Here is a 72,089-nt window from a genome sequence, read left to right on the forward strand (position 1 = left end):
ACATGTGCCAGGTGATTTTTCTCTCTTTAACCTGGCATGGCGTGGTCATTGTGTCATCCAATGTCCTATTTGTCCACAAGAGAAGCAACTCCCCGGGGACTAGCAACCCGAGAATGCCGCTGACCTCTATATTTTAAAAATTCAGTAATAGTCTTTCCTTGAGGAGCGGCGGCTAAAGTAAGGCCTTGTACATGGGAGGGTCCAATATCAGCACACAGTGAAATAAATTCCGTGATTCCTCCCTTATTCCTATGGGGTCTGATAGCCGCCTGACAGGCGGCGTTGGCATTTTCATAGGCTATGTGTCTAACTATAATCTTCCTTGCATTCTCATCTTGTACTAGGCAGTCTGCAGTCTCCATTAATCGAGACAAAAATTCTAGATTAGGTTCATTCGGTCCCTGTTTACCTTCTACGTAACCTTTTCCAAGCCCCTTCACCGCAGCATTTATTTGTGAATAAGCTTCCTTTGCATAACCCAATTGATCTTCGGTGTTTTTATAGGTTCGCTCTCCTAACAACTGATCAAAAGTGTAAGGCAGGTTCTTAGACCTATCTGTTTCAATTTTAGCCCGACACTGTGCAGTGAACTCTGTCTCCCATAATAAGTACTCTCCTGCACTAAGGCATGCTCTGGCAAGCCGCTTCCAGTCATTTGGGCATGCAATACCAGCACACGCGGCCTCCAATATTACTTGAGTAAAAGGGGCAGTTGGCCCATATTGGGAGCAGGCACTCTTTAAATCCTGAAATAGTTTAACAGTAACAGGTTGATGGTATACTTGTTCATCATGATCAACTAAACTAGGGAAGCATGGAGGCCCTGAAATATCTTCCCTCTCTCTAGCAGCCTGAGCCCGGTTTAATTGCGATGCACTGTGCCTGGTTGTAATGCCTGTTAAAAGGGACTTGTTGCTAGGGCCTTTAGGCTTGCCTAAAGGTTGAAAAAGGGATTGGGGCCATAAGGCTGCAACCGGAGGCGGTGGGTGTGAGGGGTAAGGTTTAGAATCAGACACCATAGTGGCCTGAGGGTCATATTTCTTTCCTACTTCTAGGGGGGCTCTCTGCTCTATCCCCACTTTAGATAGTAGATGTAGGATTTCTTCTAACCTCTTTTCTATCGTAGCTATCCGGTCCTCCATCGGCTCATCATAACTTTCCTCCTTGATATTCAAGTTTGAATTCTGATACTCAATATCGACTGGTTGTTGTTCCATTTTCAAGATGTCACGTAGACTCTCTTGGGCTGCGGCATATGGCTCAGCCTCAGGTTTTTCAGAATGGTCCTTTAATTCATAAATTTCCCTTAATTCAAGATTAAGTTCAGCATTCTCATGTTGAGGATCTATGCATTCACTTACTAAATTCCATACAGTAATAGCCTCTACTAAGGTCTTTTCGGGGCCATATACATTATAATAATCTTGAATTCCTTTTCCTATCCGCGGCCAGGATTTTAGGAATTCCTCCTCTATATACCTCGGGCATGCCTCCTCGACAAACTGTAGGAAGCTCTGAAGCACCCCTTTTTCCACCCACATTCCGTGAGCTTCAAGTAGGCCTGACTAGATAGGTACATATAAAATATGGCTATGAGTTTGACCCATAATTTTTACTCCTGACTATACACTCTCTTAATAGTCCTACGACGTGTTACTCACCACAGAGGGGTCCTTCACCTTCGTCCCAGATTTTCAGGTCCCTGTTCGGGCGCCAGTTGCCGGGGCCGGCTGGCAGCAAACCAGGGATCGCAGATTGGGATTCCTGAAATAGGGGCAAGGACTAGGAAAAATTAAAAGAGAGACAAACAGATGGAGTTCAGGAGGACTACAGCCCAAGTCAGCAGTCCAAGAAGGCTGTGAGCTCCAGACTGCTGCCTAAGACTGTCCTGTTTATTTTAAGTTCCGACCTTAAATACTCTTCTTAAAACTAGGGAACTGCCAGAGGCTACATTCATACAAAATAGTAAACAAGTCACATATAGGATAAATGAGAAAGGATTAACATTGCTTAAAGCTATCCTGATAAGAACTGATTGACAATGCTTAAAGTTATCCTGATAAGGGCTGATTGACATTGCTTAAAGTTATCCTGATAAGAGTTACTTCCTTGTGTAAACAGTTGTGTAGGTCCAAGGTCAGGTCCAAGGTCACTGACCCCACAGTCGGTCCCCAACAAAATGGTATTGCTCTAGCTTTGAGACAATGCCCAGGCCCTGAGTTCAAGCCCCACGACTAGCAAAAAAAAATGTGTTCCTAAAATTTACGAATTAAAAGCTTGTGTGATCTTCAGTATGCCAGCAAATGTGTTGTATTTAGATTGCTTCTCAGAAGTGTTGTGGTACCCAGAGCATTTGATCGAAATCCTGTACCACCCAGAGTCGAATGTTCTAAATCAGAATTTACTCCATAGTAACGTATAGTAGGGAAAACTGTCATCATCAAAAAATGATAACTAGGAGCCAGGTACCCTTGTCAGTAGTCATAGCTACTCAGGAGTCTGAGATATGACAATCAACACTCAAAGTTCAGGCAGGAAAGTCCATGAGATTCTTTTTTTCATATATTTTTCATTGTAATTAATAGAAGGCTTACATTATTTTCACCAGATAGAAGGTGCATTACTTCACATACATTGATACCCTTTCTCATGTCCCTTCCCCCACCCCCGCCCCCATCTTGTTTTCCACCCTTCCCTATCTGACTTCAAATAACCAAATACACATATATACAATATATCAGAAAACTAGGTGAAATACTGTAACAATATGAGATTGCCAAGGGACAGCAAAAGAGATGAGAGATAACAGTACATTAAGGACAACAATCACTCATTATATGGCTTTTGTTTCTATATTCTGGAGGTCTCTCATTTAGCGTCATGGCCTTACATATCTAGGTTTTGTTCTATTGTAGATCTCTGGTAGGAGAGTCCAAGTTTTCTACTGATTATGACAAATGAAGGAAACCATTGAGCCTATGTTCCTTTGAGTCTGGATTACTTTACTTAATAAGATTTTTTCTAAGTCTTTCCATTTCCTTACAAATGGGGTGATGTAATTCTTTCTGACAGCAGCATAGAATTCCATTGTGTATAAATACCACATCTTGTTGATCCACTCATCAACTGAAGAGTCCATGAGATTCTTCTCTCCAATGTATTACCAAAGTAGTTGGAAGCAGAGCTGTGGCTCAAATGTTAAAGTACTAGAGTTGAATAAAAGAAGCTCAGGAACAGTGTCCATGTACTGATTTCAAGCTCTAGGACAAGGAATATATATATATATATATATATATATATATATATATATATATATTGGGCTTGAGCTCAGGGCCTGAGCACTGTCCTTGGACTTTCTCAAGGCTAGAGCTCTACCACTTGAGTCTTAGAACCACTTCTGGGTTTTTTCTATGTATGTGGTACCAAGGAATTGAACCCAGGTCTTCATACATACTAGGCAAGCACTCTACCACTAGGCCAAACTCCTGGCCCAAGGACAATACACTTTTGAATAGTTAGTGAGTTAATGAAGGAATCAAAGAAGCAATTAAAGAAATCATAGAACCAAGCCAGGCAGGTGGCTCAGGCCTTTAATCCTAGCTAAGATCTGAGGATCAAGGTTCAAAGCCAACCCAGGCACAAAAGGACCTGAGACTCTTATCTCCAATTAGTCTCTAGAAAATGGGAAATGGCTTGCCTAAAGGGTAGGTTGGTAGCCTTCAGCTGAAGAACTCAGGGACTGTGCCAAGGCTGAGTTCAAACCCCATGATCGGCCAAAAAAATAGTAGAATGAAATAAACAGTAGGACTATTGGAATACAGCAAAGAGAAATCTTTATGCCTGAGCGCTTACATTAAAATAGAAATATTTCAAATCAACAGTCTAAAGACACATCTTAACCCCTGAAACAAGCATAAGCACAACCATATCTTCAAATTGAGAAGTAGATTGAAGTAATAAAGTTCAGAGTGAAAATTAATAAAAAGGTTGCAAAAAGAATAATACAAAGGAGGACACCCAAATTTGGCCATTGGAAAACATACAGAAGATTAATAAACATATTTCCAAACTAACTGAAGGGAAGAAAAAAAACAAAGAAGAGATGAAATGAATAAAACTATGTATGAAAATTAGATATGAAAATTAGATATTGGCATTACCAAAATGCCAATGACATTCAGCCAATGATGAAGGATTAGATGAGGGAATAGACTGACAATACAGTTTATTAAACTGGAATAAAGACTTTTTTTAAAAATTTTATTTTTTTTATTGTAATTAGTGAAAGGGTTACATGATATTTGCCAGATAGAAGGTGCATTAATTCACATACATTGATACCCTTTCACATGTCTTGGTACCCGTTTCCCCCCCCCCACAACCCCACCCATCTTGGTTTTCCCCCCTTCCCTATCAAATTTCAAATATCCAAATACAAATAAGTTCAATATATCAGATAACAAAGTGAGATACTATACCAATATGAGATAACCAAGGGACAGCAAAGGAGATGAGAGACAACATAGTACATTAAGGACAACAATCATTCATTATATGGCTTTTGTTTCACTATCCTGGAGGTCCTTTCAATTAGCTTCACATTATATGTCCTCATGTATCAAGATTTTGCTCTATTGCAAATCTCTGGTAGTAGAGCCCAAGGTTTCTACTGATTATGACGAATGAGGGAAACCATTGAGCCTAAGTTCCTTTGAGTCTGGCTTACTTCACTTAATATGATTTTTTCTAAGTCTTTCCATTTCCTAACAAATGGGGCGATATCATTCTTTCTGACAGAAGCATAGAATTCCATTGTGTACAAATACCACAACTTGTTGATCCACTCATCAACTGAGGGACATCTAGGTTGGTTCCATAGTGGTTGAAAGAGTTTGCACTCCCACCAACAGTGTAGTAGTGATCCCTCCTGGCCACATCCCCTCCAGCATCTGTTGTCATTCGTTTTCCTGATCTTGGCCATTCTAGCTGGAGTGAGGTGGAATCTTAGAGTTGTTTTGATTTACATTTCTTTTATGACCAGAGATGTTGAGCATTTCTTCATGTGTCTATAAGCCATTTTTGTTTCTTCTTCCGAGAAGACTCTCTTTAAGTCTTTGGCCCATTTTTTAATGGGATGGTTGTTACTTTGGAGGTTACTTTTGGAGTGATTCCATTTTTTGAGTTGTTGATATATTTTAGATATGAGGCCTTTGTCCATTGTTTGGTTGGTGAAGATCTTCTCCCACTCTGTAGGCTTCCTGATTAGTTTACTAGCTATGTCCTTTGCCATACAAAAGCTCTGCAGTTTAATGCAGTCCCACTTATTCAGCCTTTCTCTGATTTGTTGTGATTCTTGGTCTTTATTAAGAAAGTTTCGACCTGTGCCAAGGAGGCCTAGTGTATCTCCTATTCCTTCCTGTAGAGTTTTCAGTGTGTCAGCTTTTACCTCCAGGTCTTTGATCCATTTGGAGTTAATTCTAGTGCAAGGTGACAAAGAAGGATCCAGCTTTAGTTTTCTGCAGGTGCTTAACCAGTTCTGCCAGCACAACTTGTTGAAGAGTCTGTCTTTCTTCCATTCTATTTTTTTGGCTCCCTTGTCAAAGATTAGGTGGACATAGGTCTGTGGTTTAATATCTGGGTCCTCAGTTCTATTCCATTGGTCTTCAGGCCTGTTCCTGTGCCAGTACCAAGCTGTTTTGATAATTATAGCTCTGTAATAGAGTCTAAAGTTTGGAATTGAAATTCCTCCAGCGCTGTTCTTTCTGCTAAGAAGTGTTTTAGCTATACGGGGTCTTTTATTATTCCATATGAAATTTTGGATTGCCTCTTCTATTTCTTTAAAGAATGACATTGGGATGTTGACGGGTATTGCATTGAATTTGTAGATAGCTCTTGGCAAGATTGTCATTTTCACAATGTTGATTCTTCCACTCCAGGAGCATGGGAGGTTTTTCCATTTCCTTAGTCTTAAGAAGTGAATGCCCTTTCAGTGTGCAGGCTTGGATAATTTTCCTCTTCTTATTCCTCTACTTATGTGATAGATTCCTTAGCCTGGAATAACTTGGATCAATCTTGCTAATTGCCAGCTGTGAGCATGGAGCTCCCGTTCGCACTTAAGAGTCCATAACCATCCTGTTCAGTCTCTTGTTCATTTCAGTGTCTTCAGTCCTCACGGCATCATGTTTATCCCCTCCATATTTGTTTACCTCTGGGATGTTCTAAGGGACAACCATCTGTTTATATTAATAATCCTGGGGACACGACTGGAGTGTTCACTGGACCCTCAAACATGGGAGGGTCTTCAGAGCTCTTCATTATGACCCTGCAGAGACGCAGCTCCACTCAGTAAGTACTAAGGGAGGTTGAGGGTGTGGAAGACCCGATGAGAAATATCATTTTCTCATGGTGAGCAACAAATGTGATAGTTTGGGTAGACAAATGGAGGTTACCAAGTTTGAGGTTGTGAAGAATGTGTTGTTGAGGGTGGTGAGGGTATATATACATTGCTGGGATTATAGGCTTGAGTCACAAATGCTCCGATTTAACTCCTAAAAACTATTTCTATTACAATAGAAGTAAAGATGATGTACAGAGATGTCCCTGTTACATAAGTCAGAAATAGAGTACATTTCCTTTTGAACCATCTCACCCCTTCCCGCAGTCTCTGCCAGATTTATCCTCCTGTCCTCATCCACAAATTCATTTTCAATATAATGTCTAATGAATATTACTAGTGCATTTGTTCACTCTTGGTCTCTCCATATCTGTGCCTCCCTTTTACCATCACAAAGTCAGATAAATGAACAAACCAAGACAAAAGGAATCAAAAATAAAAATAGCAACAAAGAAGAAGCAAACCCTCTCATTTCTATTTCCTGGCATTCATTTCGATAAATATTATTTTATTTGACCAGACATACATAATTATTGCACCTTTGTGATGCTCTCCTAAGAATGCCCTACTTTGGTCTCACTGTGTAAATGCCTAGAGACCTGTATAATTTATCATGTCTCAGTGTATTTTTTTCTTTTGCCATTCATTGTGTCCCCTTGTAGGGTTACAGGCACATTGTAATTGCCACCGAAGAGAGAAACCATGCAACTTATGATACTTTGGCCTAGCTTCCTTTGCTTAAATTAATTTTTTTCCTTCCAAGTCTTTTCATTTCCTTACAATGGTGCAGCATAATTCTTTCTGATGAATGAGTAGAATTCCACCGTGTTTATATATATATTCCACATTTTCTCGATCCCTTCGTTCACTGAGTGTCCTCTGTGTTGGTTCCATACTTTGGCTATGGTAAACAATGCTGCAATAAAGATGATTGAACTGGCGGCTTTAGTGTGGCGTTGTGTTTGTGTTCTTGTTTAACCATTCCAGAAAGCAGCATGGACGTTCCTTCAAAGATTAAACACAGAACTTCAAGACTTAATTGTTTAGTGTAGTGTTCACATAGTAGAGTTAAGGGATTTTGCACAAATGTATTCTAATAAGATGAGGCATATCTGAAGGCACAATATTGATGAGAATGATGTTATTTTTTTCCTTAGAAAGGGAAGGCTACCCTTTATTTTATATGAGTATAAAGCACAGCTGGCTCATGACTCATCCTAGCTACACAGGGTCTGAGATCTGAGGACATTGATTTGAAGCCAGTCTGGGCAAGATAGTCCGTGATATACTTATCTCCAATGAACCACCAAAAAGCCAGAAGTGGAGCTGCTGGTTCAAATCATAGAACACAATCCTTGATCATGAAATGTTCAGGGACAGAACCCAGGCCTTGACTTAAAGGCTCAAGACTGGAATACACACACAGGGAGTATACTGCGTTTTTCTGTGAACATGAGTTTCTGATCAATGATCTTTCTTGTTCTTCTATAAATACAAATGTTGGCATATAGAGATATAAATTAATGATATAGGAATTGATAATTCAAAATTTCTAGGAAACTGGCACTGGGAAATACTGACAACACTCCTGAATATGATTAAAATTGTGAGTACTTGAATTGGAAACATATATGCAGTACTGTGTTGCTAATTATTTATGATTCCATCCCTGATTTCCTAGTCTAAAGGTGTTCAAGCAATATAGCCACACTCAACCTGAGAGATGTCACCGAATTCCATCTCCTGGGCCTCTCAGAGGATCCGGCTTTGCAGCCCATCCTCTTTGGGCTCTTCTTGTCCATGTACCTGATCACTGTGCTTGGAAATCTGCTCATCATTCTGGCCGTCACCTCTGACCCCCACCTCCACACCCCCATGTACTTCTTCCTCTCAATCCTCTCCTTGGATGACATCTGCTTCACCTCTACTACTGTCACCAAGGGGCTGGCAGACATCCAGACTCACAGAAGAGCCATCTCCTACAGTGGGTGCCTGACACAGATGTGTCTTGTTATAATTTTTGGCTGCATGGATGACATGCTTCTGACAGTGATGGCTTACAACAGGTACGTGGCCATCTGTCACCCCTTATATTACTCTGTCCTCATGAACCCTCGGTTCTGTATCTTTTCTGGTTCTGGCCTCATTTTGTATTAATCTCTTGGACTCCCTGTTGCATAATTTGATAGTGTTCCAGTTTACTTACATCAAACAAGTAGAAATTTCAGGCTTCTGTTGTGAGCCTGCACATATCCTTTATCTGGACTGTTCTGACACTTTTGCCAAAAGCCTACTCACCTATTTGGTTGCTTCCCGATTTGGCTTTCTACCCATTTCAGGAATCGTACTTTCTTACTGTAAGATAATACCCTGAATTTTGCAAAACACATCATCTGGGGGGAAGTCCAAAGCTTTCTCTATATGTGGGGCTCACCTGTTGGTCGTCTGTCTATTTTATGGAACAGCTGTTGGCATGCATCTGGAGTCAGTTGTATTCCATTCTTTCAAAGAGGGCACAGTGGCCTCGGTGATGTACACTGTGGTCACCCCTATGTTGAAACGTTTCATCTACAGCCTGAGGAACAAAGATACTAAAGTCACCATAAGGAAACTCTACAGTGGAAGACTCTAGAAAAGTAATTCCTATGCAGGTGGGAAAATATTCCAGCAGTCAATACAGAAGGCTATATATAATATACCTCCAATGCTGGGACAGTCTTGGGAAGGAGAGTGGAATGCAGGACAAGACAGAAAGCTGTCTGCCTCTTGGGAGGAAAACATGTCATCAAAAAACCTTGAAATAAAAGGAGAGCTGTTGTGGTAAAAGCAGTGTAAGAAGATCCAGAGAACATCCAAACTCTCCTGTACTCTTACTGATAACCAAATAGAAAATGATAAAAAGAATCCATGAAATCACTTACAGGAGGGCCTTGTTGATGCAGGGAAGAGTCATTCTTGTCTCATTCCAACTCCAAAGTATAAAGGGGTGGTGGTGGGGATGGGGAGAGCCAGCAATCAACTATATGTCCCTTGGTTTGTGCCAACATTTGTCTGGATCAAACTATCTGTCATCTTCAGAGGAACTGACACAGAGCAGAAGCTGGAGGAGAAGCAGCATCAGAGCCACAGGGGACATTTCTGCAGCATTCACAGATCTGTGACTCTAGCTGGAGACTGAGCCTGCAGTATCAGGCAGGTGTATAAATGGATCTTCAGTTTCTGTGGCTTCTTGTTACCTGGATGGCACCAGGATGCATCACCAGACTCCTTCCCTGTCCGTGAGAGAGCCTGCTTTGCCCTCTAGCTCTGCATCTGCAGTCTGGCATCAAGGTAAATAACACAAGTTGGAAAACATGTGTAGGATCTTCTTCTCCATGCCTTCAGGGCTGTGATTTCATCTAGGACTCTATATTATAAAATGCCATGAAAATGGTGCTGTGGCTTAAGTGGTAGAGCACTAATCTTGAGCTGAAGAGCTCAGGGACAGTGCCCAGGCCCAGAGTTTAAGACACATGACCACCACCACCAACAAAATAATAAAATATAAATTCCAGGGATGGAGTCAATTTCTGTTGAGTTGTTTCCAAACTTATGTGCAGAAAAAGAGTTTAAAAGAAAATCAAGCAGAAAAATAAGTTACAAAGATCCGTACAAATGCCACTAAGGATGATATAAATGGATGGCACCAGAGATTGCCATGTGAAGGTCACAAGATGAAACAGGGCTATGACAACCCTGCCAAAGGCTATCTACAAATTAAATGCAATGCCACCGGTATCCCAATGTCATTCTTTAATGAAGGAGAGGAAGCAATCACAAATTCATATATAATAATAAAAGATCTAGATTAGCAAAAACAATCCTTAGTAGAAAGAATAGCATTGGGAGAATATCAGTACGAAACTTCAGACTTTATTACAGAGCTATAGTAATAAAAACCAGCTTGGTACTGGCACAAGAACAAGCCTGAGGACCAGTGGAATAGAACTACTCAGAAATTAACCCACAGACTTATGGCCACCTGCTCTTCAATAACGGAACCAAAAAAAAATAGAATGGAAGAAAGACAGCCTCTTCAACAAATGGCGCTAGTAGAATTGGTTAGACACTTGTTGGAAACTAAAGCTAGATCCTTATATGTAACCCTACACCAGAATTATTTCCACATAGATCAAAGATGGCCTATAGACACATGAAGAAATGCTCAACATCTCTGGTCATAAAAGAAATGCAAATCAAAACAACTCTAAGATTCCACCTCACTCCAGTCAGAATGGCTATGATGGAGAAATCTACTAACAATAGATTCTGGCGGGGATGTGGCCAGGAGGGATCACTACTACACTCTTTGTGGGAGTGCAAACTCATTTAACCACTATGGAAAGCAGTATGGCAGTTCCTCAAAAGACTAAACATAGGTCTCCCCTGTAACCCAGCAATCTAACTCCTGGGCATTGACACAAATATCCATTAGCAAGGGCATACCAAAGCTACCAGCACAAAATGTTCATTGCAGCACTATTTACCATAGCAAAGATATGGAACCAACCCAGATGTCCCTCAGTAGATGAATGGTGTTTATACACAATGGAATATTTTGCTGCCATCAGAAAGAATGACAGCACCCCATTTGTTAGGAAATAAAAAGACTTTGGAAAAAAATCACAGTAAGTGAAGTAAGCCAGACCCACAGAAACAGACTCCATGGCTTCCTTCGTTTGTAATAATTAGTATACATGTAGGGGATTTTCCTAGCAGAGGATCACAGTAGCTCAAAAGCTCTGTGCATATGGCCATATGGGATGAGACTAAGTGAACTCTAGGATAGGGAAACATGAGGTTTATCTTTGTGGTTGTTTTTAATGTACTATATGAAGTTATTTATTTTCTTTCTTTTTACCCCCTCCTTATGGTTTCTCCCCTGCTGTTTCTGTATCTGACTTTGTTACCTGGTATATTGTGTATACGTTTATTTGTTTGTTTGAATCAAGGAAAGGAAGGGGAAAAACAAGATGATGAGACAAAGGATAGTCATGCTTTTTGAACTAGTGTAATTGCAATATTCATAGACAATATTCTGGAAATGAACTTTACAACTTGGGAGGGGGTGGGGGGATTGAAAATGGGAGAAAAACACGGGAAGAGGTAACAACGTTTGAGAAGTAATGTACCCACTACCTTGTGCATGTAGCTGCAACCCCCCTATACATCACCCTGACAATAAAATAGAATTAAATAAAACAAAGCTAAATCTTGCCCTATTGGAAGTTGTGGCAGCTGAGTTCTGAGCTATGGTAGACCAGGACAAGGCAGTCTCCTTCTCTCTAATCTCTCTCCCCCTCCCGGGCCCCTGGTCCCTTGATCTCCAAGCTGGAGGCCCTCTGCCATTTGAACAACTCCATCCACCATTCCGAAGCCTTCAGGAAAAGGTAACCAGCTGTAGTTTGTGGTGGAGGCATACTGACCAGGACCGGGGACTCCAGGACTCCCTCCCTTCCTGTCTGTGGGGTCCTGAGAGACTTCAGAGGTCTCTCATCAAACTTCTCACATTTTTTCTTATTGTTTATAATAATAAAATTGGAATATTCATCATTAACTCTTTGGCAGTAATGATACAGGTCACAGAAATTTCTGTCATTGTTCCCTGCTTCTCAATCAAAGGACTTACAGCCATCAACCATTACAAGTCAACTACAACCAGGATAGGATATTTTAGCTCCATTTGGAGCTAGAGGAACTGTCACTTACATGTGGGCCAAGGGAGATTTGGGAATCTTTGGTTAGATAGGAAAGAAATAGACCTATCTTGCATGCCGATCTCAGTGTGAAATAGAGAATCCACTAAAGTATTGGTGATAGAACATTCAGTCACCAGGATGCTCTGAATCTTGCATTCAAATTTAGTTATATAGTAAAAAATAGGATTGTTAGTCAGGTGCTGGCGGCTGTAATCCTAGCTACTCAGGAGGCTGAGACCTCAGGATCACGGTTCAAAGCCAGCCCAGGCAAGAAGGTCCATGAGACTCTTACCTCCAACAAACTATTCAGAAAAAGCCAGAAGTGTTGCTGTGGCTCACTTGGTAGAGTGCTAGCCTTGAGCAAAAGCAGCTCAGAGACTGTGCCCATGCCCTGAGTTCAAGTCTTAGGACTGGCAAAAAGTATAGTTGCTATGAACTAGAAAAAAATGTTTTCAGAGGCTGCAGACAACCATGGTGGAAATGAACAGTTCTACACAGAAAGAAAATCCAGAAACTGTGAAAACCAGACACTAGGATCTTTTCCATCATAAATTAAATTGGAGATGACATACAAGACATAAGACAGCAGTTTACAAGAATAATTATAATTTGACGCCTATGAAATGGTTTAGAAAATGAAAAAAAAAACATCATGCTTGCTGACAGTAGATATGTCAGAAATATCAGTGTCAAGTCAGACAGAGTTTTTTGGCTCCTTTGCTGTTGACATCCCTTGATACCAAATCGACTGGAGGCAACCATTTGCTATCAAGTCAAACGATTAGTAAACTATCTAGGGGTCCTGCTAATGCCTGAAAAAAAAGCTAATTCCTGAAAAAGCTACAAATGATTCTTTATTGATGTATTGTTAGTGCGATATTTTAGATATAAAAGGTCATTTCTCTTAATAGGTGGGAAAGTAGCTTAGAAATAGTTTGTGGAATAGTCAGAGGATTGCCTAAGAATGATGGATTTGTCATGATTATTGTCTCATTCAGTGACAAATGTGCCTTTACACATCAGAAGTTAGACTTTTAGAGATTAATTCTGATGAATTACTTGGAAAAATATTAATTTCCAACTGTATACATGGAAATAAGTATATTTGTATATACATATATAAACATATGAAAACAAGTATATGTAAGTAGCTATACACACACACACACACACACACACACACACACACAAATATGGAATACCGCTTGATTTTAGCAAAAAATCTCCCTTTTCCAATTATATGGTTACAAAAACTGTACCGTGAAAACAGTATAGAAATGGCCGGGTGTTTCGCCTAGTGGTAGAGTGCTTGCCTAGCATGCACGAAGACCCAGGTTTGATTCCTCGGTACCATATACATAGAAAAAGTCTGCAAGCGGTGCTGTGGCTCAAGTGGTAGCAATTTCATGGTTTCCGGTCTGACATTGATCCACTTTGAGTTAATGCTTGTGCATGGCAAAAGGCTAGGGTCAATTTTTAGTTTTCTGCATGTGGCTGCCCAGTTTTGCCAGCACCAATAATTGAATAGACTGTGTTTGTTCCATTGTATATCTATGGCTCCTTTGTCAAATACAAGTTGCCTATAGGTATATGGTTCTATTTCTGGGTCTTCTATTCTGTTCCACTGATCTTCTGGTCTGTTTTTGTGCCAGTACCAAGCAGTTTTTGTTACTATGGCTCTATAGTAGAGTTTGAAGTCTGGTATTTTAATATCACCAGCATTGCTCTTTTTGCCTAGAATTGTTTTGGCTATTCTAGGTCTTTTCTTGTTCCATATGAATCTTTGGATTATATCTTCAATTTCCATAAAGAATGTCTTTGGGATTTTGATGGGGATTGCATTGAATTTGTATATCTGTTTTGGCAATATAGCCATTTTCACTATGTTTATTCTCCCTAGCCATGAGCATGGGATGTCTTTCCATTTCCTAGTGTAATCTTTAATTTCTTTCATTAGGCTTTTATAATTTTCATTGAATAATTCCTTTACTTCTTTGGTTAAGTATATTCCTAAGTATTTTATTCTTTTGGGGGCTATTGCAAATGGGATCATTTTCTTGATTTGGCCTTCCGTTTGTGTATTGTTGGTGTGCAAGAAGGCTACTGACTTCTGAAGAATGATTTTGTATCCTGCCACTTTGCTGAAGTGCTTTATTAATTGTAGAAGTTTGGGCGTGGAGTTTGTTGGGTCAGTCAAGTAGAGGACTGGATTTCTTGGGAATCAGTTGTGATTGTTCCCGTGGGGTCTCTAATCTTGTTTATTTGAGTCTCCCCTTTCCTTTTTTTGATTAATCTTGTCACGGGTCTGTCAATTTTGTTGACTCTTTCAAGGAACCAACTTTTTGATTTATCAATTCTGTGTATAGTAGATCTTATTTCAATCTCTGCAATTTCTGATTTTATTTTTGTTATTTCTGTCCTTCTAGCTGTTTTAGGATTAACTTCTTCTTGCTCCTCTAGGTGTTTCAGTTTTTTAAGGTTATTTACGTGGTCTTCTTCTGTCTTTTTAATATGCACTCGTAGTTCGATAAATTTGCCTCTTAGAACTGCCTTTGCTGTGTTCCATAAGTTTCTTTGTGATGTTTCTTAATTGTCATTACATTCAAGGAAGTTTTTTACTTCATTTCTGATCTGATCTGTTACCCAGGGGTTATTCAGAAGTGTGTTGTTCAGTTTCCATGAGATTGAATGTTTTTTGACTTTGACTGCATTTCTCAGAATTAGTCTGACTCCACTGTGGTCTGATAGGATGCATGGGATTATATCAGACTTCTTGTATCTCCTTAAGTTTTCTGTATGAACTATTATATGATCTATTTTGGAGTGTGTTCCATGTGCTGCTGAGAAAAATGTCAAAAGTTTTGCCGTTGGTTGGAAGACTCTGTGTATATCTGTTAAGCCCATCTGGGCTATGGTGTCATTTAAGTCGATGGTGTCTTTGCTTAACTTTTGTTGAGTTGACCTGTCATTTGTTGAGAGTGGAGTATTGAGGTCAATGACAATGATTGTGTTTGAGTCTATCTTGTTCTGTAATTCTAAAACAATTTGTTTGACGAATTTGGGTGCTCCCATGGTGCAGGAGTAGATGTTTATAACTATAATATTATGGGCATGGATTGTACCCTTTACTAATATATAATGGCCATCTCTATCTTTGTGTACTGATTTTACTGAGAAGTTAATTTTATCGGAGGTTAAGATGTCTACTCCTGCTTTTTTGCATGGTGCATTGGAGTGGAAAATTCGTTTCCAGCCTTCCACTTGGAATTTGTTTCTGTCTTTGGCAGTGAGGTGGGTCTCTTGGAGGCAACATATGGATGGGTGGTGTTTCTTAATACAGTCTGCTGCTCTGTGTCTTTTGATTGGATTGTTCAGCTCATTCACGTTTAGGGAGATTATGCAGAAGTGGTCAGTGTCCATTGTTGTTATTTATTTTTACTTCTAAGTTTCTTTCTCTTTTTTCCCCTTTTGTGTTTAGTGAATTATAGATGTTTGCTTCTTGATGGGGGTTCTTGATGTTCTACAATTTGTTCTCGATTCACCGCCCCCTCTGCTGCAGCTTTTCTTGGCTTGGAGCTGGCGCGGTGGGGGTGGGGTCCTCGCGTTCCAAATTCTTTGAGAAAGTTGGATGTGAGCTTTATCTGGATTTCTTTTCCAGTTTGGGTCCTTTTCCATTGCTTCTTGAGTTTGTTGTTGTGGATTTCTTGAGGTAATTGATTCGTGGGACTCCCTGGTAATCTCTTTTTGTGAGAGAGAGCTAGGCAGCGTCCCTATTGTCTCAGCACCATTTTCCTCCTCAAAAGCGATTTTTTTGCCAGTCCCAGGCTTTAACTCAGGTCTTGAGCACTGTCCTTGGACTTTCTCAAGGCTAGAGCTCTACCACTTGAACCAGAGCACCACTTCCAGATTTTTCTATGCATGTGGTACCGTGGAATAGAATCTACGTCTTCATGTATGCCAGGCAAGCACTCTACCACTAGGCCAAACTCCTGACCCATTATGGCCTTCTTGAATGTTTTAATATTATTAATATACAGATTCTGTTTATTATTATCACAGAGATCTTTCAGTAAAGCCTCCAGTTCATTTTCATCTGTGTATCCATTTTGTTCCTGGTTAGAAAATTGATTATAGAAGTCAAAAGCCTTGTTGAGCTGTCTCACACATGTTTTGACTCCCTGAAATTTAAGAAAATCCTCTTATAATAGTAGAAACCTGGCCATGTCAGTCAGTTCTAACTTCCCATCATCATTTGAACCAGTTCTAGCATTAGCTCTGTGTACTCAACTAGTTCTGTGTCAGCAACTGTTTGCTTTTTGTAGCAGCTTCTTCAGAAAGCTCTTCATCTCCTCAGTTTCTATGAAGAATCCAAGTCTTTATTAATTTCTCATAGGACTTCAGCTGCTGGCACTGTAAGAGCAACATGAAATTCTCTTCTGTGGGTAACACATGAACTCACTCCACAATTCCTGTTTTATCATATTGATCCACACAAGTTTTCACCTCCATAGCCATTCAGAAAAGTTTTCTCCTCAGGTGATAATTCCAATCCAGCCTTCTTCAGTGCCTGCAAGAGCTCCTGGATCAAGTTGTGTATTTGTTTTCTGTACAGGCAAACACTTCTGTCAGCATCAACGTGGAGTCAGATGTTGAAAAACTGAGGTTGTGATGAGGGGTTATGGCAAGGGAGGTTTTGCCATTGCACAACAGTAGTGTGTGTGTGTGTGTGTGTGTGTGTGTGTGTGTGTGTGTGTATAATTGTTTCCATGTGAGAAGGTCATGGTGAAGGTCTCAACTTAACACATCAGTGTAGATGTGCAATAAATTTTAATCCAAGTTACTCCTTCCACTGATCTCACCTACTCATTTTTTCCATATATTTTTATTGTAATTAATAGAAGTGTTACATTATATTCACCAGATAGAAGGTGAATTACTTCACAAACATTGATACCCTTTCTCATGTTTTGGTCCCTATATCCCTCCCTCTACCCCTGCCCCTCATCTTGTTTTCTCCCCTTCCCTATCCTATTTCAAGTAGCCAAATAAGCATATATACAATATATCAGATAACAAGGTGAAATACTGTAACAATATGAAATAACCAAGGGACATAGTACATCAAAGAAAACAATCACTTCTTATATACCACCTACTCATTTATAATAGACACCTTAATATCCACACCTCATGTTTTCATGCGTAAATATTGAGTATTATTACTATACTCACTCGCTGCTCCCTTTTTTTTCTTGTGTTCCATCACTTCCTGCTAGCTCCCCATTCAAGGTACCAATATTCAAGACATTTCTTTGGCTAAATTATCCCAGAAATGTTCAGAGGGTTTACAACATGGAATTGCATTGCTGCATGTTCTACCATTGGCGTTTCATGTGGTCCTGTCACATATGCACAGAATGGACAAGCTTTGCTTAGGAAGAGCCTAAAACTAGTCTTTTGGACACTTCTCCCCTTCATTGATGTTGCTGAGTCCACTGAGATTTGGATGCTTTGGACCAATTTGTGTAATTGTGTGAGCTCTGTGAATTGAGAGTCCAAGACCATAGGAGAGACTACTATCAGACATTTCCATAAATATGTCCAAGCCCGTGTCCTGCCTCTGGAATTTCCCCTGTGTCTCCATATTCATAATGGATTATGAGGAGTAGGCAGATCGCATTAGACTGCAGGCTTGGGGGGACCTTTTGATCTGTACTTGATAGTCATGACCCAACAGAGAAGCAGCTCTACCCAGTGAGTAAAGAGCACCATCGCACTGACCATGCCAGCATGTTTTCTCTAAATTTTCTGGTCACTGAGAGGTGCCCTTTCTTTAGGGTAAACACAGCCTTGTATCCTTAACTAGAGAGTGGGACAATTGTAAGTATTTCACCATTTTGCTGATAAGTAATGGGAAATGTGAAGGTTATGTCTTCTTTGGGGGAAGGTTATAGAATTAAGAGTTAAAATCTGAGTTAAGATCTATTTCGGTGTTTTGGTTGTCGTGTAGTCTGCAAAGTTATGCTATAGAATAGGGCTGAACACACCGTTCTTAGGTAGGTTGTGTAAAAATAGTGAAAAAAATACAAATGGGACTCCTGAATCTCTCTTCCTGTCATTTTTTGACACAGAGTATGCAGTTTTGGAAAGGATGCCTTTATAAAGATCTTAGAAAGCAGCCAATGGAAGCCTGAATGTTTCTAATATCTAGGAAGAAGATATTGATTTGTTTTCTTGGAAGAAAGGACCATCACTTTGAATTTACTGTAGAGAAGGCAATAGGCCAGATAGATGGCATAACAGAAGGAATACAGCCACTAGATATAGACTACCATTGTCCACGTCCCTGGAAAGACTTGCTAAGATATATATTTCTAAAATCCTGGAATTAACACACAGAGAGGCACCTATCAGGTCTTGATTTATTAGACAAATGCAAAGAGTTAAAAAATGGAAACAAGAGGATTATCTTGTGTGATTGTTGTTCTTAATGTACTATGTTATTTATCTTACCTTTTTTCTGCCTTTATGTTTAATCTCATATTGTTACTGTTTCTGACTCTGTTACCTAGTATATCATATATATGTTTATTTGTTTATTTGAAATACTAAAGGGAAGGGGAGAAAACAAGATGCTTGGGAAGGGGTAGGGGAGGGAATCGGGGACAAAAACATGAGCAGGAGGACCAATGTGTGAGAAGTAATGCACCTGACAAATGTAACTGTAACTCCTCTATATAATATAACAACAAAAAAAGTACAAAAAATCTATATTTTTACTCCCAATTCTGGTGGTTCACACGTTATGTTAGCTATACAGAAGACTGCGTTCTGAGGATAGAGATTCAAAGCCAGCCTGAGCAGCAAAATCTGTGAGACTCTGATCTCACAAAAAGTGAATTTGGGACTCAAGTGGAGGAATGTTACCCTTGGGCATGAAAAACTCAGCAATATTGCCCAGGTGTAGATTTCAATTCCTAGGACTGGCACGCATGTATGCATGTATGCATGCACACATACACACACACAAACGCACACACACACACACACACACACACACACACACACACACACACCAGAAAGAGAACCAAAATAGAAATTAGAAAGTCCAGCAATGATAATTCTCCAGGGAGATTTTTATTTTCTAATGTTGAACTATGTCAAATTAGATTTAGAACAGTCAGGCCTCTATATTTTACAAAGCCTTTGTAAATACCATATGTCTAGAATTTTTTTCATTCACTACTTACTACTTTACTATTTCCTTATGATAAAATAAAGCTTATATGACTTTATAGGTTGGATAAAAAGAAATTTCCTCAAAAGGTGATTGCTCTGGATTATCTTTTTTTTGTCATGGAGCTTGAACTCTGGGTCTGGGCACTGTTTCTGGACTCTTCAGCTCAAGACTACCACCATACCCCTGGGCCTGGGTGCTGTCCCTGAGCTCTTCAGTTCAAGGCTATTGTCTTTCCCCTGGAGCCACAGGGCCACTTCCCGCTTTCTAGTGGTTAATTGGAGATAAGAGTCTCACATTCTTTAGTGCCAGGGCTTTCTTTGAACCGTGATCCTCAGATCTCAGCCTCCTGAGTAGCTAGGATTGCAGGCATGAGCCACCACTACCAGCTTATGGATTTTTTAAAAAGAAGACTCAGTAAAGGGTCAGGAGTTTGGTCTAGTGGTAGAGTGATTGCATAACATGCATGAAGATCAGAATTGGAGTCCTCAGTACCACATACTTAGGAAAAGATAGAAGTGGTGCTGTGGCTCAAGTAGTAGAGCTCTAGCCTTGAGACAGCCCAAGGACAGTACTCACGCTCTGAGTTCAAGGGCCAGCATTGGTAAAGAAAAAGAATATTGTAATATTCTACCATAGTTTAGATTGAATACATAAAATGGAGTAAATGAAAGAGAAGAAATCAAGGATGATTGGGGTTGTGACAACTAACAATATGATCGATGGGATATAGTCATGAACAATGAATACTTAAATTCAAAATGATTGAAGAATTCTGAGTTCTTCATTAATTATTGCTTTCAATATTCATCACGGTGTCTAATAAACATTAGGCTGAAGAATAAAACTCACATCTCAGAATTTTATCTCTTGGGACTCTCAGATGACCCTGAGCTACAACCCACACTCTTTTGGCTGTTCCTGTCCATGTATCTGATCACCGTGCTCGGAAATCTGCTCATCATCCTGGCTGTCACCACTGACCTCCACCTCCACACTCCCATGTACTTCTTCCTCTCCATTCTGTGTTGGTCTGACATCTGCTTCACCTCCACCACCGTCCCCAAGATGCTGGCGGACATCCAGACTCACAGCAGAGCCATCTCCTTTGCAGGCTGCCTCACCCAGATGTCTGTTTTTCTCATTTTTGGCTGCATGGATGTTATGCTTCTGACTGCAATGGCCTATGACCACTTTGTGGCCATCTGTCACCCCCTGAATTACCCTCTCATCATGAACCCTCATCTCTGTGTCTCCTTGGTTCTGCTGTCACTTTTTGCCAGCTTCTTAGAAGGAGAGGTGCATGTGTGGATGGCATTACAGATGACTGATTTCAAGGAATTGGAAATCCCAACTTTCTTCTGTGACACTTCTCAAGTCCTGAGTCTTTCCTGTAAGGTCACACTCACAAATGATTTTTTTAAATACATTTTTGGTACCATATACAATTTCCTTCCTATCTTAGGGATCCTTTTCTCTTACTACAAGATCATTTCTTCAGTGCTGAGTATGTCCTCTTCAAGCGGGAAGTCCAAAGCCTTCTCCACATGTGGCTCTCACCTGTACGTGGTCTGCTTATTCTTTGGGACATCATTGGGTGTCTACTTTGAGTCAGCTGTGTCACATTCTCCCAGGTGCAGCGCTGTGTCCTCAGTAATGTACACAGTGGTCACTCCTGTCCTGAACCCCTTCATCTACAGCCAGAGGAACAGGGACCTCAAATGAGCCCTGAGCAGGTTGTACAAACCAGGAGCTGACTAAGAGATCTATGAATATTGTGGTTTTACAGAAGCAAGAACTTTTAGCATGTAGACCTATAAGTCCTTCCTGTCTGCACATATTGTTTGTTTGGATTCATTTGTACAGTTCTTGACCAAGTAGCACTGGATGAAGTTTGGAGCCAAGTCAATGGGCATTTATGAAGGAGGAGCTCATTTTTTTTAATGTATGAAATTTTAGCTTGTAAAGATGATGAGTGTCTAGAAGGTCAGTCTACAAACTGAATTTTACATTTGTTGAGATGTAAAGTTTTCATTATATAAATTTTCTTTATATATTCCTGTCTACTTTTCTTTTATTTCATTTTTTTGGTTTTCATAATACTGAGGTTTGAACAAGGCTTTCTGATTGCTAACCAAATGGTGTGCCATCTATCTTTTTTAAAAAATAGTTATTTTATAGGTGAGATCAAGTGCTTTGCTAGCCACAGTCTGGCCAGATCTAGAGATCCCAGCCCTCTGTATATTTCTGATTAAAGGTGTGAGCCTCTAGCTCTTGGTTAATAAAAGTGAGGTGGATGCTTTTTTGGTTATGTTATTTATTTGCACTATTTCTAGGACTTGAACTAAGGGTCAAGAAAATGTCCTTGTGCTTTTTGCTCAAGGATAGCACTCTACCACTTGTACCACAGTTTCACTTGTGTGTGTGTGTGTGTGTGTGTGTGTGTGTATGTGTGTGTATAACTCTTGTTAGGAAAATGTATACATAAGCTGTATAACAGGGCAGAACATTTACTGATGCACATAACCAGCAAAGTGAATAAGAATAACTTGTTCCTTTGAAAAACTCCTCAAGATAAAGTGAGAAGGATGCTTTTCAGAGAGAAAACCCCAAATAAACATCACTATTCCAGCCAAGGGAAGAGACTTCAGTGGAAGCCATTTCCACTTAGCCTTGATACCCACATTAGCACCACGCTGGGACACTAGGCAGTAGGATTCTCCAACCTGTGTGTGTGTGTGTGTGTGTGTGTGTGTATGTGTGTTGTGCGTGTGTGCGTGTGTGTGTATGTGTGTGTGCGTGTATGTGTGTGTGCGTGTGTGTGTTGTGTGTGCATGTGTGTGTGTGTCCTTGTGCGTTGTGTGTGTTTGTGCGTGTGTATGTGTGTGTGTTTGTGCGTGTGTATGTGTGTGTGTTTTGTGTGTATGTGTGTGTTGTGTGTGTGCATGTGTGTATGTGCGTGCGTGTGTGTGTGCATGTGTGTGTTGTGTTTGTGTGTGTTTGTGTGTGTATGTGTGTTGTGCATGTGTGCGTCGGTGTGTATGTGTGTATGTGTGTGTGTGTGTATGTGTGTGCGTGTGTGTGTTGTGTGTGCATGTGTGTGTTGTGTGTGCATGTGTGTGTGTTGTGTCTGGGCATGTGTGTATATGTGTGTGCGTGTGTGTTGTGTGTGTGTGTATGTGTGTTGTGTGTGTGTGTGCACACTTGGCGTTCAACCAGAACCTAGGCACTTTTCTTGAATTTTAGTGCTCTTGGCTGAATGGACATTACAACTTGAGTCACAGCTCCATTTCTGGCCGTTTCATGATACTTTGGAGGTGAAAGTATCACAGATTTTCCTACCTGAGCTGTCTTTGAACCCTAATCCTCAGAGCTCACTCTCCTGAGTGGCTAGGATTACAGGAGTGAGCCACAGGCACCTGGTGCCCCTAGCTTGTTGTCTTAAGGTCTGGCCATCATTCAAAGTCATAAAACAATTAGCATGAATTACAACCAGAGCCACTAGCATCTAGCTTTAAACTAAATATATTACTTGTCAAAACTCAGTCCTAGAGGCTGGGAGTTTGGCCTAGTGGTAGAGTGCTTGCCTAGCCTGCACAAAGAACTGGGCTCAATTCTTCAGTATCATATACAAGCGGTAGAGATCTGGCCTTGAGAAAGCCCAAGGACCGTGCTCAGGCCCTGAGTTCAAGGCTCAGGACACACACACACACACACACACACACACACACACACACACACAATACCTCAGTCTTGGCCTCGTGGTTCCCACATATAATCTTTGATACTGTGGAATAGAGATTGAGAGGATTGAAGTCTAGCCAATCAGTTCCCAACCAAGGAACTAATGTAGTGGCAGCATTTGCTCAAATCCCATTTTACAAGGCTCAGGTTAGTTCAGGCTGGTGGCTTATGCCTGTACTCCTAGCTACTTACGAGGGTGGGATCCAAAGATCCAGATTCAATACCAGCATGGGAAGGAAAGCCCCTGAGCCTCTTACCTGAAATTAGCCAGCAGAACACTGTAAGTGGTGCTGTGGCTCAAATTGGTAGATGGCTAGTCCTGAGCAAGACTGCTAAGAGTCATTGCCCAGGCCTCAAGTTCAAGCCCCATGAACAATTAAAAAAAAGAAGCATGGGTGTGTGAATCTGACTGTGAATCTCCAGGTAAAATATGAAGACCCCATTTAAAGCAACAAGGAAAACTGTAGTTGAAGGAGGAAAGTGCTAACGTTAAGGGACAATGCACAGACCCTGAGTTCAAGCTCTAGTACTGGTTCAAATTTTAGACAGACTTCTATATTGGCCTGGGACCATTTTAGTTTCACATTGCTCTGTGCACTGGCATCATGTGCAATAACCTCACCATTTCTATGATGATAGAATGCTTTTTTTAAAAAAGAAATGTAAACTCCAACAGTAACTACATACTTCATTTTTCTATTTTTATCATGCAGTTTGAGAGCTGATGTAGAAATATAGGCATATTGTGTATGTACTGCAAGTTTAACATTACAGGCTAAAAGTCATTTCCTCAAAGCCCACCACTGAGCATTTTGGTATATATGGGAGATAAATATTAATTTTCCTCCATATACATGGTAAAAATAGATTGATCCGCAAACTTAAAATGATTGTCCTAAGAGATGTTTTTGACATAATAGTCGTAATTGATAGGGACAGCTTATTTTTACATTCTCATTCAAAAAAAGTATCTTTATTCTTAAAATATTTTTATTGTAATTAATAAAAGGGTCACATGATATTTGCCAGATAGAAGGTGCATTAATTCATATGCATTGATACCCTTTCACATGTCTTGGTACCCAGTACACTCCCCCTGCCCCCTCATCTTGGTTTTCCGCCCTTCCCTATCAAATTTCAAATAACCAAATACAAATAAATTCAATATATCAGGTAACAAAGTGAGGTACTGTAACAATATGAGATACATAAGTGACAGCAAAGGAGATGAGAGATAACACAGTAAATTAAGGACAACAATCACTCATTATATGGCTTTTGTTTCTATATCCTGGATGTCCTTTCAATTAGCATCATACTATACGACCTTATGTATCTAGGTCTTCTTCTATTGTAAATCTCTGCCAGTAAAGCCCAGGGATTCTACTGATTATGACAAATGAGGGAAACCATTGAGACTATGTTCCTTTGCATCTGGCTTGCTACACTTAATATGATTTTTTCTAAGTCTCTCCATTTCCTTACAAATGAGTCGATGTCATTTTTTCTGACAACAGCATAGAAAAAGTTAGTATCTTTAAGGAGCACTGCAAAGGGGTTTCATCATCATCATCAACATCATCATCATCATCATGATATGGTTGAACAAACAGGTTTCAATTTGGCATCCCAGGTTATAAGTACGATGAATTGTGACCAATAACAACTTCTATCCTAATTGCTCACCTATCTCTTCATTCTTCTCTACCTAATGATCTGTAGTTAAGATCATTTACTTTATTTGAATACTAGATGTTTTTTTTATTTTTAAGTTTAATAATTCATATTTAATAATTGGCATGTTTATTCATTCTAATGTTAATTTGTGACAAGTAATGACAACAGAAATAATGCTACAAGTAACTTTAAACATATACTCTGGAAACATAGTATGTAGCTCATATGACAGAAATTACATGCAATACATAACTCATATCCTTGCGTTGCAGAACTCCTCCTTCCTCATCCAGGATATTGTGGTGACTTTCTTCCCCATATGCATCCTTATGAACCTCACCCTCTTCTCACTGGAGTTCATAGGTAGCAATGTATGTAACCATTTTAGGCCACAATAGATGCTATTGACTATGAATTCACAAAGGTGTATGAAAGACAAGGAGAGTACAGAATGACACTCTGTGGTGACCATGGACAGCAAATCATGGTTTTTGTTGTTGTTGTACCAGTAATGGAGCTTGAGTTTGGGGCCTGGCACTGTGCATGAGGTACTTTGCTCAAGGCTGGCACTCTACCAGTTGAGCCTACAGCTTCATTTCTGATTTTGTGGAGTTGGTTGGAGATTTGAGTCTCTTGACTGTCCTGCCCAGGCTGCAGCCACCTGTGTCCAGTGTAATCACGATTATCACAGCTTAACTGTTCCATGCTGGCATTCTTCCAGCTTACAACAGAAACTATTAAACTGGTTTTCCTCATGAAGAACCACTTTTGCCAATAACCAGTCCTCCCCCATATTCTTCAGGATTATGCTTTGTCTCTGCTGGATCACAATCAGTGCATACAGCTCCTATTCCTTCTCCATTCAACGTAAATCAATAGCCTTTGGCTCCAGGGAGGCTTAATATGGATACTGGCAATGGAGAAAGCAATGTCATATAGGAGCTTCCTAATTCAAACACCCCTGACAGAAAGAGAACACAGTATGGTTCATACAGACTGGAAGAATCAGACTATACTGGAAGAATCAGACTAAAGGGCTGGAGGGAGACAGGCATCTGCGGTTCCTTCCATCCTGGAACACTAGCAACTCAGAAAACTGAAATCTGAGGATTGTGGCTTGAATCCAGCTGAGGCAGGAAAGTCATGTGAGACTTTTATTTTCAAGAAACTACTAAGAAAAATCCAGAAGGGAGGCTGTGGCTCAAGCCTGAGTGATTTCATCTTGAGTAAAAGCCCAGGGACAGTACCCAGAGCCAGATTTTAAGGACTGCTAAAAACAACAAACAAAAAATAAAAAAGTATTGGAATAAAAGGCGAATTTTTCCTTTTCTATTTTTGTGTGCCAGTTCTGCAGCTTGAATTCAGGGCCTGACCACTGTCCTTAGGCTTCCTCAAGGTTAGAACTCTGCCACTCATGCAAAAGCGCCACTTCTGGCTTATTCTTCTTTTAATGTTTGTGGTATTGAGGAATCAAACCCAGGTCTTCGTGCACGCCAGGCATGCACTCTAACACTAAGCCAAAGTCCCTGCCCTAAAGGTAATTTTTTTCCTTAATGGCTTCTGCTCCAAATACATAGACAGTCTTATTACCCAAATTAGCCCATGTGACACAAAGGAATAGCAAAAACTTCCATCTTCAGCATACATTGAGCTCTTCCACTCCAGCCTAAAACTTTATACCTGTTAGAAAATTGTTCAATTCTCCCTCTCCAACATTGCCAACCAAGATCCTTCTCTAAATAAGGATGAGGAAAGAGCCTAAGCTGAAAGGTTAAAATTCAGGGATGCAAAGTGACCATCACTAGAAAAATAGGTGTTGGTTTTCTAACTTTTCCAATTAATTTCCTACCTGGAAGCTGCAGAAGCAAACACGGAGAATGCCCAGGTGTGGAATCTCTCCAGGGCTCTGCTAATGTCCCTGTTCCTCAGCTGTAAATGAAGGAGTTCAGCAGGTGAATGACCACAGCATACATCACTGAGGCCACCACATGGTTTCTGGGGGACGTTGACAGAGCTGAACCAAAATACTCCCCCAGTCCTGTGCCATAAATCAAGCTCACGACGGACAGGTGAGAGCCACAGCCTCTGTGGAGAAGGCTTTGTACTTCCCCCCCTGCAGATGGGATTTTCAAAATGGAGGACAGAATTTGACAGTAGGAGAAGAGAATGCCTGAGGCAGGGAGAACTCCAAGCAGGATGCCAATAACACACATGACTATCTCATTGCTGAAGCTGTCGGTACAGGCCAGGTGAAGCAGCTGGGAAGGGTGGCAGAAGAAATTAGCAATGGCCACAGTCCTGAAGCAGGTAAGCTGTAAGACAATCAGACTGTGTAGCAGGGATTCCAAACGACCAAGTGTGAACGACACTCAAAGTAAGGAGACACAGAGAGGAGGGTTCATGATGCATGAATAATGCAAGGGGTGACAGATGGCCACAAAGCGGTCATAGGCCATCGCAGTCAGAAGCATAGAATCTGTACATGCAAAAGTGATGAAAAGAGACATCTGGGTGAGGAAGCCCCCATAGGATATGGCTCTGCTGTGACTCTGGAGGTTCATCAACAACTTAGGGATTGTGGTGGAGGTGAAGTCGATGTCAGTCAAGGACAGATTGGAGAGGAAGAAGTACATGGGGATGTGGAGGTGGGGGTCAGAGGTGACGGCCAGGTTGATGATCAGTTTTCCAAGCATGGTGCATTGCCTCTGCTCGAACGTGGCCTATGCCATGTCAGTCATCAAGACATTTGAAGTGAAGATCTCTGAACTGGAGCTGGACACCAGTGACTCACGACGATAATCCTAGCTACTCATGAGGTTGAGATCTGAGGATTGCAATGGAAAGCCAACCATGTGACTCTTATCTCTAATGAATCTGCACAAAACCAGTTTTTGAGGTTTAGCTCAAGTGGTATAGCACCAGCCTGAGAGAAAACATGACAGGACAGCACCCAGGTCCCAAGCACACACAAAAGAAATATGCATGTATATGTATGTGCATATACACACATATAGTCATGTATGTATCTATACCTCTGTATATTATGTATTCATGATGGTCTTCCTGAGATATTGCAATCCTACCACCTGAATGAGGATAAAGACAATTTTAAGATTTTCTTTCCACTTTCCTTCCTAACTCTCCTATGCCTCAGAACTTACGGAGTTTCAAAGCTGCTTTGCAGGGTCTGGGCCTACACATCTAGCTCTGAATGTTCTCCCATGCCTGCTGTACCTAATACAATTAAAAACAAATTCACTAAGACGCTTCTGAATGCAGAGATCCAGCCAAGGAGGAGAAGAAAAAATTTAGACTGGACTACAAAAATCACAGACTAAAAAGACAGGCTAATTAGTAACTGTTTTTTTTCTCCTCAGTGGATCAAGGCAAAATGCACATAATTACACAAATCAGTCTGTGCTATCTCAGTCTCTGTGGATTTTCCAGTATTAGAGATGGAAGATGAGTAATAGAAAAATGGGTGTCCAGGGCTGGGAGTTTGGCCTAGTGATGAGTGCTGCCTAGGATGAATGAAGACCCGGGTTTGATTCCTCGGTAGCACCCACACAGAAAAAAACCTCAAAGTGCTGCTGTGGCTCAAGTGATAGAGCTCTAACCTTGAGAAAAGTCCAAAGATAGTGCTCACGCCCTGAGTTCAAGCCCCATAACTGGTAAAAAAGAAAGAAAATGAATAAATGGGTGTCCAAAGTCCAATATATCTTTCTCTACTAGTCACCAATAAAATGTCTGCCTACACACACACACATACACACACACACGCAATGTGAAAGGCAAAAGGTTAATCAAACAATAAAGTTATCAGCCAGATGTTGTAGCTCACACCTGTAATCTTAGCTAATATTTCTGAGAATAGAGATTTGACATCAGCCTGGATGGCAAAGTCAATGAGACTCTTATGTCCAATGAGCCACTGAAAAGCGAGGAGTGCAGTTGCCTTTGAGCAAACAGTAAGGTTTAGTACATCCAGGAGTCAATAAGACTGAGGGAAAAATACATCAAATTAAGGAGCCACAGTGATGAGGGTTCCAGGTGACTTGGTAATGTGGAGTGTGACAGATGGCCACAACCCTTACAAAAGCCATGGCAGTCAGAAGCATATTACCACCACACATAAAAAGGATGAACAGAGACCTTGGTGTGAGGCAGCCCCCACACACTTGGTAGTGGAGGTGAAGCAGATGTCATGCAAGGAGAGGATGGAAAGGAAGAAATACTTGGGGGTGTGGAGGTGGGGTTCAGAGATGACGGCCAGGATGATGAGCAGATTTTCTGAGCACAGTGATCAGGTACATGGACAGGAAGAGCCTAACCATTAAGGGCTGTAGTTCAGGGTCATCCTAGAATCTCAGGAGATGGAACTGTGTGACGGTTTTGAGACTGCCAGCTTCTCTGCTGCTTGGACAACTGTTGAAAAAAAAAACTCTTGAGAAAAAAATTAAACAGACAACAAAGGATATGTGCCTACTGAGTTGGAGTATTTGTAAGCTGTATTTACCACCTGAGGCCAAAGCTTCTGAAATCATTCACCATGGGATATTTCCTGAACCTCTAGAATTTTCTGTTGGTTGCTCAGCTCTTGAAGCCCTTCTATTTGCTTCTACTTTAAAGATACACAAGACTAGAAAGAAACAGGCATAGAAATTACCATGTCCATGGCAACACTGCAATGCAATTTACTCTGAAAATAGAGACTAAAAAGCTGGTTGTTGGTGGCTCACACCTGTACTACTATCTACTCAGGAGACTATGATATGGAGATCAGAGTTTGAAGCCAGCCAGCCAGAACATTCTGTGAGAATCTGTCCTCCATCTAAAGGCACAAAAAGCATCAGAGGAGTTGGGGCTCAAGTAGCAGAACACCAATCTTGAGCAAACAAAGCTCAGAGCCTAACTTCAAGTCCCAGAACTTGCATACATACACACACACACACGCACACACACACACACACACACACACACACACACACACCAGTGCACTCGCACAGGCACACACCCACATGCACACACACATACATAAATACACACACATGAACGCACACACAAATTCATGGCCATAGTTCTTTTCTTTTTTATTGTAAAAGTGATATACACAGGGATGAAGTTATGTAACTCAGGAGTTGAGTGCATTTCTTCTTGAGCAGTATCATCAACTACCTCATTTCTCCCAGTCTTTTCCCTCCTGGAACCCAGTCCCCTCAAATTGCATAGCTCATTTTCAACATTTTCCCTACTGAATTTCACTGCTGAATTGGTTCATTGTTCTTCATCGACACAGTTCTGTCCTATAAAGTATTTCATGGGGAATCTACAGAAATATTTTATACAGCAGGTTCAATATCTTCAGAATTGATGCCTGTTCTTTGTTAAGTAGTTCCCCTTTTGTCTGGCAAATATGATGTAACCCTTCTATTAATTACAATAAAAAGATATTAAAAAAGAATTGATGCCTGTTCTATTATTGCTTTCTAGTTTTTATAAGTTGGAATTTTCATTATTTATTGAAATTGGAATAAACAAAATAAAATGTGCTCAGAATGGTTAATTCATCAGGAAAATCTAAAGTTGAATAAAGCTGTGTGCTGGTGGCTTATGCCTGTCATCCTAGGTACACAGGAGGCTGAGATCTGAGGATTAGGGTTCAAAGCCAGTTCATCAGGAAGGATCGAGGGACACTTCTTTTCAATGAACTCCCAGAAAACCTGAAGTTGCCTCATGTCTCAAAGTGGGAGAGATTTAGTATTAAGCAATAAATCTCAGGGATAGCACCCAGACCCTGAATTCAAGTCCCATGTAAAATAAAAATTTAGTAAAATATTAAGTTAAAAACAAAAAACACACAAACTGTGGAAGAGGAGACAAGGAAGAATATCAACAATAGTTTTCAGACACTGCATGTATTCAGGCAAAGATTTCTGTTTTTATTATATGCTCCTCTGATTTCTGATTCTCTCTCTTTCTCTGTCTCTCTCTCTGTCTCTCTCTGTCTCTCTCTCTCTGTCTCTCTCTCTTCGTCTCTCTCTCTCTCTCTGTCTCTCTCTCTCTGTCTCTCTGTCTCTCTCTGTCTCTCTCTCTGTCTCTCTCTCTCTCTTCTGTCTACTCTCTCTCTCTCTCACTCTCTCTCTCTCTCTCTCTCTCTCTCTCTTCTCTCTCTCTCTCTCTCTCTCTCTCTCTCTCTGTTACTGTCCTTTCTGGCTTATGCTTATTTGCCTTTACCACTTAAGTCACAGGACAATTTGTATGTGGTTGCAAGGAATCAAAACGTTGTTTGTGCATTCTAGGAAAGTCCTCTAACAGTAGGGTCCCTGAGGGGAGCTAAATTCTGTGGCAGTAACAGGCCCCTGTACTTTTTGCCCAGTTTGACTGGAATCTTTGTTTTCAGATCCTTATAAAAATCTGTGCTGGCTGTCCCTCCCCTTCTGACAGCTCCACCTATAAGCTCCTCCCTCTCTCATGGAAGCCAAGCCCTGGTGTCCCAGCTAGGAGTCTCCCATGCACCTCTCCTGGCCTTCCAGCCATGCCTTCCCCATAACACCCCAGACACCACCTTTCTCCTCCTCTTGGACCCCTGTATCAAAGACGTGCACCAAGATTCCTTGCCCCATGATGTGCTGTCCTGGGGCCTGGTTGCTTCTGGTGGGGTAGAAAGCCAGCTGTATAGGTGGGAGGGAGCTCCTTCTTAGCTACTTTACACAGCCTATCTTGCTGGTTTCCTGGTCCAGTTGGATGTTCTGCAGAATGAAGTAGGGGGAGCTGGAATGTCTCACACAACCACCCACCCACTATCCAGGCTCTAGGACACAGCAAAGAGAAGCTGGGGTTAGTAGGATCTCTGCTGAACTGATCATTATTAGCATAGAATGGTTAGTTTGGTACCTCATGCAGAGCACAATTCTTCTTGGATTTGAAGTTTTCTTCTTCTCATTGCTGTATGGGACAATTGGTCAGAAACTTTGAGGCAGGTATTTGATGTGGTAGTGTAATACTCGTTAGTTTCATTTCTTTTGTTGTTTTGGCTCAAGTTAAAGCCTTATTATAGGCAAAACCCATCAATGTTCCTGTCTTGTAAACATACTGTCCTATGTCAGTAACATAGCACCTATAAGGAATAGTAAGCAGTCTCTGCGGTTTATGAATATATTTGATCAATGTCACCCCTCGAATATTGTCATCGTCCCTACTCACAACCTCACATTCACTCTTCATAATTTTGTAGGGTATACATTGGATGCTTGTTTGCATTCTCCCATATTCTCCTCTTCATCTACCCCTTGATGCCACTCCAATCCTGTCCAGTCCCTACTTCGTGGTGTTTATTTCTCTAAACATTGATATTTTGCCTTTCTATGGAATTACACCATTTGAGATCTTCTGGAATCTACCATATATCAGTGAATACATTTGTATACAAGATCACCAGCCCAATGTATTTACTAAGGAGTTTGTGACCTAAATGAACCTTGCACATACAAGGGAAAACATAGATCCTCTACCTCTCTGAGCCTAACTTACTCTCTTTAACATAATTTTTTTCCAGATCTTTCCAAATGATACAATGTTGTCCTCACTAATGGAGGACAGGTAGGATGGTTTGGGCATCACAGGGGGTGAGGATGCCCATGTAAATCCCTGCACAAAAGGGGACTGAAAGTGTATGTCCTCAGGGAATTTTCAGGTAGGGTTTGAAGGTTCGGGTACCAGTATATATAATGGAGAATTCTTTACCCTACTGTGCTTTTCATTCTCATTTGTGGATCACCAAATGCAGCAGGATATAAATGGTTCAAACCAGTTTCCTAAGTTTTCAGAGAGGCTGACTGAAAAGAGGAGGAGGAGTAGGAGGAGTAAGAGGAGGTGTAGAAATAGTAAGGAGAGAAGGAGGAGGAGGAGAAGGAGGCAGAGGAGGAAGATTGTGATGATGATGAGAATGACAAGATGATGTTACATCAATGAAACTACTGGCAGATATGCCTTGTGTCCCTCTTGGAGATCTGGTTCTTAGGCCATTCTTTCTCATTTCATATGCTTAACCTTCTGTGTTGTGTGTGTGTATGTGTGTGTGTGTGTGTGTGTGTGTGTTTATGTGCAAGTACATATGTAGGTCTGGTGGCTTGAACTCAGGGCTTGGGTGCAGTCGCTGAGGTTTTTGCTCAAAGCTACAGCTCCACTTCCTGTTTTCTACTAGTTAATTGAAGACAAGTGTTTCTCAGACATCCCTGCCCCAGAATGGCTCCACTTGTGAATCTCAGGTCTTAGCCCCTAGAATAGTTATGATGAGAATTATGAGCTATCTGCCTCTGAAACAATGTATATTTTAAAGAGCAGGCTGTTTACCTTCCTCTTATTCATTTTATTAAACAACAGATGAGTTGATGAAAGGAGTTATTCCATCAGAATCCTTTCCTACCATACTTTACTCAATTGGTTTGTGAATTGATACATAAGACCCTGTATGTATTCATACACCTTGATAATTGAGATCTAATTTCCATGATTAAGAGAATGTTCAGCGTTATTTGTTTCTATGAGCATGACTTATTTCACTCAATATCACATTTCCAGACCTACCCATTTCCCCACAAATGCCATAATACCAGAAAAGGCAAGTGCAGAGGAACCAGAAGTAGACTTGTACCTGGTTGATGTCAGAGATGAATAAGTATCGGATGGGATTGGTTTTTTTCATTGGGATAAAAAATATTCACTGAACTAATGGCTGGGAATCTGCTTTGTTCTCCTAGCCCAATATTGCTCTAATGGCTTGACCTACTGCTGGTCCTTCCCCCCAGTACATGGTCCACAAATCCTCCAGCCCAGTTTACCATCGAGAATATTGATCTCTACATGAAAGCCTACTGTCCCACCCTCCCAATGGATAGGATTCTTAGAGCCTAGGTCTGGACACTGGCTCCACAAATAGGCTCCTAGACATAGACATGCATCATAAATGTGTAAAATGCTTAGATTCCCCCCTGCTGCCCTGGAACCTGCTCCCCCCCACTACACAAGGGTGTGCTGTACTGTCAGGTGATCTTGCTCTAGCCAGCCCTGTTTTTCTTTGCTTTTCAACACAGGAGTGTGTCACACGTAGAAACTTCACATGTAGAAAAAGCCTGAGGAACAAGCTGTCCCAGAGTGAGAAGAGTCTAGAAGTAAGGGAATGCCACACTTCACCAACATTCATTAGTATATTGTATTGCCTGGGTGGTGCAAAATTCAAACTTGTATGTACTTGAATTTCAAATGTAAACAGTTGAAAACTTCTGGATATGTGTTCCATTTTCTTAACAAGATGTTTTTTGTTTATGAGCAGTTGCAGAAGTGATATAGAGGCACGAAATATAACCCAGGTGCAGATTTCCTTCTCCTGAGAATCTCAGAGGATTCAAAATTACAACCCATGCTCTTTGGACTGTTTCTATCCATGTACCTGATCACTGTGCTGGGAAATCTGCTCATCATCCTGGCCATCACCAATGACCCCCACCTCCACTCCCCCATGTAATTCTTCCTCTCCATCCTCTCCTTGGATGACATCTGCTTCATCTCCACCACTGTGCCCAAGATGCTGGTGAACCTGCAGACTCACAGCAGAGCCATCTGCTGTGCAGGCTGCCTCACACAGATGTGTCTCTTCATCATTTTTGGCTATATGGATGTTATGCTTCTTACTGTGATGGCCTATGACCACTTTGTGGCCATCTGTCACCTCCTGAATTACCTTCTCATCATGAACCGTCATCTCTGTGTCTCCTTGGTTCTTCTGTCATTTTTCATCAGCTTCTTGGATGGACACCTGCACATTTGGATGGCATTGCAGATGACCGATTTCAATGAACTGGAAATACCAAATTTCTTCTGTGACCCTTCTCAAATCCTGGATCTTTCCTGTAAAGTCACACGCACAAATGCTATTTTCAAATATGTTGCTGCTACCATATATGGATTTCCTCCAATCTTTGGAATCCTTTTCTCTTACTATAAAATTATTTCCTCAGTGCTGAGAATCCCATCATCTGGAGCGAAGTACAAAGCCTTCTCCACCTGTGGCTCTCAACTCTCAGTGGTGTGTTTATTCTTTCGGACAGCATTGGGTGTTTATGTTGGATCAGCTGTGTCACATTCTCCCAGGGACAGTGCTGTGTCCTCAGTGATGTACACAGTGGTCACTCCTTTCCTGAACCCCTTCATCTACAGCCTGAGGAACAGAGACCTCAAAAGTGTCCTGAGCAGGCTGTTCAAATGAGGAGCTGACATCAGGAGGTAGAAAATCCACCTGTAATATGGTTTTGCAGAGGAAAACAAATAACCCTCATTCCTGTAAATCCTACCTGTCTGTACACATTCTTAGTATTTGTCTGGTTTCATTAGTGTAATTGATGACACAGGAGCACTGGGTCAAGGATATTCATGAGGAAGGATTCATTTGTTTTTAATGTATAACATTTTAGTTTGTAAAGATCATGCATGTCTGGAGATGGTCACCCCAAACTGAATTTTACAATGGTTGGATGTGAATTTTCTATCATGGCTTTTTATCTCAATAAAAGTGGAGAAGAACATATCATTTTGGTTTTGGTAGAATTGGTGTTTGAACTCAGGGTTTTCTCATTTCTTGGCTAATGATCTAAAGCCAGCTCTTTTGTTTTTAGCTATTTTATAGATAGGCTCCAGGGCTTTTTTTCTTTTTGGATCAAGGCAGGTGAACTCAGCTTGGGCACTGTCCCTGAGCTCTTCACATCAAGGCCACTGCCCACCATTGACCAAAGCACTACTTGCCATTTTCTAGGGGTAAATTGGAAATGAGAGTCTCAAGTCCTTTTGTGCCCAGGCTGAGTTTGGACCTTGATCCAAAGGTCTCAGCCCCTTCAGAAGCTAGGATTACTGGCTTGAGCATAGCACCGGCTAGGATCTAGTGCTTGTTAAAGACCAAGTCTGGCCAGATGCCCAGATCTCAGGGGTGAGCCTCTAGTTCCTGACTAATAAAAGAAAGCTGGGTGTTTTTTTGTGATTAGTTTGTTTGCTTGAACAGTGCTGGTTCATGAACTCAGGTTCGGTACACTGTCCCTGACCTATTTTGCTCTGGGATATTTTTCTACTCTGTGAGACATAGGTGCACTTCCTGGTGTGTGTGTGTGTGTGTGTGTGTGTGTGTGTGTGTGTCTGTGTGTGTGTGTGTGTGTGAAATTGGAGGTATAATTCTGATAGACTTTCTGACCTGGATGGCTTTGAAACTGAAATTCTTAGGTCTTTGCCTCCTGAGTTTCTTGGATTCTGGATGTGAACCACAGGCACACAGCTAAATTGTTTTTCATCAGGAAAACCAATAAATGAACATTATTTGTGAATGGGTAGAAAAATGAATACTTCAGCTATCTTATGTTCCAGAAGGTTTATTGATTTAGAGAACATGATTGAGACAAATCAAATGATGTAAGAGAAATAATGTAAAATGTGTGGCTCATCATGTATTATTTTTAATTATGGGGAGATGATTATGTGCTGATGTTACTTGTGTATTTGGCTTTCCCTATATATTGAACTGGAACAGTTTTTACAAAAGTTTTCATTTCACAGACATCACTGATGACAGTTAAAAAGTATATCATTTAATGATTTGACTAAGCTACTTTCTCTCTAACACTTTTGATCTTTACTCCCTTGTAGAAACACATTTCAGATTAACATGTCCACACACTTGTACAAAGTATCTTCATCAGATTCATCTCTTCCAGCATTCTCCTCTTCCACCTACCCTTTCACCAATGTGCACATTGTGATCCAAATTTCATTTTTATACACATGCCCATTGATTATTATGACTGCATTATCGTGTGGCTCCTTGTTTCCATTCATTTTGGTACCTCCTAATGGAACCCCAATCAAAACACTGATATTCACAATATTTCTGTTGTTAATTTGTCTGGGGACTACTCAAATGGCTTACAATTTGGAAATGCACTCCTCTATATGCTATAATCAGGCATATTTTCTTGCCAATCCTTGGGCTTAAACACAGTGTCATGACACTGTCCCTTAGCTTCCTCAAGGCTAGAGATCAAGGTCACTTGAGCCACAACACCACTTGCAGCTTTTTTTGTGCATATCATACAGTATGTGCATGTTAGGCAAACACTCTCCACCTAGGCCATACTCCTGGACCCAATTCTCCATATATATATATATATACATATACATATATATACATATATATACATATATACATATATATACATATATATACACACACATATATATACATATATATACATATATATACGTATATATATGTATATATATATACATATTTTTTTGTGCCAGTTCTGGGCTTGAGCTCAGGGCCTGAGCACTGTCCTTGGACTTTCTTGAGACTAGAGCTATACCACTGGAGCCTCAGCACCACTTCCTGTTTTTTTCTATGTGTGTGGTACTGAGGAATAGAACCTGGGTCTTTGTGCATGCTACGCAAGCACTCTACCACCAGGCCAAACTCTCAGCCCCCCAATTCACCATATTGTTAATGTTGTCATCTGGACATAGAACTTGGAAGCTTTGTTAAGCAGAGAACAAGGCTAAAAACTATTGTATTTGAATATTCTCCCCCCCACTTTATCCAGGTTAGTAAGTTGATTGAGATTTATAAGCTTTGGATTAATTTTTCTAACTGTGAGTTCTGCAAATCAGGATCCATGATGGCAGGAGAGCCTGGCATCAGCCTGTCCTCTGGCATCTCATCAAAATCTACAACATCAGATGACACTGCAACTGGAAATCCTTCAATTCCACCCATACAGAATTCATTCTTTGAGTTTTTTTCCTTATTTTTCCATTCCTCTGTCTTGAAATTGTAGAATAGTACAAATATTATAATTGTTCCTCTATAGATGTACATACTACATAAGGCTTTGTTAAAGCATATATTAATGCCAATGAAAATGAAAGCAGAAGTCAAGGATGAGCCTTCCCTCCCCTGTCTCCAGGACACTGGTGGTATATCTTTCTCCTCAACACCACCATCTCTGCTCCTTCTGTGTCTTCATCTCTTTCCTGAGAACAGAGATGGACTTGTGCTGGGCACCAGATCTGGGGTCCTCAGATCTGTCTACCTGGGCCATAGCTGAGGAGAGAAGCAGCTTAAGCAATTGAGTGGGGTGGTATGGGTGGTGAAGGACTTTCAGGAATGTCTTCTCTGCAGCATGAGGACAGGTAGAATGGTTTGGGAATCAGAGGGGGTGAGGATGCCCTTATAAAACCTTGCACACACAAGGAGATTGAAAAGTGAATGTCCTCGGTGAATTTGCAGGTACGGTTTGAAGGTTAGGGGTACCAATATGTGTAATGGAGAATTCTTTACCTACTGTGCTTTTCATTCTCATTTGTGGCTCACCAAAAGTAGCAGCATATAAATGGTTCAACCAGGTTCCTAAGATCTCCTGAAAGAGGAGGAGGAGGAGGAGGAGGAGGAGGAGGAGGAGGAGGAGGAGAAGAGGAAGAGGAAGAGGAAGAGGAAGAGGAAGAGGAAGGATAATGAAATGACAAGAGGACATTACATCAATGAAAGTATTGACAGATATTCCCAGTGTCCTCATAGCTCTCGTTTTTACACTATTCTTTCTCATTTCATATGTTTCACCTATGTGGTGTGTACATGTGTGTGTGCACACAGGTTCTGCATGTAGGTTCTGGGGCTGGAACTCAGGGCTTAAGTGTTGTCCTTGGGATTTTTGCTGAATGCTACAGCTCCATTTCCTGCTTTTGACTAATTAATTGAGGAGAAGTGTTTCTCAGTCATCCCTGTTCCATCAGGTTTTCACCTGTGGTTCTCAGACCTTATTCTCTAGAATAATGAGCCACCTGCCCCTGGAAAACTGTATATTTTTAAAGAGCAGGTTTTTTTTTACCTTCCTCTTATTCATTTGGTTAAACAACAGATGAGTTGATGAATGGAGTTATTCCATAGGAATCCTTTCCTACTACACTTACTCAATTGGTTTGTGCATTGATACACATGACCCTATATGTATTCATACATCTTGATAACGGAGAACGAATTTCCATGTTTTAGAGAAGGATAAATGTCCTTTGTTTCTCTGACCCTGACTTATTTCACTCAATACCACATTTCCATGCCTACTCATTTCCGTACAAATGTCATAATACCAGAAGCGCAGGTGCAGAATAACCAGAAGTATATTCGTGCCTGCCTGCAGTCATAGTAGAGATGAATAAGAATGAATAGGATTGGGTTTTCTTTCCAGTAGATTAAAAAATATTCATTGTACTAATGGATGGGACTCTACTGTGGTCTCCTAACTTAATATTGCTCTACGGGCTTGGCCTACTGCTGGCTCTTTCCCCAGGGGATGATCCACAAATCCTCCAGCCCCGTTTACAACCCAGAATCTCAATACACTCTCCCACCCTGTCAGGGAGGGATTTCAAGAGCCTAGGGCAGGGGACTGTCTCCAACAAATAAGCTCCTAGATAGAGACCTGCATCATAAATGTGTACAACTCTTGCATACCCCTTCTGCCCTGGAATCTGCTCCCCCACACTACACATGGCTATGCTGTAGTGTCAGGGATCTTGCTCTACAAGCCCAGTTGTTCTTGGCTTTCCAACACAGTTGTGTGTCCCTGAGCACACATGTAGACAAAAGCCTGAGGAGCAAGGTATATCACAATGAGAAAATTCCAGAAGTAAGTGTTGCCACAATTCACAAACACTCATTAGTATATTGGACTGCATAGGTGGTGCAAAATTCAAACTTGTGTATGTTTGAGTATCAAATATTTAGAGCTGACAATTTCTGGATATGTGATTCATTTTCCTAACAAGATGCTTTGTTTTTGAGCAGTTGCCCAGGTGATATAGAGGCACAAAATCTAACCCAGGATAGTGATTTCTTTCTCCTGAGAATCTCAGAAGATCCAAAATTACAACCCATCCTCTTTGGACTGTTCCTGTCCATGTACCTGATCACTGTGCTGGGAAAACTGCTCATCATCTTGGCCATCACCAATGACCCCCACCTCCACACCCCCATGTTCTTCTTCCTCTCCATCCTCTCCTTGGATGACATCTGCTTCATCTCCACCACCATCCCCAAGATGCTGATGAACCTGCAGAGTCACAGCAGAGCCATATCCTATGCAGGCTGCCTCACACAGATGTGTCTCTTCATCATTTTTTGCTGTATGGACGCTATGCTTCTTACTGTGATGGTCTATGATCGCTTTGTGGCCATTTGACCCCCTGAATTACCCTCTCATCATAAACCCTTGTCTCTCTCTCTCTCCTTGGTTCTCTTGTCACTTGTCATCAGCATCGTGGAAGGACAGATGCACGTGTGGATGGCATTACAGATAACCGGTTTCAAGGAATTGGAAATCTCAAATTTTTTCTGTGACCCTTCTCAAATCACGGATCTTTCCTGTAAGCACTCACTCACAAATGACTTATTTAAATTTTTTGTTGGTATCATATCTAGGCTCTTGCCAATCTCAGGCATTTTTTTCTCTTACTGTAAAATTATTTCTCCGGTGCTGAGAATTCCATCATCAGGAGGGAAGTACAAAGCTTTCTCCACCTGTGGCTCTCACCTGTCAATGGTGTGTTTATTCTTTGGGACAGCATTGGGTATTTATTTTGAATCAACTGTGTCACATTCCCCCAGGGGCAGTGCTGTGTCCTCAGTGATGTACACAGTGGTCACTCCTCTCCTGAACCCTTTCATCTACAGCCTAAGGAACAGGGACCTCAAAAGTGTCCTGAGTGCATTGTACAAACCAGGAGCTGACCCCAGGAGGCAGAAAATCCATCTGTAATATAGTTTTCGAGAAGGAAGAAAATTTAACATTCAGAATTTTAAGTCCGACCTCTCTGAAGACATAGTTATTATTTCATTGTTTCATTAGAATATTTCATGGCATAGTAGCACTGAAAGAAATCGCTGGCTAGGCCAAGGTGATCCATGAAGAAGGAGTTCATTAGAAAAAAGCAAGGATTAAATCTCCAGGGGGAATGCAGGCACATTAGAGGGTTTCTGGACTGTCTATCTGAAATTGTTTTAGATTATGAAGTTCTGTATAATTTAAAGAGTGTTTATAAGTAGGATAACTTGAATTATTCATCATGGCCCCATTCACTATTTCCTTAACATAAAAGGAAGCATGAGGGAATGCTTCTTTGCAGATTGGATGACATTGAATTTCACAGATTAAAATATTACACCTGTGAACTAGCCTGTAATAAAGAATAAGCTGTATTTTCTGTGATCTGACATTATAGTCCTAACACTGTTGAGTATCTAAAATGATTACCTGAAAGGGAATCAATGAGAAAGAAAAAAAAATCTAGGATGATTGGGTTTGTGACAACTGAAAAGTGTGGGACAGAATGTTGTTATAAACTGTGCATATTTGAGTTCAAAATGATTATGGAATTCGGACTTCTTCATTATGTGTTGTTCTTTCTCTCTCTCTTTTTTTATCCAAGGTCTGCAATCAATGCGGAGCTGTTTAATCTAACACACATCTCAGAATTTTATCTCCTGGGACTCTCAGATGACTCTGAGCTACAACCCATGCTCTTTGGGATCCTCTTGTCCATGTACCTGATCACTGTGTCTGGAAATCTGCTCATCATCCTGGCTGTCACCTCTGACCCCCACCTCTAAACCCCCATGTATTCTTCCTCTCAAACCTTTCCTTGGCTGACATCTTCTTCATCTCTACCACCGTGCCCAAGATGCTAATGAACCTGCAGAGTCACCGCAGGGTTATCTCTTACTGTGGCTGCCTGACCCAGATGTCTCTTTTCATTTTATTTGGAAACACAGATGTTTTGCTTCTTACTGTCATGTCATATGACTGCTTTGTGGCCATCTGTCACCGCCTGAATTATCCTCTTATCTTGAACCCTCGTCTCTGTGTCTCCTTAGTTCTGTTGTCATTTGTTACCAGTTTCTTTGAAAGACAGCTGCATGTGTGGATGGCATTACAGATGACCGATTTCAAGGAAGTGGAAATCCTAAGTTTCTTCTGTGACCCTTCTCATGTCCTGGATCTTTCCTGTAAGCACACACTCACTAATAATTTATTTAAATACATTATTGTTACCATATATGCTTTCCTTCCTGTCTTAGGGATCCTTTTCTCTTACTATAAGATTTTTTCATCTGTGCTGAGGATGTCATCTTCAAGCAGGAAGCTTTCTCTACATGTGGCTCTCACCTGTCTGTGGTCTGCATATTCTTTGGGACAGCATTCGGTGTCTACTTTGAGTCAGCTGTGTCACATTCTCCCAGGGGCAGTGCTGTGTTCTCAGCAATGTACACAGTGGTCACTCCTCTCCTGAACTCCTTCATCTATAGCCTGAGGAACAGGGACCTCAAAAGTGCCCTGAGCAGGTTGTCCAAACCAGGAGCTGACACCAGAAGGTCGGAAGTTTATTTGTTATGTGGTTTTGACAGAAGCAAGAAACTTCAGCATATAGTCCTATAAATTCTACCTGTCTGAATACTGTATGCGTCCAGGTCAATTAGTACAATCCATTAGCAGTGGAAACCCATTCTGGCTATGTCAGGATGGATTCCTTAAGGAGGAATATATCTTTGTAATGTTTAAATTGTTAGTTTGTAAAGAAAGATGAATGTCTACAGATGGTAGGCCCAACAAAAAATGTTGCAAGGATTGAGTGATGAATTTTGTGATATGTATATTTTACCTCAATACTATTCTGCAGTCTTTGAATTCAGAACTTTCTAATTGGCATCCAGCTACCTTGTCCTGGCCTTTTAGTTTGAGTTAATTTTAAAATCATGACCTAGTACCTTAATTTTTCCCCCAATGCCTTTTGTTATTTTAAAGGTGTTATGTAAATGGGCTACCATTACATAAGTCTGGTGAAGAGTGGAATTCATTCTGGACAATGTAATTCTTTCCTTCACTCTCTCCCAGTTTTTCCCTCCTATCATCACCTATGAGTTTTTAAATTCAATTTCATCATAGTATCTAGTGATTTTCACTGCTTCATTTGTTCACAATCTTCTCTTCATTTCTGTGTCCCCTTACATTCCTAAATACAGATAAAGAAACAAACAAGGCAAAAGGAAAAGAAAGTAAAAATAACAAACAAAATGAACCTCTTGTTTACATTTCCTGGAGTTCATTTTGATAAATAATGTTTTATGTGATCAGATACTCACAGGTATTGAGCCTTTGTGATTTTCTCCTGAGTGTAGCTGACTTTGCTTGAACTGCATATGCATGCCTAGAGTCTTGTATAATTTATCATGAAGTGTATTACCAATAATACATCAGGCAAATGCTTAATATCCAGTATCTAGAGGGAACTCAAGAAACTAGTCCCCCACAAAACCAAACAAACCAATCACTAAATCGGCAAGGGAAGTAAAGAGAGACTTGTACAAATGTAACTACATAGACTTAAAAATCTTTGATGGGCTATAGACTCTATAGACCTAATATTTTACTACATATATTAATGGGTATCTATGGCATACAAAGATGCAACTTAATTTGAATCATGTTTTATGTAAATGCTAGTGATTGTATATAGAGATTTCCTTCTTGAATACTTTTTGTTTAACCCGACATTTGAAATATGATGTAGAAATCAGTGTCAATAAAATCTTTAAAAAGAAAAAAATATCACAGAATGGATTCTATATAAGTGAACATGGAGGATTTCCAGCTGCAGTGTCATATAGTGTTGGAGATTTTATGGACAGGCTGATGACAGGCTTTCCTACCATCATGGACCCTGATTTGCAGAACTCAGAATCAGAATAATTGATTCAAATCTTTCAATTCACTCACTAACATCTATGGAGGGGTAGAAAAATAAAAAAAGGATGTCCAAAATAATAGATTTTAGTCTTGTCTTCTGGTAAGCAAAGGTTCCAAATATTATGTCAAAGGACAGCATCTAAAGTATGGCTAATTGGGGCCAGCAGTTTTGGTGGTAGACTGTTTGCCTAGCAAGCACAAAGACCCGGGTTTGATTCCTCAGTACAACATGCACAGAAAAAGATGGAAGTGGTGCTGTGCCTCAAGTGGACTCGAGCTCTATCCTTGAGGAAGTACAAGGACAGTGTTCAGAGCCTGTATTCAAGCCCAAGGTCTGGCAAAAAATATGGTTAATTATAGGATATACAGGAGTTCAATTCCAAGTTGTAAATCTTTTCAGTAGTCCCCAGAAAATTTAATAACAGAAATATCCCATCAGTGTCCTGAGTGGGACTCCATTAATAGGTACAGGAATTAATGGAAACAAATAATTGTGGGAGAATGCAGTCATAATACACCATGTTCATGTGTGTAAAAAAGGAAATGTGGATCTTTTTTAGGGTATGGGGGTCATGGTGCTTGAACTCTGGCCTGGGCCATGTCCCTCCCCACTTCAGCTCAAGGTTACTGCCCTATCGCAGGACCTGGGTGCTGTCCCTGACCTCTTCAGCTCAAGGATACTGCCCTACCCTTGAGCCACAGTTCTGCTTCCAGATTTCTAGGAATTAATTGTAGATAAGAATCTCTGGGCTTTGTTTAGCCTGGCTGGCTTTGAACAAGATCCTCAGACCTCTGCCCTCTGAATAGCTAAGATTAGAGTTGTGAATATACATTATACAAGGGTGTGGACATATTAAATTGTAATCTCTTTCTACAAAGAAGTCAAGATAAAAAGTTTTGAAGATAGAAGGTAGCTTAGTCCTATTATTAAATTATATATACTTCAAGTATCATCAGTGATTTCGGTGAAATGCAAACTTTTATAAAATTGTACCAGTTAACTACATGGGGAGAGCCAACACACAAGTGACATGAAAGTGATATCAGCAAACATTCATCTCCCCATAGTTCATAATAATACATGATCAGCCACACCCTGATATTATTTATATTGTCAGTTGATATGTCTCAAACACGTTCTCTAAATCAATGAACCTTCTACAATGTAAGATAGCTTATGTATTCATTTTCCAACCAAATCAAAAATAATGTTTGTTTATTGTTTCCCTGATGTAAAACACTTTTAGCTGTGCACCTGTGTTTCACACTAAGAATCCTAGCTACTCAGGAGGCAGAGACCTGAGAATATTTGTTTCAAAGCCATCCAGGGCTGGGAAGTACATCAAAATTTTATGTCCAATTAAGCACATACACACAACCCCCTCCCACTCACAGCAAGAAGTGAAGCTATGGATCAAGAAGTACAACAATAGCCCTGAGCAAAAAAGCTCAGGGAAAGTTTCCAGATCCTAAGTTCAAACTCCAGGTCTGGTACAAACAAAGAAGCAAAGAGGCAAGCAAACAACAACAAAAATCATCCACCTCGCTTTTATGAGCCAGCATTTAGAGGCTCACCTCTGAGATATAAGCATTCAGCCAGACCTGTGCATTAAAAAGTCCTAGATCCTATCTATAAATTACTAAAAACAAAATAGGAGGTTGTACATAATTTGCCAAGAAATCACAAAGCCCTGAGTTCAAAGACCGGTGCTACGAAAACCAAAATGATCTGTTTCTGTCTACTTTTTTAAAAAAATTTATCTTTTTGTTTTTATTATAATGTGTAGTGGGACTACAGGTATATTTGACACATAGATGGGGTTTTCATTATTTATTAAGAGTGAAATAAATAAAATAAAATGTGCTCAGAATGAATGGTTAAAACATCAGGAAACACTAAAGGGAAATAAAGCTGTGAGATGCTGGCTTATTCCTGTCATCCTAGCTACTCAGGAGTCTGAGATCTTAGTGTCATGGTTCAAAACCAGCTCATCAGGAAGGACCAAGAGACTCTTGTTTTCAATGAGCCCCCAGAAAACCCGAGGGTGCCTCCTGTCTCAAAGTGGTAGAGATTTAGTCTTGAGCAATAAAGCTCAGGGACAGCATTCAAAAGAATATCATGACTGCATTTGGTCATGTACATATGTGGAAACGGATCCAGACAAAGTGAGGGGATGGGTGGGGCATGAGAAAGTCTAGAATAACTGTGGAATGAATGACTTTGATCACAGGGCCCATAAATAAACATGACAAGTTGAATCCTCTGGTACAACTATTTAACCATACTAAAATTTTGAGAAAGGGAAAAGAAAGAAGTCACTGAGATTGAGAGATCTCAAGTGGTGAAATTTCAAAACTAAAGCTGTTAAGATTTCTGGAATTTAGCAATGCAATCCTTTTTTTCTGGGTCTTGAAATCTGCACCTTACCCTGTTCCTGATTTTTTTTGTCAAAGCTGGCACTGCTTTCATTGAGTCATAACTCCTTTCAAATTTTTTGGTGTTTAGTTGAAGGTCAAAGCCTTGTTGTCTTTCTCCAACACATAAGGATGTCCATTTCTAGAGCCCTATGTACATTTGTTGTGTATCAGAAAACAACTTCTTTCCTTCCTCATGTGAGAAGCATAAAGCTTTAGCCTCTACCTCATTTCCCTGCCATCTGCTTAGGATCTGCCACAACATCTCTTACATCCATGGGAATTCCTGCACTAGTCACGACAGCAGAGGTATGGTAACGGTGAAGATGCTATTCAATGGACAAATGTTAATCTGATATTAGAGTGCATAGCTAGCATGCACAGAGACCTGGGTTCAACTGCTCAGTGCCACATGCACAGAAAAAGTAGGAAGTGGGCCTGGGAGCGTAGCCTAGTTGTGGAGTGCTCACCTCCCATGCACAAAGCCCTGATTCAAGTCCTTGGTACCACATCCATAGAAAAAGCTGGATTTGGCAGTGTGGCTCAAATGGCAAAGTACTAACCTTGAGTAAAAACTGTCTAAGGACAGTGCCCAGGCCCCGAGTTCAAGCCCCAGGACGGACAAAAAAGGCAAATCAAAAAAGCTTGAGATTTGTTGGGATTTTTGGTCCTTATTAAGAAAGTTTCGACCTGTGCCAAGGAGGCCTAGTGTATCTCCTATTCCTTCTTGTAAAGTTTTCAGTGTGTCAGCTTTTACCTCTAGGTCTTTGATCCATTTGGAGTTAATTCTAGCGCATGGTGACAAAGAAGGATCCAAATTTAGTTTTCTGCAGGTGCTTAACCAGTTCTGCCAGCACAACTTGTTGAAGAGGCTGTCTTTCTTACACTCTATTTTTTTGGCTCCCTTGTCAAAAATTAGGTGACCATAGGTCTGTGGTTTAATATCTGGGTCCTCAGTTCTATTCCATTGGTCTTCAGGCCTGTTCTTGTGCCAGTACCAAGCTGTTTTGAGAATTATAGCTCTGTAATAGAGTGTAAAGTATGGAATTGAAATTTCTCCAGCGCTATTCTTTCTGCTAAGAAGTGTTTTTGCTATACGGGGTCTTTTATTATTCCATATGAAATTTTGAATTACTTCTTCTATTTCTTTAAAGAATACCATTGGGATATTGATGGATGTTGTGTTGAATTTGTAGATAGCCCTTGGCAAGACTGTCATTGTCACAATGTTGATTCTTCCAATCCAGGAGCATGGAAGGTTTTTCCATTTCCTTAGATCTGCTTTAATTTCCTTTTTTAGGGTTTTAAAATTTTCATCAAAAAGGTCCTTTACATTCTTAGTTAAGATAATTCCTCGGTACTCTATTTTCTTTGAGGCTATTGTAAACGAGTGGCTTTCCTGATTATTGCCTCTTTCCTCTCACTGTTGGCATAAAGGAAGGCAGTTTATTTTTGAGGGTTAATTTTATAGCCTGCTACCCTTCCAAAGTTTTGAATCAGCTCAAGGATCTTGGGAGTAGAGTCTATAGGATTCTTTAAATACAGAATCATGTCATCTGCAAAGAGGGATTATTTCACTTCCTCTTTCCCTACTTGGATCCCCTTTATGCTTGCTTCCTTCCTAATTACCCTGGCTAGGAATTCTAATATTATGTTAAAGAGGAGTGGAGAGAGGGGGCATCCTTGTCTCATTCCTTATTTTAGAGTGAATGGCTTTAGATTTTCACCATTCAGTGTAATAGTAGCAGAGGGTTTGTCATACACAGCCTTTATTATATTGAGGAATGTTCCATGGATTCCCAGTTTCTCCAGAGCTTTATGGCAAAGGACATAGCTAGTAAATTAAGTAGGGAGCCTACAGAGTAGGAGAGGATCTTCAACAAACCAAACAATAGACAAAGGCCTCATATCTAAAATGTATTAACAACTCACAAAATTGAATCACTCCAAAACTAATCTCCAAAGTAACAAACATCCCATTAAATACTGGACCAAAGACTTAAAGAGGGTCTTCTCTGACCAAAAAAATGGCCTATAAACACATGAAGAAATGCTCAACATCTCTGGTCATAAAAGAAATGGAAATAAAAACAACTCTAAGATTCCACCTCATTCCAGTTAGCATGGCCAGGATCAGGAAAACGAATGATAACAGATTCTGGAGGGGATGTGGCCAGGAGGAATCACTACTACACTGTTGGAGGGAGTGCAAACTCATTCAACCACTATGGAAAGCAGTATGGCAGTGCCTCAAAAGGCTAAACATAGAATTCCGCTATGACCCAGCAATTCCACTACTTGGCATTTACCCAACAATCCAAAATCTAGGGCATACTAAATCCACTAGCACAACAATGTTCACTGCAGTATTATTCACCATAGCAAAGATATGGAACCAACCGAGCTGTCCCTCAGTTGATGAGAGGATCAGAAGTTGTGGTATTTGTACACAATGGAATTCTATGCTGCTGTCAGAAAAAACGACATCGATCCATTTGTTAAGAAATAGAAAGACTTAGAAAAAATCATATTAAGTGAAGTAAGCCAGACTGAAAGGAACTTAGGCTGAATGGTTTCCCTCATTTGTCATAATCAGTAGAAACCATGGGCTCTACTAGCAGAGATTTGCAATAGAGCAAAACCTTGATACATAAGGACATATAGTATGCAACTAATCGAAAGGACCTCCAGGATATTGAAACAAAAGCCATAAAATGAATGATTGTTGTCTTTAATATACTATGTTGTCTCTCATCTCCTTTGCTGTCCCTTGGTTATCTCATATTGTTATAGTATCTCACTTTGTTATCTGATATATTGAATTTATTTGTATTTGGTTATTTGAAATTTGATAGGGAAGGGGAGAAAACCAAGATGGGTGGGGGGTGTGGGCAGGGAGGGATACGGGTACCAAGACATGTGAAATGGTATCAATGTACGTGAATTAACGCACCTTCTATCCAGCATACATCATGTAACCCTTTTACTAATTACAATAAAAAAATTGCAAAAAAAAAGAAAAAAAAGAATTCAATATACATGATACAAAATAAAGAAGAATGAAAAGAAAAAAATAAAATAAAAAGAAATGGAAAACTTAGAAAAAAATTATATTTAGTGAAGTAAGCCAGACACAAAGGAACATAGGCTCAATGGTTTCCCTCATTTGTCATAATCAGTAGAAACCTTGGGCTCTCCTAGCAAAGATCTACAGTAGAACAAAACCTGGATACATAAGGCCATATAGAATGACAGTAAATGAAAGACCTCCAGGATATAGAGACAAACGCCATAAAATGAGTGATTGTTGTCCTTCATGTACTGTTATGTCTCATCATTTTTGCTGTCCTTGGTTATCTCATATTCCTACAAGATTTCGCCTGGTTATCTCATATATTGTGTATATGCGTATTTGTTTATTTGAAGTCGGATAGGGAAGGGAGGAAAATAATATGAGGGGTGGGGTGGTGGGAGGGAATTGAGGACTAAGACATGAGAAAGTTTATCAATGTTTGTGAAGTAATGCACCTTCTTTCTGGTGCATTTAATGCAACTCTTCTATTAATTACAATAAAAATATATGAAAAAAATAATTTTCCTGGAAGGAGCAGTGATAGAGAAGGGATGAATAGAATGAAATTCATTTGACCTCTGAGTTTCTTCTGGGATATAGGAAGAGTCTAAACAAATTCTTCTGTGGATCTTGTCTAATTTGTTCTTCTTCAAGCACAAGCATATATTATGAGAGACTGGGTCCTTTTGAGGTCTGTGTTGTAATTTCAAGGCTCCTTACAGTAGCTAATAGGCCTGGTCTGCACCCACCTTCATTTTGAATGACTGCAGTTCTGATTGGCTCACAGCTGAATATCTAGTGTCTGTGGTTTTTGCCTCCTGAAGCTGGACACCAGCTGCCCTCACAGGAACCCGAGAGTTGAGCCTGCAGCTTTCATCCACCCTCAGTGGGCAGGGAGCTTTGGAGTCAATATTGCCTTGTCATGATCTGAATGAATAGATGAAATCATGTGCACTCAAGGCCATTTTTCATCAAGAAGAAAACTATCAACTAAGGATATACAGGAGAAGCACTCAAACTTCAGACTCTTATCCTAGCTCCTAGGGAGGCTGAGATTTGAGGATCAAGGTTAAAAGCCAGCTGGGGCACAAAAGGACCTAAGACTCTTATCTCCAATTAACCGCTAGAAAATGGAAGGGGGCCTTGGCTCAAGGGTAGGGTGGTAGACTTGAGCTGAAGTGACAAGGGACAGAACCTAGGCCCAGGGTTTTGGTGGTAGCCTTCAGCCTAAGAGCTCAGAGACAGTGCCCAGGCTAAGTTCAAACCTCATGACCCTCAAAACACTAAATAAGTAAAGTTCAGACTCTTTTACCTTTATACTGTTACAGAATCTACCTTCCCACCACAGTATGCCATCTTCCTGTGTTATGGAAATAAGCCTGTCAGGAACAGACCAGTAGTATGCCTTCAGAGATAGGCTTAGATAACTTCTCCTGTGGCCTAATGTAATGTATCAGCCCAATGCATACAAAGCAGTGGTTTGGGCCTCATAAAATCATAACTTGCTTCCTTGTGCATGGCTTATCACAAGTCCAGGATTTGGGGAAGCTTAATATCAGAGCCAAGCCAAGCTGCTTCTTTTGAATATATGTCAATGATATAGGTGTACTTTTACTTGCTTCTTGTGTCACTTGCATTTTCCTCTTCCATTTTCAGGATTTTCTATCTGTCCTGTAAATGTCATTAAGTTAGTCTGGCTAGAAAAAAAAGTTTGAAACCCGTTTTAATTATTCAGCAAAAGGGCAGGCTGGAGATGTAGTTCAAATGAGCAAACAAGCTAAGCAAACATGATAGAAACAGGAGATCCTGAATTTAAGCCTTGGTATTGGAGAGAAAAACCCACTGGTGTTACCATTATTTTTTATGTCAATCCATAAAATTGTAATTGTGCATATATTTATACTTAGAATATCTCAGATATTATGATCAGAAAAGAACTACCTCTCCATATTCATAACTGGAAATCTATACAAATAGTATCTGGGCATATGTGTGAATTGTGAGCATGAGACTTTGACTAATGCAGGGATTTCTTTAATCTCCACGTGTCAGGTGCCAAAGCTTTTAATTTAGTTTTAATTAATGGATTGCCACGAGCACTGTGGTGTCACAGTAGGTTTATGATGTCACAAAGTGACAGTGAGGTCACAATGGCACAATGATGCCAAAATTCTGATGTGAGGTCATGATTATTATTTTTACTGTCACATGCCTGTCATGTCTGAAACTTTCTTAGGCTAAAATCAGGACATGAGGTCAAAGCTTCTCTGATGTAAAAATAGCCATGTGATGTCACAATGGTTAGGATGTTATGGTAGGTCAGTGATGTCATTCCATCGATGAGATGTCACAAATTATGATTATGCACTAGATGTGTGATGTCACAATGAGATAATGATGTCCTAAGAACAATATTATTTCACACATATATACAAATTATTAACAGAAAGTAAGAATAAAAACTAAGGCAATGTGGGCAATGCCCTACAATTGTCACTTGTCTTAAACATCATCACTGGTAATTCTGATGGTAGACATTGGATCTGCTAGTTGAAGAGTCCAAGTACAGCAGGTTTTACATAGGGAAATGTTGAGTATGTTATGGACTTGCTTATCTATATTTCGTGGTACTCTTGGGACATTAATGGAGTTAAGGGGATATAAGTTTTCTCCAAAATGTTACAAAGTATTTGTACCACAATGTGTCATACATATACAAGTATGTAAAGACTTCATAGGAAACTGCCTTTGAAATCCATGGAAAGACTTTGCGGTGAACTCAACCAGTTAAGTAGCTAGGATTCCAGGTATGAGACACCAGTGCTGGGACTGAATTATACTTAAAAATCAGGAACTCTTGAGTCTCCTACATATAAATAAATCAAGATCCCCGATATGATATCTGCTTCTTCCTGAAGTAATTTCAGGAATTGAGGAATTTGCTGACAGTGTAGCAAAGGATTCCTGGCATGTAGGCAATGGTGATTGACATTTAGTTACTGGGTTTCTTCCTTTTCAATCATCTATCTGATTATTGCACTTCCTATACTGGTTTCTAACTGTGACCCCTGTGGCTCTGTTTTGTGATCAGTCTATAATCCCCTAAATAAGATATTCTCTTCCTGGAATTCTGAGAGAAATGAGACAGATGCCCAATTAGAAAACTGATCCAAAGCTTAAAAATCTCAATGAACTCACTAACATGGATGGGGGAAAAGAATGTCCAATACAATAGATTTTAGCCGTGTCCTCTGGACAGCAAAGCTTCCAAGTTCTATGCCCAGATGACAGCTCTAAAATATGGCTAATGAGGTCCAGGAGTTTGGCCTGTTGATGGAATGTTTGTCTAGCATTCACAAAGATCTGATTGTATTCCTCGGTACCACATACACAGAAAAAGCTGGAAGTGGTGCTGTGGCTCATGTGGCCTTGAGCTGCAGCCTTGAGAAAGACCAAGGACAGTGTCCAGACCCTGTGTTCAAACCTCAGGACTGGCAAAAATATGGCTAATTCCAACATATGCACGAATTCAATTCCAAGTTTTAAGTCTATCAAATAGTCCCCAGACAATTTAACAACAGAAACATCCTGAATATCAGCATCTTGAGTGGAGTTCCATTAGGAAGTAGTGGAATGAATGGAAACAAGGAGCCAAAGGACAATGCTGTGATAATACTCACTGTTTATTTGTTTAAAAATGAAATCTGGATAATAATGTGTCTATTGGTGATAAGGCAGGTGGAAGAGGAGAATGATGGAACAGATGACTAAGATAAACATACATTATACAAGTACAGGGACATGTTAGTCTGAAATCTGTTGCTGCAAGTAAGTCAAGATAAAAAGTGTTAAAGAGAGAAAGTAGCTTAGTCGAATTATTAAATGGTATACGATCCGTGTTTTCTGTGAAACACAAACTTTTGTTAAACTGTTTCAATAAAGTATACGTGGAGAGCCAAGCACACAAGTGACACCAAAACACACTCATCTCTCCATAATTAAAAATACATGATGTGCCACACCTTTTACATTATTTATCTTACATCATTTGATTTGTCTCAACCATGTTCTCTAAATCAATAAACCTTCAGCAATGTAAAATAGCTTAGGTATTCATTTTCCTACCAAGTCACAAGTAATGTTCATTTATTGCTTTCCCTGTGTGCCTGTGCTTCACACCCAGAATCCTAGACACTCAGGAGGCATAGACCTGGGAATTTCATTTCAAAGCCATCCGTGGCTGGGAAGTCCATTTGAATTTTATATCCAATTAAACAAACACACACACACCACACACACTCATACACACAGAGACAGCAAGAGGTCAAGCTATGTCTGAAGTAGGAGAATAATAGCCTGGAGCAAAAAAGCTCAGGGAAAGTGTCCAGGCACTGAGTTCAAGCCCGAGGACAGGGAAAAGTGAACAAGCAAACAAGCAAGCAAACAACAGCAAAAATACCCACCTTGCTTTCATTAGTCAGCAGCTAGAGGCTGACCATGAGACATGAGCATCTGAACACCCTTGTGCTTTAATAACCCCTAAATCCTTTCTATACAATGACTACAAACAAACAAAGAATCTGGTTGTACATCATTTGCCAAGAAAGAAGAAAGCCCTGAGTTCAAGTAATAGTGCTACCAAAATAAAAAAGATCTCCATTTGTGCACTTTGATTTTGATAAGTTATCCATGATGGAAAATTCACATCTCAACCACCGTAAAATTCAGTTTGTTGGGCAACCATATCCAGACATGTGCTGCCTATACGACTTTAAAATTTTTGCATTAAAAACTATATTAAGTGAAGTAAGCCATACTCAAAGTAACATAGGCTCAATGGTTTCCCTCATTTGTCATAATCAGTAGAAAACTTGGGCTCTCCTAGCAGAGATTTACAATAGAACAAAATCTGGAGACATTAGGCCAAATAGGATGACACTAAATGTAAGGACCTCCAGGATAAGGAAACAAAAGCCATATGATGAGTTATTATTGTCCTTAATAAACTGTTATCTCTCATCTCTTTTGCTGTCCCTTGGTTATTTCATATTGTTACAATATTTCACCTTGATATCTGATATATCTTATACGTGCTTAATTGGTTCTTTGAAATAGGAGAGGGAAGGGGGAAATCAAGAGGAGCGGGGAGAGGGGGGAAGGGAAATGGGGACCATGTCATGAGAAAGGGTATCAATATTTGTGAAGTAATGTACCTTCTATCGGGTGAATATAATGTAAGCCTTCTATTAATTATAATAAAAATATATGAAAAAAAACAAAAAACTGAACCCCTAATTCAAGAAACACAATGACCTAGCCAGCAACTTTCTCCAGTATTCATGTGTCATGAATGATACTAATGAAACCAGACAATACAAATAATGTATTCAGAGAGGTAGGATTTACAGGACTGAGGGTTTACAATTCTTCCTTATGCCAAGCCATATTGCAGATGGATTTCCTACCTCCTGGTGTCAGATCCTGGTTTGTACAACCTGCTCAGGGCTCATTTGAGTTCCCTGTTCTCAGGCTGTAGATGAAGGGGTTCAGGAAAGGAGTGACCACTGTGTACATCACTGAGGACACAGCACTGCCACTGGGAGAATGTGAAACAGCTGATACAACATAAACACCCAATGCTGTCCCAAAGAATAAACACACCACTGACAGGTGAGAGCCACTGGTGGAGAATGTTTATAATTCCCTCCTGATGATGGAATTCTCAACACTGAAGAAATAATTTTATAGTAAGAGAGAAGGATTCCAAAGATTGTAGGAAATCCATAAATGATAGCAACAACATATTTGAAGACATCATTTGAGAGGTGTCTCTACAGGAAAGATCCAGAATTTGAGTAGGGTCACAGAAGAAATTTGGGATTTCCAGTTCCTTGAAATCGGTCATCCTCAATGCCATCCACACGTGCAGCTTTACTTCCAAGAAGCTGGTGACAAATTACACCAGAACCAAGAAGACACAGAGACAAGGGTTCAAGATGAGAGGGTAATTTAGGGGGTGACAGATGGCCACAAAGCAGTCATAGGCCATCACAGTAAGAAGCATAGCATCCATGCAGCCAAAAAGGTGAAGAGACACATCTGTGTGAGGCAGCCTGCACAGATGGCTCTGCTGTGACTCAGGAGTTTCACCAGCATTTTGCGTGGAGATGAAACAGCATTGGTGGTGGAGATGAAACAGATGTCATCCAAGGAGAGGATGGAGAAGAAGAAGTACATGGGGGTGTGGAGGTGGGGGTCTGAGCTGACAGCCAGAATGATGAGCAGATTTCCCAGTAAGGTGGTCAAATACATGGACAGGAAGTGTCCAAAGAGCATGGGTGTAATTATGGATCCTCTGAGATTCTCACTACAAGAAAATCTGTAACGAGGGTTAGGTTTTGTCCTTCTTTATCACCTGGACAACTGCTCAAAAACAAAAGCATCTTGACAGAGAATAAAACACATATCCAGGAATTGTCAGCTCTAATTACTTGAAAGTCAAGTATTTAGAAGCTTGAATTTTGCACCACGTTTACATGCTTGAATTTTGCACCACAGTACAGTATACTAGTGTTTGTGAATTGTGGCAATTTTGTACCTCTAGAATCTTCTCAATCTCGGATGCCTTGTTTCTAAGGCTTTTGTCTCCATATGTGCCCCAATGACACGCAGTTGTGTTGGAAAGCCAAGAAGATAAAGGCTGGCTAGAGCAAGGTCACCTGACAGTACAGCCCATCCTTGTATTGTAGTGTGAGGAACAGGTTCCAGGTCAGCAGGAGAGATCCAAGAATTTACACATTTATGATGCATATCTCGGTCTAGGATCCTACTTTTGGAGCCAGTGCCCTGCCCTAGGCTCTACGAAGCCCATCCACTGAGAGGGCTGGAGAGTGGGCTTTCATGTGTAGAGTGAGATTCTGGGTTGTAAACTGGGCTGGAGGATTTCAGGAAGATTCCCCTGGGGGAAGGGCCAGCAGTAGGTCAAGCCACTACAGCAATATTGAGTTAGGAGAACAAAGCAGTTTCCCATCCATTAGTGCAGTGAGTATTTTTATCACACTGAAAAGAAAATCCAATCCCATGAAGAGTCACTCCTTATTTATCTCCACTGTGACAGCATGCAGGCACAAATCTACTTCTGGTTCCTCTCGACTTTCCCCTTCTTGTATTATGGCGTTTGTAAGGAAATGAGTAAGCCTGGAAATGTGATATTGAGTGAAATAAGTCAGGTTCAGAGAAACAAAGGACATGTATCCTTCTATAAAACATAAAAATTAAATCTCAATTATCACAATATATGAATGCACATAGGGTCATGTGTATCAATGCACACACAAATTGAGTAATGTGTGGTAGGAAAGGATTCTGATGGAACAACTCTCATCAAGTAAGGTATGGTTTAACCACATGAATAAGAGGAAGCTGAAACAGCCTGCTCCTTAAAAATATACAGTGTTCCAGAAGCAGGTGGCTCAGACTTCTAAGCCTAACTATTCCAGAGGCTGAGGTCTGAGATTCACAGGTGGAAGCCAGTCTAGGGCAGGGAATTCTGAGAATATCTTGTTTTGAATTAACTAGCAAAAATCAGGAAGTTAGGAGCTGGAGGCTAAATGAGAAGACCTCCAGGATATGGAAAGAAGAGCCATATGATGTGTAATTGTTGTTCTTAGTGTCCTAGGTTATTTCTCATCTCTTTTATTATCCCTTGGTTATTCTCATATTGTTATATTATGTTACCTTGTTATCTGTAATATTGCATATACATTTATTTGTTTATTTGAAATTGGATAGGGAAGGGGGAAAACAAGATGAAGGGAGTGGGTAGGGAGAGGCAAAATGGCACAAAAACATGAGAAAAGGTATCAATGTTTGGGAAATAATGCTCTTTCTATCTGGCAAATATAACGGTAATTTTCTATAAATTACAATTAAAAAGGAAGGAATAAAAGCAGAAAGTGGAGCTGTAGCTTTGAGCAAAAACCTCAGGGACTGCACACATGCCCTCAGTTCAAGCCACAGAACCTACGTGTGTGTGTGTGTGTGTGTGTGTGTGTGTGTGTGTGTGTGCATGAGTGAACGCACACACACATGCACACACTACAGAAGGTGAACGATATGTAATGAGAAAAATGACCTAAAATCAAGAGCTCTGAGAAGGACACCGGGCATTCTGCCAAAAGTTTCATTGATGTAATGTCCTCTTGTCATTTTCACCATTATCACAATCTTCCTACTCATTCTCCTCCTTTCTCCTCCTCCTCCTATTTCTCCTTCTTCTCCTTTTCTTCCTCCTCCCCCGCCTCCTTTCAGACAGCCTTTAGGAGAACTTCAGAAACTGGTTTGAACAATTTATGTCCTGCTATATTTGGTGAGCCACAAATGAGAATGAAAAACACAGTAGGTAAAGAATTCTCCATTACATACACTGGTACCCCTAACCTTCAACCCCTACCTGCAAATTCACTGAGGACATATACTTTGTCTCCAAACCTTCACCACCCATCCTGCCCACTCAGTTGCTTAATCTGCTTCTCTCTTCAGCTATGGCCCAGGTAGACAGATCTGAGGACCTCAGATCTGGCGCCCAGCACAAAACCAGCCTCTGTCCTCAGGAAAGAGATGAAGACACAGAAGGAGCAGAGATGGTGCTGATGCGGAGAGAGATATAGGACCAGTTTCCTGGAAACAGGGGAGGGAAGGCTCATCCTTGACATGTATATGGCCTTGAGAATTAATACACACAGGTCACAATTAACCAACCTGTGTGTATTAACAAGCCAAGTCTCGGGACATTTCAGACAGAGGGTTTACAGAATCGTAAAAATTTCCTTGACTCGTGGCCGGGAGTGTGGCCCAGGGTAGCATGCTCGCCTATCATGCACAGAGCTCTATGTTCGATTCCCTGGCATCATATACACAGAAAAATTCAGAAGTGGTGCTGGGACTCATGGCAGAGCACCAGGATTGAGCAAAATGTGTCCAAGGACAATGCCCAGGCTCTGAGTTCAAGCACCCAGACTGACAAAATAAGAAAACCTTTTTAAGCAGTTGTGTACTGGTTTCTTTCTTATCATGATTATTATTAATTTATTGTACCAAGATGTTACAACATATCAGTTTGTGAGAAAAATGAATTTTAGTTGTTCACACCTTTTCTGTTTCACCAACTCTCCCAACCTCAATAATATGTTCAATATTCTATTTTTTAAATAAATATTTGAATCACATTAATGTATTTGTACCAAGGAGTTGAAATTCAATAGAGCAGTTGGTGAACACAGTGTATCTTGATCCATATCACCAGTTTTATTCTACTTCATTCTACACAAACTCCCCTGCCTCCAATTGTCTAAATTTCGTAGGGTATGTATGGAATTGTTAATAACATTTCCCCCCTTCTCACTTCAGTATACCATCCTCTGTCTTATCCTCTACATTTCCAGTATGGTATATTCTTTTTTTCATATTTTTATTGTTATTAATAGAAGGGTTACATTATATTCACCAGATAGATGGTGCATTAATTCACACACATGGATACCCTTTCTCATGTCTTGGTCCCCATTTCCCTCCCCCCACCCCCACCCCTCATCTTCTTTTCTTCTCTTCCCTATACAATTTCAAATAACCAAATAAAATATATTCAATATATCAGATAACAAAGTGAGATACTGTAACAATATGAGATAACCAAGGGACAGCAGGAGATGAGAGATAACATGGTATATTAAGGACAACAATCACTCATTATATGGCTTTTGTTACTACATCCTAGAGGCCCTTTCATTTATCATCATACTATATCCAGTACGCTATTTTCTGATAACAATTTTGTTGGCCGGTATTTTGGGATTTCTAATGAATTACACCATTTAAACTCTATCCTAAATATATCATATTTCAGTTGATACATTGGTTTTCCCTTGTCTTGAGAACATAGGTATGAAATGTGTTTGACATATTCATCTCTAGACATCAATTTCTCTATTTTCCTCACATTAGTTTTATAAATTTCATTGCTCTAAGCCTTCAAGAATTTCCAGCTTCCTGGCATTCATTCTTGTGGACTGAGAGTGAGATTTCTAAGGAATGACACCATTTAAACTCCCTCCCTGAACATAGCGCACTTTAGGGTATAAATTGGGTACCTTTGCACATTACCCCACATGAACATAATTGTATAATTATAAATTAGATCTAACTACCACATATAAGAGAAAATATGCATCTTTAGCATCTCTAGGTCTGGCTTGACTTCATTTGAATTTTGTCCTCGAAATTTATTTCTTCACAAATGATGGAAGCTCATTCTTCCTAAAGGAGGAGGACAATTCCCTTCTGTAAATATTCTTTCTTCACTAAGAAGCAGGTTTGAGTTCTCCTTTCTCCTCTTCATCTGTTAACAATAGTACATCCTCAGAGACTTGGACCAAACACACCAAAAATCTAACTAATCACAAGCTCTGAGCTTGTGTCTCCAATTCTACCTAAAATTCAAAGTTCAAGCCCTTCATCCCTGCAGTGCAATAGCCCCAGCCCAGCTGGGTCCCCATGCGGTATTTCTTCAATGGATTAGGATGGTCTCATATGATGTAGAGGAGTCCCAGGATTCACTATAGCTCATGTATGGGGAATGCATTGAACTTGCACCCGAGGAATGATCCTGAGGATCACAAACATAAAGCAACAAGTGCACAGAGGCCCTACAGATGTGAGGATTCTTAGCGGCACAGATTCCCCATCACAATGAGGAACTGGGCAGCCATATGGGAAGACAGCACCATGAAAAAGAGAAAAACAAACTATATGAAGGATGTGAGGATTCTGCTGTTGGTAGTTTATCAGACATGGGTGGAATCAGCCCAGAGCACTCTCATTGGGTCAATGGAGGCAAGAACTGTCGTATCTAGACATAGTAAAATTCTAGTCATCCATTGGTGAGGATAGTATTTTATCACTGGGAAAGAACTGGAAAGTCCTGCAAAAAAATTATGTTAAAGGAAGTAAGTTAGACTCAGAGAGATACAGGATCCATGTTTTTCCCTTGTATGTGGAAGGTACATTTAGCTCACAAACTCCCTAGTAAATACATCAGGTGGTATGATCTTGTATACAAATATATTCACTGATATATGGAAGATTCAAGAAGATCTCAAATGGTGTAATTCGATAGAAAGGCAAAATCTAGGTTCAGAGAAATTAACATCAGGCAGTGGGTAGTGACAGCGTTTGGGTGGTGTCTAGGGATAGATGAGAAGAAGATGGGGAGAATGCAGACACGCATCCAATGTATATCCCACAAAATTATGAAGAGTGAGTGAAGGGGTGAGTCAGGGAAGGTGATAATATGGAATGAGTGACTTTGATCGAGATATATTGTATTCCAAAACTGCTTTGGTAACTGTCAAATCCTTAGTACAACTACTTAAAAATAATAATAATAGGGATAAAAGAACTTGTCATTGGCAGAATATGGCGCCGGTTCAGTGTTGAGTCTTTCTGTGCTCTCTCCAAGATACCAGTTCTGGCATCATAGGGGAAAGTTCATACTGCAAGATTGATCCTAAGTTAGCTTTAGCACCACAGAGATCTAAGTTAGAGAGAAAAAGGCAGAAAACCGGCACCAGAAGACAGCATGGAGCAGAGCCAGCTGCTTGGAGCCACTGTGAAGACAAAGCCTTTCTCCTGAACCTGAGCAGACAGCACTTCTAGGCAGCTCAGACCTGCTGGCTCCAGAAAGAGCCAGACCAAGCCTGCGCAAGGCCAGAGTGGTCACCCAGTGTGTCAAGGACCTGTCAGCTTCACGAAACCAGAAAATCCATCAGAGTCTGAATACCACCGTGGAACGCCATTGGGTCAGAATCCCATCCCCTACAAACTGAAAGCATCACCATCTTGACTGCTGGTAAAGACCTGAACAAAACAACTGGAGCCTGAGAAGTGGTGCTGGCAATGCCATCATTCAAAAGGGCAAAGGTTTTCCCAGAGGCAGCTTAGCCTGACACCAGCCCCTGATGCTAGCGGAAGTCCTCCCGCTGGGTGGGACCGCACTCCTGGTAAACAAAAAATAATGTTAATCTTCAGTTTGTCTTTTTGTGGGGCACAGGATAGGAAACTTGTATCTTCACTAAATTCGGGATCCAAACCCTTCAAAAAGTCTTTTCTCTTGCAATTTGGCTTTGCGGTTTTTCTTATCAGTTTGTTTATTGGGCAGGAAACAAAAAAACAAAACAGTGGCTTCATGAGGGGCTTTGTTTACCAGGACAGTGGACACGCCCAGAAATTCTGATAGTGCCAGGAACAGACATTTGGCCAAGCTACCTCTGGGAATACATTTGCCATTTTGAATGATGGCGCTGCCAGCACCACTTCTCAGACTACAGTTGTTTTGGCTGGGTCTTTGCCAGCAGTCATCATGGTGCTGCTCTAGGCTGGTGGAGAAGAGGATCCCTTCCCAATGTCTTGCTATGGAGGTACTCAAATTTGATGGCTTTTCTGGTATTGTGCCTAGAAACTTGAACCCCCCCCCATAGCCAGAGACCAAAGGTCAATGCAAATTGCAATGAGTCGTTTATTGACGAGCTGGAGCACGGGTTTCTGCGCACTGATAGTTGAGTGCAGACCAGAGGCCCCAAGCACAAGATTACAGCCCCTTTTATACATTTTTTGGTAGGAGGAAGGCCCCAGCAAGTAATAGCAACAAATCAATATGCCACGCTGGAAATTTATACTATAATTCCGTTAAATGATTGGTGCAATACAAAGCAGGAAAGGGGTCGTGGCTAATCATTGGTCAGTATAGCTGGCTGTTATTTTAAGAGGATGGTTTTATGCCAGATATGAGTCTGGGTGGAACTCCATGGTAACGGACTTGTGATTGGTTGACATTTGCCCTAGTTTGCTGGCCCTCGCAAGTCCGAACTTGTTGGTACCAGAGGGCTACTATCTCTAGCTCCCGGCTTGGAATGTGTATACTCCTTACTATGTGTAGCTCAGTCTGGGAACCAAGGACAAATGGGTGGTTGTAGATTAGCCACAAGGACAACAGTTGCATTTCTCAGGGTTTTAGCAAGCAGATATACAGAAGCAGAAAGGCTAGTTAAGGAAATACAAGTATAAACATAGAAATGAATACAAGTATAAAAATACAAATGGCTAGCATAGGTTTATAGAAAATATATAGATATTTTCTATGCTCCTCACTGGTTCCATGAAGCTGGCAGTTCTGCGACACAGCTAGGTGATGGCTCAGGGCTTGCGCAGACTCTGTCTGGCTCTGTCTGGCACTGGTCTGTGCTGCCAAGAAGATCTGTGTTCTCAGGTTAAGGAGAAAGACTTTGTCTCCATGGTGGCTGCGAGCGGCTGGCGGCGCTCCATACTGTCTTCTTGCTTCAGTTTTCTGCTGTTTTCCTTTCTGCCTGAGATCACTTGGTGCTAAGACTTACTTAATGTTGACCTTTGGGTATGAACTTTCCCCTATGATTCTAGGACTAGTATCTTGGAGAGTGCACAGAAAGACTCACACTGAACCGCCACCATCTTCCGCCACTGACAAGTTCTTTTATCCCTATTTATTATTACTATTATGATTATTATTATTATTATTATTATTATTTTAAGTAGTTGTAATAAGGATATGACTGATACCAAAGAAGTTTTTGAATATAATATATCTCCATCAATGTCACTTCTCCAAAAATGACACCTTCCCCTACTCGTGCCTTCACTCTCTCCTCGCTCCTAACTTTTTAATGACCCATCTGCTTCTTTCCATTTCACTGCGAGAAATCATATTAAGGTCAAACTTGAGAGCCTATATTCATATTATAGTAGAAGGACAGTGACATATGTCTTAAGAAAACCCCCTATTTATTTCTCCAAAATAAGAATTTATCATTATGTTTCTGAGTATCAGAAAATGGGGTAATGGAAATCTAGAGGGTAGGACAGAGGATGCTAGAAGAATGAAGACAGAAGGGGGGAAATGTTATTAAAGTTTTTATACATACCCTTCAAAATGAAGACAATTTAAGGGTGGGGAGTTTGGGTAGAATGAAGGAGAATGAAAGTGTTGATAAGGATCAAGGTGCATTGTGTTCATCAACTGTTTTATTGAGTGGAAACTTCTTGGACAATAACTTTAATGTAATTCAAATGTTTATCTTTTTTGCCAGTCCTGGACTTGAGCTCAGGGACTGAGCACTGTCCTTAGATTTTCTCAAGGCTAGAGCTCAAACACTAGAGCCTCAGCACCATTTCTGGCTTTTGTCTATGTATGTGGTACCAAGGAATCGAACCGGGGTCTTCGTGTATGCTAGGCAAGCGCTTTAACCACTAGGCCAAGCTCCTTTGTATCAAGACATTTTTGTTTTTGAGCAGATGTCCAGGTGATAAAGAAGTACAAAATCTAACCCACATAACAGATATCCTTCTCCTGAGAATCTCAGAAGATCCAAAATTACAACGCATGCTCTTTGGCCCTTCCTGTCCATGTACCTGATCATTGTGATGGGAAATCTGCTCATCATCCTGGCTGTCAGCTCTGACCCCCAACTCCACACCCCCATGTACTTCTTCCTCTCCATCCTCTCCTTAGATGACATGTGTTTCATCTCCACCACCGTGCCCAAGATGCTCGTGAACCTGCAGAGTCAAAGCAGAGCCATCTCCTGTGTAGGCTGCCTCACACAGATGAGCCTCTTCAACTTTTTTTGCTGCATGGATGGTATGCTTCTTACTATGATGGCCTATGACCGCTTTGTGGCCATCTGTCACCCCCTGAATTACCCTCTCATCATGAACCCTCGTCTCTGTGTCTCCTTGATTTTACTGTCACTTGTTGTCAGCTTGTTGGAAGGACAGCTGCATGTGTGGATGGCATTGAGGATGACTGATTTCAAGGAATTGGAAATCCCAAATTTCTTCTGTGACCCTTCTCAAATCCTGGATCTTTACTGTAGAGACACACTCTACAAATATGTCTTCAAATATGTTGTTCCTATCATTTATGGATTTCCTACAATCTTTGGAATCCTTCTCTCTTACTATAAAATTATTTCTTCAGTGCTGGGATTTCCATCATCAGGAGGGAAGTACCAAGCCTTCTCCACCTGTGGCTCTCACCTGTCAATGGTGTGTTTATTCTTTGGGACAGCATTGAGTGTATATGTTGAATCAGCTGTGTGACATTCTTCCAGGGGCAGTGCTGTGTCCTCAGTGATGTACACAGTGGTCACTCCTTTCCTGAACCCCTTCATCTACAGCCTGAGGAACAGGGACCTCAAAAGTGTCCTGACCAGGCTGTTCAAATGAGGAGCTGACATCAGGAGGTAGGAAATTCATTTGTAATATGGTTTTGCAGTGGAAGAAAATTTAACCCAAATTCCTGTATATCCCGACCTGTCTCTGCACATTCTTTGTATTTCTCTGGTTTCATCAGTATAATTGATGACCCAGGAGCACTAGAGAAAATTCCTGGCTATGTCAAGGATATTCATGAGGAAGGATTCAACTGTTTTAAATGCATAAAATTTTACTTTGAATTTCTATTTCAGAGCTTGAAACAGGCTAGTTGAGTTGGGTTAGTTCTTCTTGGTTCAGTGTGGGTATGTTAATATTGGCTAGGAATTCATCCATTTCATCTAGATTCTCAAATTTGTTGGCATAAAGGTTTGAGAAGTATTCCCTCATGATATTCTGGATCTTGGTAATTTCTGTCGTGATATTACCATTTTCATCTGCGATATTGTTTATTTTGATATGCTCTCGTCTTTTTTTGGTAAGATTTGCTAAGGGCTTGTCAAATTTGTTAATTCTTTCAAAGAACCAACTCCTTGATTTGTTGATTCATTTTATACTTCTTTGGATTCCAAATCATTTAATTGTGCTTTGATTTTAATAATTTGCTTTCTTCCACTGGGATTAGGTTTGGTTTGTTGCTCTTTTTCCAGGAGCTTAAGGTGAGACATTAATTTGTTGGTTTGCAATTTTTCCAACTTGTTGTTGTAGGCACTCAGCGCAGATGAAAATGAACATTCCTCAATGTAATAAAGGCTGTGTATGAGAAACCCACTGCTAGTATTATATTTAATGGTGAAAATCTAAAGCCATTCCCTCTAAAATCAGGAATGAGACAAGGATGCCCACTCTCTCCAATCCTATTTAACATAGTACTAGAATTCCTAGCCAGTGTTATAAGGCAAGAAGCAAGCATAAAGGGGATCCAAGTAGGGAAAGAGGAAATAAAACTATCCCTCTTTGCACACGACATGATTCTGTATTTAAAGAATCCTATATACTCTACTTTCAGGCTCCTTGAGCTGATTTAAAACTTTGGAAGAGTAGCAGCCTCTAAAATCAATCCTCAAAAATAAACTGCCTTTCTTTACACCAACAGTGAGAGGAAAGAGGCAATAATCAGGAAAGAAACTCGTTCCACAATAGCCTCAAAGAAAATAAAGTACCTACGAATTAGCTTAACTAAGAATGTAAAGGACCTTTTTGACGAAAACTTTAAAACCCAAAAAAACGAAATTAAAGAAGAACTAAGGAAATGGAAAAACCTCCTATGCTCCTGGATTGGAAGAATCAACATTGTGAAAATGACAATCTTGCCAAGGGCTATCTACAAATTCAACGCAATACCCATCAATATCTTTAAAGAAATAGAAGAGGGAATTCAAAATTTCATATGCAATTATAAAAGACCCCATATAGCAAAAACACTTCTTAGCAGAAAGAATAGCCCTGGAGGAATTTCAATTCCAAACTTTAGACGCTATTACAGAGCTATAATTCTCAAAACAGCTTGATACTGGCACAAGAACAGGCCGGAAGACCAATGGAATAGAACTGAGGACCCAGATACTAAACCACAGACCTATGGCCACCTAATCTTGAAAAAGGAGCCAAAAAAATAGAATGGAAGAAAGACAGCCTCTTCAACAAGTTGTGCTGGCAGAACTGGTTAAGCACCTGCAGAAAACTAAAGCTGGATCCTTCTTTGTCACCTTGTACTAGAATTAACTCCAAATGGATCAAAGACCTGGAGGTAAAAGCTGACACACTGAAAACTTTACAGGAAGGAATAAGAGATACACTAGGACTCCTTGGCACAGGTTGAAACTTTCTTAATAAGGACCAAGAATCACAACAAATCAGAGAAAGGCTGGATAAGTGGGACTGCATTAAACTGCAGAGCTTTTGTATGGCAAAGGATATAGCTAGTAAATTAAGTAGGAAGCCTACAGAGTGGGAGAAGATCTTCACCAACCAAACAACGGACAAAGGCCTCATATCTAAAATATATCAACAACTCCAAAACTAATCTCCAAAGTAACAACCATCCCATTAAAAAATGGGCCAAAGACTTAAAGAGAGTCTTCTCTGAAGAAGAAAAAAAATGGCCTATAGACACATGAAGAAATGCTCAACATCTCTGGTCATAAAAGAAATGCAAATCAAAACAACTCCAAGATTCCACCTCACTCCAGTTAGAATGGCCAGGATCAGGAAAACGAATAATAACAGGAGGGGATGTGGCCAGGAGGGATCACTATTACACTGTTGGTGGGAGTGCAAACTCGTTCAACCACTATGGAAAGCAGTTTGGCAGTGCCTCAAAAGCCTAAACATACAACTGCCCTATGACCCAGCAATTCCACTACTTGGCATTTACCCAACCATCCAGAAACAAGGGCATACTAAATCCACTAGCACAACAATGTTCATTGCAGCACTATTCACCATAGCAAAGATATGGAACCAACGTAGATGTTCCTCAGTTGATGAGTGGATCAACAAGTTGTGGTATTTGTACACAGTGGAATTCTATGCTGCTGTCAGAATGAAGGACATTGCCCCATTTGTTAGGAAATGGACAGACTTAGAAAAAATCATATTAAGTGAAGTAAGCCAAACTCAAAGGAACTTAGGCTCAGTGGTTTCCCTCATTTGTCATAATCAGTAGAAACCTTGGGCTCTACTAGCAGAGATCTGCAATAGAGCAAAATCTTGATACATAAGGCCATATAGTATGAAGCTAATTGAAAGGACCTCCAGGATATTGAAACAAAAGCCATATAATGAATGATTTTTGTCCTTAATGTACTATGTTATCTCTCATCTACTTTTCTGTAGCTTGGTTATCTCATATTGTTATAGTATCTCATTTTGTTATCTGATATATTGAATTTATTTGTATTTGGGTATTTGAAATTTGATAGGGAAGGGGGGAAAACCAAGACGGGTAGGGGGTTTGGGGGGTAGGGTAATGGGTACCAAGACATGTGAAAGGGTATCAATGTATGTGAATTAATGCACAGTCTATCTGGCAAATATCATGTAACCCTTTTACTAATTACAATAAAAAATTCCAGAAAAAATTTAGTTTGCAAAGATGACACATTTCTGGAGATGATATTCCAACTGAATTTTACAGTGGTTGAAATATGAGGTTTCTTTCATTGATATTTTACCTCAATAAAAGTGGAGAAAAATAGATTATTTTGGTTTTGGTAGGACTGGTGTTTGGACTTGGTGCTTTCTAATTTCTTGGCAAATCATTTACGAACAACACGTTGTTTTTAGTTATTTTATGCATAGGTTCCAGGGATTTTTTGTGGTTCAAGGGGATGAACTCAGCGTGAGTTCGTTCCCTGAGCTCTTTAGATCAAGTCCAAGCCCACCTTGATCAAAGCCCCACTTGACATTTTCTAGAGGTAATTTTGAGATAAAAGTCTCAAGTCCTTTCTTGCCCAGGCTGGTTTTGGACCTTAATCCACAGATCTAAGCCACTCGAGCAGCTAGGATTACTGGCTTGAGCCACCCCACCGGCTAGGATCTAGTGCTTGTTAAAGAACAGGACCAGCCAGATGCCCAGATCTCAGGGGAGAGCCTCTAGATCCTGATTAACAAAATTAAGATGGGTGTTATTTTTGAGGTTTCCTTGTTTTTTGTTAGTTTGTTTGAAGCAGTGCTGGTGCTTGAACTCAGGGTCTGGACACTGTCCCTGAGCTTTTTTGCTCAAGTCTATTCTTCTACTACTTGATGCATACCTACACTTCTGGGTTTGTGTGTGTGTGTGTGTGTGTGTGTGTGTGTGTGTGTGTGTGTGTGTATCTTTAATTGGAGCTCAAATTCTGATGGACTTTCCAGCCCTACATGGCTTTGAAACTGAAATTCACAGGTCTCTGATCCTGAGTCTCTTGGCTATTCTGTGTGAAGCACAGGCACACAGCTAAACCTGTTTTTCTCCGTAGAAACCAATGATTATTATTTGTGACTGGGTAGGAAAATGAGTCCATAAGCTATTTTACATTACAGAAAGTTTATTGATTTAGAGAATATGTTTGATACAAATAATATGATATAAGATCAATAATGTAAAATGTATTTTTTAAATTATCGGGAGAAGAATGTGTGCTGATATCATTTGTGTGCTTGCCTCTCCACACATCCTTAACTGAAACAGTTTTACAATAGTTTGTATTTCAAAGAAGTCACTGATGATAGATAGTTAAAGACTATATCATTTAATCATTTGACTAAGCTACTTTTTAACACTTTTTCTCTTAACTTCCTTCTAGAAACACATTTCAGATTAGCAAGTCCATAAACTTGTACAAAGTATCCTCATCAGATTCATCTCTTCCATCATTCTTCTCTTCCACCTACCTTTTCACCAATGTGCACATTGCGATCCAAATTTCATTTTTTACACACATGAACATGGATTATCATGACTGCATTCTCCTATGGCTCCTGGTTTCCATTCATTCTCATACCTCCTAATGGAACCCCACTCAAGACGGTGATATTCAGAATATTTCTGTTGTTAAATTGTCCTACTCAAAAGTCTTACACCTTGGAATTGCATTCCTCTATATGCTATAGTTAGCCACATTTTTTGCCAATCCTGGGTCTTAAACACAGTGTCTGGACACTGTCCTTGGGCTTTGTCAAGGCTAGAGCTCAAGGCAACTTGAGCCACAGCACCACTTCCAACTTTTTTTTCTACTGAGGTATCAAACCCAGATCTTCGTGTATGCTAGGCATACAGTCCACCACCAGGGCAAATTTCTGGTGCCAATTAGCCATATTTTTGATGCTGTCATCTAGGCATAGAACTTGGAAGCTTTGCTTTTCAGATGACAAATATAAAATCTATTGTTTGGGACATTTTTTACCTCCCATCGATGTTAGTGACTTGATTGGGATTTGTAAGCTTTAGATTAATTTTTCTAATTGTGAGTTCTGCAAATCAGGTTCCATGATGATAGGAGAACCTGTCATCAGCCTGTCCTCTGACATCTCATCAAATCTCCAACACCATATGATCCTGCAGCTGGAAATCCTCCATGTCCACCTATACAGAATACATTCTGTGAGATTCTTTTTCTTTTTCTTTTCTTGTCTTTTCTTCTTTACGAATCCTGGAGCCTGAACTGAGCACTGGGGCACTACCCTTGTGCTTTCTCAAAGCTAATGCTCTACCACTTGAGACATACCACTTTTTCTTTTTCTCTCAATGTGGTATCAAAGAATCAAAGCCATAGCTTTGTGCATTCTAGGCAAGCACTGTACCACCTAAGCATGCTCTCAGCCCTGCATAATCCATTTTAAGAGAGAAAGCTGTGTTTTTTTGTTCAGCAGTGGAGCTTAAACTTGGTGCCTGTGCACTGTCCCTGAGCCTCTTATTTTCAAGAACAGTGCTCTCCCACTTGAGGCATTTAGGTTGAGTAAACTGGAAAAAAGTTTTGTTTACTTTTTCATATATTTTTATTGTAAATAAAAGAAGGGTTACATTATATTCACCACAAAGAAGGTACATTACTTCACAAACATTTATACCCTTTTTCATGTCTGCGTCCCCATTTCACTCCGCCACATCCACCCCTCATCTTTTTTGCCCTATTCCCTATCTGATGTCAAATAACTAATTAAACATATATACAATATATTAGCTAACAAGGTAAAATACTGTAACAATATGAGATAATCAAGGGATAGCAAAAGAGATGAGACATAATCAGTAGAAACCTTGGGATCTCCTGGCAGAGATTTACAATAGAGCAAAACCTAGATACATAAGGCCATATATTATGATGCTAAATGAAAGGAACTCCAGGATATAGGGAAAAAAGCCAAATAATGAGTGATTGTTTTCTTAAAATATAGTTTGATTTGGGTACCTATGGCTCACACCTGTGTTCCTAGCTATTTAAGGCACTGAGATCTTAGGACCCCAGTTCAAAGCCAACAGGGGCAACAAAGGCCATGAGAATCTTATCTCCAATTAACCATCAAAGAGCCAAAAGTAGAGGTGTGACTCAAGGGGTAGAAAAAGAAGAAAATTCTCAGTGAAGTTCCCAGAATCTGAATACAAGTCCTTGAGCTATCATACACACAGGAAGAAAAAAGAAAGAAAGAAAGAAAGAAAGAAAGAAAGAAAGAAAGAAAGAAAGAAAGAAAGAAAGAGAGAGAGAAAGAAAAAGGAAAGGAAAGGAAGAAAGAAAGAAAGAAAAGGAAGGAACCAGGATGGGAATTAGAAAACCAGGAAGAACCAGGATGAAGAAATGAAATCTCCTTAGAGATACACGGCTCAGCATAGTATTTTCTAGTGCTGAATTATCTGTATGAATTAAGGGTGAGAAACCAATTGTCTATGTTTTCCAGAACATTTACAAGGATCATATCTTCAGAAAATGTCACTATTTCTTTATTAATAAAGAAAGTATACATGGGTGTTTCTTTATAGATTGGATGAGATTGAGTTTCACCAACCAGGGTGACTTCTTTGGATTTTTCTCCAGTGATCTTTGAAGAGGAGCCACTATTGTTCTTTGATCCAAAAACATTCCATATAATGTTCATTTTCTTTCTTTCTCTCTCTCTTTCTTTCTCTATTTCTTTCTGTCTCTGTTTCTTTTTTTTCATGATTATTTGTTTATTTTTGATAGTCCTCGGGATTGAACTCAGAGCCTGGGCTCTATCCTGAGCCTCTCTGTTCTCAAAGCTAGCACTTTACCACTTGGAGCCACAGCACCACTTGCAGAGTCTTCTCTGTATGTGGTACAGATTCGGTCAACCTAGTGCTTCCTACTTGCTAGGCAAGCATTTTACCCCTAAGCCACATGCCCAGCCCCTTCTATTCTAATATACTTGAATGTCAAACATGAGTACCTAGAAGTTGATTGAAATGAGGAATGTGGAATAGAGTACCATTTTACAAATATACATATAAAGACCTGCTGGATCACAGGTGACTATGAACAAATGCATTGACAAACAATGGACTATACAGGGGACGATTCCAATGGTGTGATTCTTTGAGCCATGAACTTATTAGGTAACCTAAAAAATATGAAGTAGCTTGTACTTGAAGTGTTAGTGATGGGGATCAAACCAAGAGGAAGGGTGCAGAAGGGTGAAGATGGAATGGTAAGGGAGAAAACACTCATGATATTCAGTAAGCATATTCAATATTATCTACTATCTGTGAAAATGAAAGTAGGACAATCAGGGGATGTGTAGAGTTGAGAGATATGGGATGAAATGATGAAAGGTGTGATGCGGACCCAGATACATAAAGTGACATACTAAATTGTGAACACTTTGACATCCACTTAAAAACAATAAAACTATTCCTTGAAAGGAGTGTGGTTATTTCCATGCTGATTTCAATGGTCACTTATACACAGAATTATTCAATCTAAAACCTTAAAAGCCTTTATCTACAGATCTGGCCAGATGCTCTGATGTTACCATTGCACATGTGAGCCTCTGTCTCATGTTTAATAAAAGTTGCATCTTATATTGGGGTGGAAGAATTCGTTATTTGATTGTACCAGTCCTCAGGACTTGTTACTATCCATAAATTTGTTTCCTGAATACTAGTGACCTATCACTGGAACTACACCCCAATTCTGACTCTGTGTGTATATGTGTGTGTGTATGTGTGTGTGTGTGTGTTTAGTTGGAA

General features: G+C 40.2%; 7 pseudogenes; 6 read left to right on the forward strand and 1 right to left on the reverse strand.

The window, feature by feature from the left end:
- Window positions 1-8,194: 8,194 nt before the first annotated feature.
- On the forward strand, window positions 8,195-9,026 carry LOC150068380 (olfactory receptor 7E24-like; annotated as a pseudogene).
- A 2,692-nt stretch (window positions 9,027-11,718) lies between these two features.
- On the reverse strand, window positions 11,719-17,514 carry LOC150068381 (calbindin-like; annotated as a pseudogene).
- A 343-nt stretch (window positions 17,515-17,857) lies between these two features.
- Window positions 17,858-21,130, forward strand: LOC150068382 (olfactory receptor 7E178-like; annotated as a pseudogene).
- Window positions 21,131-27,076: 5,946 nt separating this feature from the next.
- LOC150068383 (olfactory receptor 7E24-like) lies at window positions 27,077-35,054 on the forward strand (annotated as a pseudogene).
- A 4,723-nt stretch (window positions 35,055-39,777) lies between these two features.
- Window positions 39,778-40,635, forward strand: LOC150068384 (olfactory receptor 7E178-like; annotated as a pseudogene).
- An 838-nt stretch (window positions 40,636-41,473) lies between these two features.
- On the forward strand, window positions 41,474-42,312 carry LOC150068385 (olfactory receptor 7E178-like; annotated as a pseudogene).
- A 17,347-nt stretch (window positions 42,313-59,659) lies between these two features.
- LOC150068386 (olfactory receptor 7E24-like) lies at window positions 59,660-70,974 on the forward strand (annotated as a pseudogene).
- The last annotated feature ends 1,115 nt before the right edge of the window (window positions 70,975-72,089 follow it).

This window comes from Megascapheus bottae, chromosome 1 (assembly GCF_031878675.1).
Source record: "Megascapheus bottae isolate mThoBot1 chromosome 1, mThoBot2.hap1, whole genome shotgun sequence".
NCBI lineage: Eukaryota > Metazoa > Chordata > Mammalia > Rodentia > Geomyidae > Megascapheus > Megascapheus bottae.